Source organism: Trachypithecus francoisi, unplaced genomic scaffold, assembly GCF_009764315.1.
Source record: "Trachypithecus francoisi isolate TF-2019V2 unplaced genomic scaffold, Tfra_2.0 Contig00084, whole genome shotgun sequence".
NCBI lineage: Eukaryota > Metazoa > Chordata > Mammalia > Primates > Cercopithecidae > Trachypithecus > Trachypithecus francoisi.
In genome coordinates, this window is record NW_022680469.1 from 150,476 (window position 1) to 222,564 (window position 72,089).

Here is a 72,089-nt window from a genome sequence, read left to right on the forward strand (position 1 = left end):
TGGTGGTGGGCACCTACAATCCCAGTTACTCAGGAGGTGATGAAGGAGAATTGCTTGGACTGGGGAGGTAGAGGTTATAGTGAGCCAAGATCACTGCCAGTCCACTCCAGTCTCGGCAACAGAGTGAGACTCTGTCTCAATAAATAGATAAATAAATGAGAAAAAGTAATGGTCTAACATGAAGATGGGAGTTAATTTCCCAACATAGGAAATGTCTTCATGGCTGACATCATGATAATTATTGTTATAAAGCCTCAAAATAGAAAAAGAAAAATAATGTCAACTCTGTAAGAAAAACTATTGAAAATATTGAAGTGGAAGAGTCTCCTTGTTTTCTTCAATGTGTTTTCAATAAAGTTTGACCGCAAGGTAGAGTCCGGCTTTCAGACTTCCATGCATCCACTGTCTTCATTGATACAGGCAAAGATCACAACTGAGGTTATTTCTTCTGCTATATCCCTGCAGGTTTTCTATCACGAGGAATATGGGTACAGTTTCAAACAGATGTTGGCAGCGGCCAACCAGAAAAGCCCTAAAAGTATGCCAGTGGATGGAAGTGGACCCTGGAGTATTCTAGAGAATCTCAGTGGCTCAATGAGGCAAGGAATCAGTCTTATTCTTCTGCATTAATGAATAAGAAAGAAACTGAATAACGGAGTGTAGGGACCAGGCCCACAGCGTCAATGGCTTTTCTCCCCATGTGTGGAGATGAGAAATTATAGAAATAAAGACACAAGACAAAGAGATAAAAGACAACTGGGCCTGGGGGACCACTACCACCAAGATGCAGAGACGGGTAGTGGCCCCAAATGCCTGGCTGCAGTGTTATTTATTAGATACAAGGCAAAAGGGTAAGGGTAAAGAGCGTGAGTCATCTCCAATGATTGACAAGGTTATGTAAGTCATGTATCCACTGGACCAGGGGCCCATCCTTGTTTGGCAGCTGAGGCAGAGAGACAGAGAAATAGAGAAAATATAGACTAGCCATTATTTCTTCACATCAGAGGTTTTTAGTTCTTTCACTAATTTTGCTACTGCTATCTAGAAAGCAGAGCCAGGTATACAGAATGGAACATGAAAGCAGACTAGGAGCGTGACCACTGAAGCACAGCATCACAGGGAGACGGATAACTGTGGACAGACTTGACTAATGTCAGGCCTTCCAGAAGAAGTGGAAGAGTAGAGTCTTCTCTAATCTCCCCCAGGGGAAAGAGGACTCCCTTTCCCAGTCTGCTAAGTAGTGGTGTTTTTCCTTGACACTGACCCTACCGCTAGACCATGGTCCGCTTGGTAATGGTCATCTTCCCAGACACTGATGTTACTGTTAGGCCAAGGAGCCCTCCGGTGGCCCTCTCTGGGCAAAAGAGAGGCTCACACTCTTGTCTTCTGGTCACTTCTCACTATGTCCCTTCAGCTGCTATCTCTGTATGGCCTGGTTTTTCCTAGTTATGATTGTAGAGCAAGGATAATTATAATATTTGAATGAAGATTAATTGCTAAACATTACTGATTAATGATATTCATATAAAATCATATCTATTATCTATATCTAGGGTAACTCTTGTTATTGTATATATTTTATTATACTGGAACAGCTCGTGCCCTCAGTCTCTTCCACCTGGGTGGCTTGTCACCCACAGGGAGAGCACAGAAAGACTCATTTCTAAGAAATCCCACACTGCAAAGCTCTAGATAGCACTGCAGTGTAAAGCTTTATTAGAAAACATAGCACGCCCACTGTTCATTCACAGATGGTTATGGCAAAGGCATAGATGATGGATATAGCAATAGAGATAAAGATAGTTGTAGATAGATACAGGTATTAGTCCATTCTTGCATTTGTATAATAAATTCCTGTAGCAAGGTGATTTATAAGAAAAGAACCTAAATTTCTTATAGCACTGCAGGCTATACAGGAAGTGTGGTACTGGCATGTGCTCAGTTTCTGGGCAGGCCTCAGAGAACTTTTACTCATGGCAGAAGGCAAAGTAGGATCTAGCATGTCTCATGGCAAAAGTAGGACCAAGAAAAGAAGTGTCACAGACTTAAACAAGCAGATCTCATAAGAACTCACAGAGTATTTCAAGGATAGCATCAAGCCATGAGAAATCTGCCCTCATGACTGAAAGACCTCCTACCAGGCCCCACTTCCAAAACTGAGGTTTACAATTCAACATGAGGTTTGGCAGTAACACATATCTAATCTATATCATGTAGTTATATAGACTTAGATGTATTCATATAAATAGATTTAAAGTCATGGGCTGCATAATGACATTTATGTCAACAATGAACCATAGATATGAGGGTGGTTCTGTAAGATTATGAGACCATATTTTTACAATACCTTTCTCTGTTTTATCGTAATTTTCTCTGCAACCACCTTGCAATATGTTTCAGCACAGAATAATTACCATAGTATTACAACTGCCTATAGTGTTTAGTGTAAGAACATGCTATACACTTTTGTAGCCTATGAGAAATAAGCTGCACCACACAGCCTAGGTATGTGGTAGGCTGTCCCATCTTGGTTTGTGTAAGTGCACACTAGGAATATTCCCATGATGACAAAGTCAGCCTAACAACTCATTTTTCAGAACATATTCCTGTTGTTAAGTACAGATGACTGTAGTTATTTAGATATAGATAGATATAATATAACTACATATATATGAATAGACATAGATAATAGAGATTAGATATAGATATTATTACAAATGTATAAATAAATGAGTACATATAGATATATGTATGGTATGTTTATGAATATAGATATATATGTTTATAGACATAGATGTCATTATATAGATATAGATACAGAGACAGAGATACAGCTATATAGATACATATATAGATACATAGGTAGTTGGGTATGTATAGTAATATAGATGTAGATACATAGACATATAGGCATAGATGTGAGCATATATAGATACATAGATATAATTAAAATATAGATATATTTATAGAGATGTAGTTATAGATATAGATGTAATTAGAGATATCTTTATAGATTTGGATGTGGTTATAGATTAGGCATATTTATAGATGTAGTAATAGATATAGATGCAGTTACAGATATAATACAGATGTAGGTATATATAGTTTATATGTAGTTACACAGAGATCTATTTATAGATATATTATATTTATAGATGTAGTTATAGATATATTTATACTTATAGATATCATAGATATATTGATATTTATGGATGTAGTAATAGATATAGATGTAGTTACAGATATAGATACAGACGTAGTTATATAGTTATAGTTTATATGTAGTTATATATATAGATGTAGTTATAAACATATTTGTGGTTATAGATGTAGTTATATAGATGTACCTACAGGTATATTTAACTTATAAATGTAGTTATATATATACTTATATTTATAGATGTAATTATAGATAAATTCATAGTTAGGGACATAATTATAAATAAGGTGTAATATGGATATAGTTGCAGTTACAGATGTTTAGATGTAGTTGTAGTTTTGGAGGTAGACATAGATGTAGTTATAGATATGATTATAGATATAGATGTAATATAGATATAATTGCAGTGATATAGATATAGTTAAAGTTATAGATTTAGTTATAGCTATAGATGTAGTTATAATCATAGATGTATAGATATAGTTACTACTTTTACCATTACTTTTAACGGCAAAATCCACAATTACTTTCACATCAATGTAATGTATTTTATATGATCTTATTTTTTAAAAAGTGTTATTTTCTTTATATTTCAAAATTTTGTTCTGTGCATTTGAATATTTTTATCTCTAATCATATTTAGAATCAATTCTATTTGGACAGTTACTTCTTAGGGATTAAAACAAAACTGGATCTTTAAGAAATGTTAAGAATACAAGGTTGGCCATTCTGTTATGCATTATAGTCTTGTAAATTCAGGAAGAGTAGTTCCAAACGTTCACTATGGCTCCACTGTTTTTGTGTGGACATACACACATACACACGCACACACACACACAGTAATGATCCTACTCATCCCACATCTCTGTCTCCAGAAACTCAGCCAATGTATTATTGCAATATAATGAAAAAGTTGGTAAGTAGGTGCCTACCTACTGTGCTTCCTCCAGTTGATGAATGGAAATTTTAATATAAGAAACAAAATTTCAGTCCTGTCTCATTGATTTAGTTCTACCAAAATTGATGATCCCGACACAATCAACAGAGAAATGAAGTACAAAAATTAGTGAAGCTGATGATGCTTTCCCAACAATCTTCCCTTATGATTATACAGCAAAAATATTTAAAAAGTGATAATTAATGTTTTTAAAAAGAGGGTTGCTTTGTGCAAATGGCCTCAATATTATTGTATTTTCCTTTTTCTTTTCTTTTTTTTTTTTTTTTTTGAGATGGTGTCTCATTCTGTCATCCAGGCTAGAGTGCAGTGGCAAGATCTTGGCTCACTGCAACCTGGTTTAAGTGATTCTCCTGCCTCAGTCTCCTGAGTAGCTGGGACAACAGGCACCCACCATCATGCCTGGCTATTTTTTTCTATTTTAGTAGAAATTGGGTTTCACCATACTGCCCAGGCTAGTCTTGAACTTGTGAGCTCAATCCATCCACCTCAGCCTCCCAAAGTGTTAAGATTACAAACGTGAGTCACCATACTCAGCCAATAATATTGTATTTTAATTCAGCAATATAGTGACTAGGCAAAAGAAGTAAGGAAAATATTATTATGCAATACAATTATAAGGACTGCAATTTCTATTGCAATGATGAATTGGACTCTAAATATGTTCAACTTTCTGCAGTTCTTCCAAACCTCAATCTTACACACCCATCATAGTTCTTAATGAATCCCTCTTCTCATCTTCAGCTCTCTAAAGACATGTCATTATTCGGTGCTCATTTTCTTAAATGCCATTTCCTCTCCTGCAGCACAGCTACTGAAATTACTTTTAATGGTTTTTTTGCTAAGTACTTTAAAAATGTTGCAGTACTGTTTTATGAGATTTCACAGCCATGTGACTGTATCCCTGAATTCTCTGGGTGACATTGTCTCCTTATCACCTGTAATCTGCTATGAAAGAAAGAGACAACCTTAGTTGAATTACACTGTAGAGATGGAGGATTGCTAGTTACTGAAGCATCACCTTTTGTATCTGACAGACATATCACTGTTCTCAGATTGTACAATGGCACCTTGGAACTTAACATACTTTGACTATCTTCTCATGAAAACCTCATCTTGAATTGCAGCTACCAAAATCTCCACGTGTCATGGGAGGGACAAAATGGGAGTTATTGCATTAAGAGGGTCAGCATTTACTGTGCTGCTCTCATGATAGTTAATAAGTCTCATGAGAACTGATGGTTTTATAAAAGGGAGTTTCACTGCACACACTCTCTTGCCTACCGCCATATAAGACATGACTATTTCATTCCTCATTTGCTTTCTGCCATGATTGTGAGGCCTTCCCAGGCATGTGGAACTGTGAGTTCATTAAACCTCTATCCTTATAAATTACCCAGTCTTAAGTATGTCTTATTGCAACATGAGAACAGTCTAACACACAACTCATCTATGGCAATCATTAAGAAGTCAGGAAACAATAGATGTTGGAGAGGATGTGGAGAAATAGGACACTTTTACACTGTCGGTGGGATTGTAAACTAGTTCAACCATTATGGAAAACAGTATGGCAATTCCTCAAGGATCTAGAACTAGATGTACCATATGACCCAGCCATCCCACTACTGGTTATATACCCAAAGGATTATATTACTCTGCTACAAGACACATGCACACGTCTGTTTATTGCGGCACTATTCACAATAGCAAAGACTTGGAATCAACCCAAATGTCCATCTGTGACAGACTGGATTAAGAAATGTGGCACATATACACCATGGAATACTATGCAGCCATGAAAAGGATGAGTTTGCGTCCTTTGTAGGGACATGGATGCAGCTGGAAACCATCATTCTTAGCAAACTATCACAAGAGAGAGAAAACCAAACACCGCATGTTCTCACTCATAGGTGGGAACTGAACAATGAGATCACTTGGACTCGGGAAGGGGAACATCACACACTGGGGCCTATCATGGAGGAGGGAGGAGGGAGGGATTGCATTGGGGATTATACATGATATAAACGTTATGCACATGTACCCTAGAACTTAAAGTATAATAAAAATAAATAAATAAATAAATAAAATAAAATAAATGATGCCCCACATCTATAACCATCTGATCTTTTTTTTTTTTTTTTGTATTTTTAGTAGAGATGAGGTTTGCTATGTTAGCCCAGGTGGTCTCGCCTTCCTGACCTCAAGTGATCCACCCAGTGTGGCCTCTGAAAGTACTGGGATTACAGGCATGAGCCACCTTGCCCAGCCTAAGCTGCCAAGTGTACGGTACTCTATTGCAGTAGCCAGAACTGACTAAGACATATATTATTAGGATTTACATATATTTCCCACAGAACACAGTTGAAATGCACACTCATTGTGTTTAATATTTAACAAGTTTTTACTGAACTTAACTTTTTTTTTTTCTGTCTATGAATGTATTGTTGAATTTCCTTATGGGAATCTTTGTCACTTCAATTCTGTGAAGTCTGCATGTATACTTGAAGGTGATAGCTGAAGACTGTATTTTCCTCCATTTTTACTTGAGTTAGGATCTTGATTGTGGTTAAGTGTGTCAGACGGGTACATCACAGTGAGATCTAAGTGATGACAGCTGTCATTGACCAGGAGTTCTGTGATGCGAGTTTCTTATAGGGGTTTTTTTTATAGGACAGTTCTGCGTTTGACTTGGTATTTCTCCTGCATGGGTCACTTCTGGTTTTGAAACATCCATATAAATTTTTAAAGCTCTTACAAATGCGGTTAACTAACAACTGCAAGGTAATAAATTCATTTCTGCTTAACCCAGTCAAAAGACTTTCTAGTGTAATGGCCAACTCATGGAAACATGAGTTTAATTATCCTAGGTTTAATTATTGGTTCAGTTAATGTTTTTGTAGGGGAGCGCTAGGATTCCTAAATGCCTAATAATTTCCAGAACACTTCAGGGACACAAGGCTAATCTTTCCTAAGCTCCTTTGGCATTCCAATTTCATCTCTCTGTATCATATCTATTTTGTGGTTATTCATAAATGGGCACTTGAATTTTAAGAGATATATTGTTAAGCAAAATTTTAAAATGTTAGTTCATAATTAGTCAAAAGAAAGATATATTCATCTCAAGGACATTAATTCAAGCCAGTATTTTTCAAAACCTATTTTCTGCATATTTCCTGATTTTAAAATTAGGTTTTCAAAAAGATTACTCCCAAGGATTTGAGATCAAATCTCAACCTCAACACTCATATTATACTGACATTTTAAGAGCAATCATTTGCAATATATATATAAGTACATCCACATTAAATGCTTGTGTATATTTTTGGTAGTTTTCATTTTATATTTTTCATTATTTTTCTGGGTTTAGAATCTCTAAGTTATTACTAAAAATTCCCTGAGATGATAATTCCTAATTATTTATTACTCCACATGTTTCTCCAGAAATAACAGTTGCTTATTTTAGCATGTGGTTGCAAACTCCAAATAAAACCCTATAGGTTTACCAAGACTTGGGACATAGCTGTACTTTCTATGATAGATGTCAACCAAATGTGGTCTTATTGGATTTGTTTTACAACAGTCAATATTTCTGATCCATGAGAAGGTCCAGTTCAATTCAAACTTTTGTATTAATAACCTGGATATCTACCAAATCAGGAAAAATTTTTTAGAAAAACAAAACATTTATGAACTTACCACATTAAATAATAACTTTAATGTCTGGAGGCACTGTTTTCATGTCTAATTTTTTTCTTTCTTTGAACAAAGAGAAATGATTACATATGGTACCATATTTATATGCTTGTTATTTGTCTTCTGTTGATTTAACACTATTTATCAGTCTGTCTCCTTTGTGTGTGTATATGTATATATGCACTTATGTAACATATAACATATATTATATATATTCTGTTACTCATATATTTATGTTGTATAAATATATGAATATATAATTGTATTATATAAGCATAATATAGATAATATGCAATTTATCATCGTAACCATTTTAAATTATACAATTCAGTGGCACATAGTGCATACACAATATTGTGCAACAAGTATCCCCGTCCAGTTCCAGAATATTTTCATCATCATCATTTTCAAAACATATGTTATTTATTTTATAAATATGTATTTAAACATATACTTATATAGAAGTATATAAGTATAAAGGAAATATATTTATATATTATATATTTGTATATTATATATTATACATTATTTTCATATATATAATATAGACTATATAGATAAATATACTATAGATTATATATAATTATATAATATATATCATGTAATATGTAATATATAACATAATATTTTCTATATAATGTATAATACAATATATTGTATAATTATATATCTATATATTATATATCTATATATAGATTATATATCGACACGTATAATTATATATAGATTATATCTATATAGCTCCGTACATGTTGATATATCTGATATATATCTATATATCTCCATATATCTATATATATTATATCATACAATATATTGTATTAATTATATACATTATAGATTATATTATATGTTTATAATTATATTATATGTAATATAATATATAATTATATTACAATATAATAAAATAAAATATATTGTAATATAATAAATGTAATAAAATATTTTATATAATATATAAATATATATTTTATATACTATATACATTTATATATAATATAAAATATATACTACATATTAATAATGAATAATGTATAATATAGAATATAATATTGAGATATTATATTCTATATTATACAATAACTCTAATAGAAATAAATTACTGTATATAAATATATTAAATATATATATTTACATATACTTATTTATAAAATATATGTTAATACATTTATTCATTTCTAAATATATTATTATATATTTCTAATATATTTATTGATTTGTAAAGTATATAATATTTATCTAATATAATTATTGGTAAAATATATGTATTTATACTTATCTTTTACATATATACTTGTCTTTTATATATATATAGTTATGTTTTAAATATATAATTATTTTAAATATATATACATACAAACTTATTTTTAAATATATATTTTATGCTATGAAGTATCACAAGTGTATAGGTATAAGTTTTTAAAACCTGCAACAAGCATTGCAATAGCAATTCTCATTCAACACAGGAGAAAGAGAAATAAAACTAGGAAGTGATTTTATCCAAAATGTGAGGTGAAGGAGGCCTTAGATTCAACAATGAGATAAAAAACATAAGCAACATTTTGGAAGTTGTGATGTATAAGGTGAGAATTGTCCTATTCGGGTATGACATGTTATATCTTGCTTTTAGGTCTCTATGCTTACTGATCAACAAAATGCCGGGTTTTTTAAAATAATTTTTGCAACCATAGGACAAGCACAGTTACTAAGTTTTAACTACAGCATTTGTGGAGAATTTCAACAGTTAGCAACATAATTTTCTTTCTTTCTTTCTTTCTTTCTTTCTTTCTTTCTTTCTTTCTTTCTTTCTTTCTCTCTCTCTCTTTCTTTCCCTCTTTCTTTCTTTCTGTCTTCTCTTTCTTTCTTTCTTTCTTTCTTTCTTTCTTTCTTTCTTTTTCTTCCTTCCTTCCTTCTTCCTCCTTCCTTCCTTTACTTCTTTCTTTCTTTTTGTTTTTTCTTCCTTCCTTCCTTTTTCTTTCTTCTTTCCTCTTTTTTTTTTTTCTTTTTTGCATAGTTCAGTAGATGCATTGGCATTGGTGTTTGTTTTAGATACCCTAGAAGCATATTCAGAACAGAGATTCATAGAAAATTTATTAGAGAGTGTTCCTGGAAAAAAGCACATAGTAAAATAGGAACATTTCTGAGGTATAAGGTAAATCTGTGTTTATCCTGTTGTGGGATCTTCAAATTGCCCTCCACAACAACCTGTACCGATGTCATTTTCTATCTCATCAGCGATAGGTAAGATTTCTGTGATGTGAGAACTTGAAAATATCATGCTTATGGAAAGAAGAAAGATACAAAGGCTCCACATCATGTTACTCTAGTTATATAAAATTTCCACAATAAGGACCTTCTCAGAGACACAGATAGACTACGGAGGAGAACATAGAGCATCACTTTGCCACACACGACTACATTTTTTTTTTTTTTTTTTACCAAGAGCTACTTGAGTTTATGCTGTTTGGATCAGGGTCAATCTTTGGCTTATCCATAAATTTTAGTCTCTGTTCATCTTACAGTCTTTAAGAAAATAAGTGTTATTGGTGTCATATTTGTATTTATTCCCAGTTTGCAGAATTTTATATAAAAGATACAAGGATTATTTTAATGTTACTGCATTGAAAAATGTGAAGATATTAGTGTGTAAGATTACTTAGCAGAACCTTTACAAGTTTCTGTTGACATTGTTGACTGACCATGACAGCTAAATATGTGCTAAAAACATTTATATTATATGTGATGTATATATAATAGGATATGTATCTCCATATAAATATACATATCTCATATATCTATATAGCTATATATCTCCATATCATATATATTCACATATATATTTATATTTTATGATAAATGCTTTATTACATAAAATTTAGTTATACTAAATATGATATATAGATATAATTATTATATATCTGTCATATAGCATATATAATATATATACACACACATACACACACACACACACATATATATCATCACAAACAGTATCCAAAAACAAAAGTTGTCACTTTTCAGCTGCAAGAACAGGGCTGGAAGCTCGGGAACTTCCCATATCCCGGGATGGGAACTCCATCAATTCTGCCCCTTGGCAATTGAATGGTCTAGGAGAACTAGCCTTTGTGAAAATTGGGAATATAAATTAGTGCATTTGAACCACTGGCTGTGTGTGAGATGCTGCAGGGAATCTGAATTGGTAAAAGGGACACTGAGAGAATTTCCTGGCCTGGATGGTGTTCGCTGACTGCTTACAAGTTAATGTGTCAAGATAGAACCAGTTGCAACAAGAGAAATGTAAGCTGGAAAAAGAAAATGCCAATCTAACTTCCAGTCTAGCCCTGGCCCAAGGCCAGGTCTATATATTGACTGATCAGGCTCAAAGCTATCAGCCTATTGTTGAAAAAGGCAGCCGTCCAAGTGACCTGGTCAGGATAATACTGAAGGCCTGGTTATCCAGGGCTTGCAGCAGGTAAAAACCTAGCTTCTATCTCAAGGATGGGAAATTAACTATAATAAAATTCAAGGACCTGCTAAAATACTATAATTTGAAACTGCTACCAACAAAAAATTCTTGGCTTGTTTAGATTCTGGAGATATCACATTTTCCATTTGGGTGACATTTTACAACCTCTGCATACAGTCATTGGGAAAATATCACTTTCCCTGGCTAGGGAAAGAGAACACAGCCTTTGAACAAACTAAACAAGCAAAGCAGTTAGCCTTGGGCATTGGCTATATGAGATGAGCCAGTGGAATTGCAGGTAACCATCCCGGAACAGCATGTAAATTGGAGCCCTTGGCAAAAAAAAAAAAAAGAGTGGAGAAAGAGTGCCTCTGGGGTTTTAGACCCAGAAATTGCCAGAGGCTGGGAAAGATTATATTCCCTTGCAGACGCAGCTGTTGGCCTGCTCCTGCGTGAAAGAGAACACTTTTGTTCTATTCATGATGTTTTTATGAGACCCGAAATTTCTATTACAATGTGGATCATCAGCTCCCCAAAATCTCATCAAATAGGGCATACTCAAGAAAGTAGCATCATAAAATGGAAATGGTTTATACAAAATAGGGCCAAGCAAGTACCAAAGAGGTTATCATTTTTACATGAGAATGTGTAAAACTTGCCAACTTAGGAAACAATTGAGGAAGTCCTGCATATGGGGAAGGAAACCTCCTGCATCCAATGAGGCAAATCCTTTGAAGAACTAAGCCCAGAGGAGCAGAATATTCTTGGTTCACTGATGGATCTGTCATATACATTGGTGGACCCGATGCTAGCACACCATAGCTCATAATCATGTTAAAAAACATAAGTATCCCTGATAAAGGAAGGTGTGGGAGCAGCCAGATAGCTGAACCAGTACCATCCTCTGGGCTATTCAGGAGGAGCTCATAGGGAGTTGTCACTTATGTACCATCTCTTGGTCAGTTGAAAATGGTCCTTACTACTTGGATGCCCCAATGGCAAGAAACAAATGGTTTATTGGGAATAAAGAGGTTTGGTGGGGGGAGGACGGAGCAAGATGGCTGAATAGGAACAGCTCCAGTCTCCAACTCCCAGTGAGAGCACACAGAAGACCCGTGATTTCTGCATTTTCAACTGAGGTACTGGGGTTATCTCACTAGGGAGTGCCGGACAATCAGTGCTGGTCAGCTTCTGCAGCTTGATCAGAGAGAGCTGAAGCAGAGCAAGGCATAGCCTCACCTGGAAGTGCAAGGGGGAAGGGAATCCATTTTCCTAGCCAGGGGAACTGAGACACACAACACCTGAAAAATTGGGTAACTCCCACCCCAATACTGTGCTTTAAGCAAACAGGCACACCAGGAGAATATATCCCACACCTGGCTGGGAGGGTCCAAGGCTCACGGAGCCTCCCTCACTGCTAACACAGCAGTCTGTGGTGATCTATCCGCATGGCAGCAGTGAGGCTGGGGGAAGGGTGCCCACCATTGCTGAGGCTTAAGTAGGTAAACAAAGCCGCTGGGACGCTTGAACTGGGTGGAGCTCACAGCAGATCAAGGAAGCCTGCCTCTCCGGACACACTCCACCTCTGGGGACAGCACACAGCTCAAGACCAATAGGGGAAGCAGCGGGGGCCAGTGCAGATGCGAACAACTCTGTCTGACAGCTTTGGGGAGAGCCGTGGATCTCCCAATGCGGAGGTTGAGATCTGAGAACGGACAGACTGCCTGCTCAGGTGGGTCCCTGACCCCTGAGTAGCAAAGCTGGGAGACATCCCCCACTAGGGGCAGTCTGACACCCCACACCTCACAGCATGGACTAGACCCCTGAGAGGAAGCTTTCAAAGGAAGAATCAGACAGGTACACTCGCTGTTCAGCAATATTCTATGGTCGGCAACCTCTGCTGCTGATACCCAGGCAAACAGGGTCTGGAGTGGACCTCAAGCAATCTCCAGCAGACCAACAGACAGTCCTTCTGGCTGTCAGAAGGAAAACTATCAAACAGGAAGGACACCTATACCAAAACCCCATCAGTACGTCACCATCATGAAAGACTAGAGACAGATAAAAACCAAAGATGGGGAAAAAGCAGGGCAGAAAAGCTGGAAATTCAAAAATAAGAGCGCATCTCCCACTGCAAAGGAGTGCAGCCCATCGCCAGCAACGGATCAAAGCTGGTCAGAGATGACTTTGACGAGATGAGAGAAGAAGGCTTCAGTCCATCAAACTTCTCAGAGCTAAAGGAGGAATTACGTACCCAACGCAAAGAAACTAAAAATCTTGAAAAAAGAGTGGAAGAATTGACAGCTAGACTAATTAATGCAGAGAAGATCATAAACGAAATGACAGAGATTAAAACCATGACACGGGAAATACGTGACAAACGCACAAGCTTCAGTAACCGACTCGATCAACTGGAAGAAAGAGTATCAGCGATTGAGGATTCAATGAATGAAATGAAGTGAGAAGAGAAACCAAAAGAAGAAAAAGAAATGAACAAAGAATGCAAGAACTATGGGATTATGTAAAAAGACCAATCTATGTCTGATTGGGGTGCCTGAAAGTGAGGGGGAAATGGAACCAAGTGGGAAAACACTCTTCAGGATATCATCCAGGAGAACTTCCCCAACCTAGTAGGCAGGCCAACATTCAAATTCAGGAAATGCAGAGAACGCCACAAAGATACTCCTCCAGAAGAGCAACTCCAAGGCACATAATTGCCAGATTCAACAAAGTTGAAATGAAGGAAAAAATCTTCAGAGCAGCCAGAGAGAAAGGTTGGATTACCCACAAAGTGAAGCCCATCAGACTACTAGCAGATCTCTCGGGAGAAACTCTACAAGCCAGAAGAGAGTGGGGGCCAATATTCAACGTTCTAAAGAAAAGAATTTTAACCCAGAATTTCATATCCAGACAAGTTAAGTTTCATCAGTGCAGGAGAAATAAAATCCTTTACAGATAAGCAAATGCTTAGAGATTTTGTCACCACCAGGCCTGCATTACAAGAGACCCTAAAGAAAGCCCTCAACATGGAAAGGAACAACCGGTACCAGCCATTGCAAAAACATGCCAAAATGTAAAGACGATCGAGGCTAGGAAGAAACTGCATCAACTAACGAGCAAAATAACCAGTTAATATCATAATGACAGGATCAAGTTCACACATAACAATATTAACCTAAATGTAAATGGACTAAATGCTCCAATTAAAAGACACAGACTGGCAAACTGGATAAAGAGTCAAGACCCATCATCTGCTATATTCAGGAGACCCACCTCACATGTAGAAGCATACATGGGCTCAAAATCAAGGGATGGAGGAAGATCTACCAAGAAATGGAGAACAAAAAAAGCAGAGGTTGCAATCCCAGTCTTGATAAAACAGATTTGAAACCATCAAAGATCAAAAGAGACAAAGAAGGCCATTACATAATGGTAAGGGATCAATTCAACAGGAAGAGCTATCTATCCTAAATATATATGCACCCAATACACCATTTACTCAGATTCATAAAGCAAGTCCTTAGAGACCTACAAAGAGACTTAGATTCCCATACAATAATAATGGGAGACTTCAACACTCCACTGTCAACATTAGACAGATCAACGAGACAGAAAGTTAACAAGGATATCCAGGAATTGAACTCATCTCTGCACTAAGCAGACTTATTAGACATCTATAGAACTCTCCACCCCAAATCAACAGAATATACATTCTTCTCAGCACCACATCACACTTATTCCAAAATTGACCACATAATTGGAAGTAAAGCACTCCTCAGCAAATGTCAAAGAACAGAAATTATAACAAACTGTCTCTCAGACCACAGTGCAATCAAACTAGAATTCTGGACTAAGAAACTCAATCGAAACCGCTCAACTACATGAAAACTGAACAACCTGCTCCTCAATGACTACTGGGTACATAACAAAATGAAGGCAGAAATAAAGATGTTCTTTGAAACCAATGAGAACAAAGATACAACATACCAGAATCTCTGGGGCAATTTAAAGCAGTGTGTAGAGGAAATTATAGCACTAAATGCCCACAAGAGAAAGCAGGAAAAATCTAAAATTGACATTCTAATATCACAATTAAAAGAACTAGAGAGGCAAGAGCAAACACATTCAAAAGCTAGCAGAAGGCAAGAAATAACTAAGATCAGTGCAGAACTGAAGGAGATAGAGACACAAAAAACCCTCAAAAAATCAATCAGTCAGGAGTTGGTTTTTTGAAAAGATCAACCAAATTGACAGACCACTAGCAAGACTAATAAAGAAGAAAAGAGAGAGGAATCAAATAGACGCAATAAAAAATGATAAGGGGATATCACCACCGACCCCACAGAAATTCAAACAACCATCAGAGAATACTATAAATGCCTCTACGCAAATCAACTAGAAAATCTAGAAGAAATGGATAATTTCCTGGACACTTACACTCTCCCAAGACTAAATCAGGAAGAAGTTGAATCCCGAATAGACCAATAGCAGGCTCTGAAATTGAGGCAACAGTTAATAGCCTACCCACGAAAAAAAGTCTAGGACCAGATGGATTCACAGCTGAATTCTACCAGAGGGACAAGGAGGAGCTGGTACCAGTCCTTCTGAAAGTATTCCAATCAATACAAAAAGAGGGAATCCTCCCTAACTCATTTTATGAGGCCAACATCATCCTGATACCAAAGCCTGGCAGAGACACACAAAAAAAGGAGAATTTTAGACCAATATCCCTGATGAACATCGATGCAAAAATCCTCAATAAAATACTGGCAAACCGGATCCAGCAGCATGTCAAAAAGCTTATCCACCATGATCTAGTGGGCTTCATCCCTGGGATGCAAGGCTGGTTCAACATTCGCAAATCAATCAACGTAATCCAGCATATCAACAGAACCAAAGACAAGAACCACATGATCATCTCAATAGATGTAGAAAAGGCTTTTGACAAAATTCAACAGCCCTTCATGCTAAAAACGTTCAATAAATTGGGTATTGATGGAACGTACCTCAAAATAATAAGAGCTATTTATGACAAACCCACAGTTAATATCATACTGAATGAGCAAAAACAGGAAAAATTCCCTTTGAAAATGGTCACAAGACAGGGATGTCCTCTCTCACCACTCCTATTCAACCTAGTGTTGGAAGTTCCGGCTAAGGCAATCAGGCAAGAGAAAGAAATCAAGGGCATTCAGTTAGGAAAAGAAGAAGTCAAATTGTCCCTGTTTTCAGATGACATAATTGTATATTTCGAAAACCCCATTGTCTCAGCCCAAAATCTCCTTAAGGTGAGAAGCAACTGCAACAAAGTCTCAGGATACAAAATTAATGTGCAAAAATCACAAGCATTCTTATACACCAGTAAAAGACAAGCAGAGAGCCAAGTCAGGAATGAATTTCCATTCACAATTGCTTCAAAGAGAATAAAATACCTAGGAATCCAACTTACAAGGGATGTCAAGGACCTCTTCAAGGAGAAGTACAAACCACTGCTCAGTGAAATCAAAGAGGACACAAACAAATGGAAGAACACACCATGCTAATGAATAGGAAGAATCAATATTGTGAAAATGGCCATAGTGCCCAAGGTTATTTACAGATTCAATGCCATCCCCATGAAGCTACCAATGACTTTCTTCACAGAATTTGAGAAATCGCTTTAAAGTTCATATGGAACCAAAAAAGAGTCTGCATTGCCAAAACACTCCTAAGTCAAAAGGACAAAGCTGGAGACATCACGCTACCTTTCTTCAAACTATACTATAAGGCTACAGTAACCAAAACAGCATGGTACTGGTACGAAAACAGAGATATAGACCAATGGAACAGAACAGAGTCCTCAGAAATAATACCACACATCTACAGCCATCTGATCTTTGACAAACCTGAGAGAAACAAGAAATGAGGAAAGGATTCCCTATTTAATAAATGGTGCTGGGAAAATGGCTAGCCATAGTAGAAAGCTGAAACTGGATCCTTTCCTTACTCCTTATATGAAGATTAATTCAAGATGGATTAGAGACTTAAATGTTAGACCTAATACCATAAAAACCCTAGAAGAAATCTAGGTAGTACCATTCAGGAAATAGGCATAGGCAAGGACTTCACGTCTAAAACACCAAAAGTAACGGCAGCAAAAGCCAAAATTGACAAATGGGATCTCATTAAACTAAAGAGCTTCTGCACAGCAAAAGAAACTATCACCAGAGTGAACAGGCAACCTACATAATGGGAGAAAATTTTTGCAACCTACTCACCTGACAAAGGGCTAATATCCAGAATCTACAAAGGATGTGGAGAAATAGGAACACTTCTACACTGTTGGTGGGATTGTAAACTAGTTCAACATTATGGAAACAGTATAGCGATTCCTCAAGGATCTAGATCTAGATGTACCATATGACCCAGCCATCCCACTACTGGGTATATACCCAAAGGATTATAAATCATGCTGCTATAAAGACACATGCACACGTCTGTTTATTGCGGCACTATTCACAATAGCAAAGACTTGGAATCAACCCAAATGTCCATCTGTGACAGACTGGATTAAGAAAATTGGCACATATACACCATGGAATATTATGCAGCCATAAAAAAGGATGAGTTTGCGTCCTTTGTAGGAACATGGATGCAGCTGGAAACCATCATTCTTAGCAAACTATCACAAGAAGAGAAAACCAAACACCACATGTTCTCACTCATAGGTGGGAACTGAACCATGAGATCACTTGGACTCGGGAAGGGAACATCACACACTGGGCCTATCATGGAGAGTTGGGAGTAGGGAGAATTGCATTGGGAGTTATACATGATATAAATGATGAATTGATGGGAAATAAATAAATAAATAAATAAATAGCATGGACTAAAAAAAAGAAAAGAAAAAGAACTGCATGTAAAAGAGATTGTGTCATTCCAGAATTTACTGTAAACATCAGGAATTCAGAGGTTCTGTTGTTATCATACACAGAGGCAAATTAGCAAAGAATAAAAAGGACATATATTGATCCTAATTTATAATATATTGCTTTTTGCAAGACTGTTAAAGGAATTAAATAGGAAAATAATTTCTAATAAATAGTGATAAAATATCTCAGTATTCACATAAAACATGGATTTCCAAAACTTAAAACTACTTTTTAAGAAACCTATAAACATTAGTAAGCCCTGAATTTTTTTTTTTTTACTGAGACTGTGTCTTGCTCTGTCACTTAGGCTGGAGTGCAGTGACACAAACTCAGCTTACTGCAATCTCCACATCCTGCATTCAAACAATTTTCCTGCCTTAGCCTTCCAAGTAGCTGAGATTACAGATGCACACCACCACACCCATTTAATAGGGTTTTACCATGTTGGCCAGGATAGTTTCAAACTCCTGACTTCAAGTGATCTGCCTGGCTCAGTCTCCCAAAGTGTTAGAAATGCTGTCATGAACCACCACACCCAGTGAGCATTATTTTTTTAGAGGAATTAATTTCAAATTACATATGGGTGTGTTCATTATTCATATACATACATATATATGGCATACGTGTATAATTATATATTTCAATATATAACCCTATATCTCAAATTTTTCTTGCAAAATTCCTTTGAGTTAGACTTATAAGGTCTCTAAAAATGACATGGAAGCCTTCATAATCAGTTGTTCATAGGAAATTATTATAGGTAAAATATGAGTTATGGTTTCACGTTTCTGTACAATATACACAATGGCTAAAGAACACAGATGCTGTTAGATTTAGTATATAATTTCAGTGACAAGAGTACAAATCCAATTTATTTTTGTCCCTTTCACATATATTTGTTCCTATAACTAATAACTTTTTAAAAATCATTTCTGAAATTGTTGTTTTGTACATGAGACATCCTATCATTCCATTACTCTGCTTTTCCCTATTTTTTTGGTTTCAAAATTAGAATGATGCTTTCTAAAAATAGCAAGTTTTGCGAGATTGATCATTTTGTCTTCCTGATGCTTCTCTCTTCCTCTCATTTTTCATTCTTGATCATACCATTCATATACTAACACTCGTTTTCAAAGTACATAAAGCTTAATTTTTTCAGTGTAGTCCAAAGGGAATGGCGTTTAATGTGAAATACAAAGATGACTTTGAAGAGCCATTTTGTAAATCTCTCCCCTCAACATTATGATTTTTGATTTACAACTCAGTGATGAAATCCCATGAGACCCAATGAATAAAAATAATACTTGAAGCATAAAACAATGTCCACTTTGAAAACCTATGTCATACATATCAGAATGATCTAACCTTGTAAGTCAGCATATTAACATCATCATACACAAACAGAAAGTCTTATTGCTTTTATTTTTTAAGTTTATTTTAAAGACAGAATCTTACTATGTTGTGTAGGCTAGTCTTGAACTCCAGGGCTCAAGTAATCCTTCAGCCACAGACTCCCTCCCATGTAGCTGGGATTAAATATGCATGCCACCAAGCCTGGAAAAAAGAAAAAAAAATAGAGGAAAAGAAAAATATTCTGAGCTTCAAAAATACTTTGGGTTTTTTATGTTCTCCTGCCATATAAATTTTCATAGTTCAAGGGACTGTTTTGAATTGCAGCATCTGTCTCAGTGTGGAGTTACTCCTCAATTTAATAAAAACTAACAGAATTTTTATCTCTATCTAAGGGTGCTATGTATCTTAGTGACAGCACTGAGTTGTGATAACTTTTAAATAGCCTGTAAAATGATTTTTAAATAATTTTTAAAATGCAGCACAAAGAATAAATCAATGATTTTACAGACATAAATGGTAATAGGAATGAATATACAATCATCCATGACATTTTAAAATTCAGCTCTTTCTTCAAGATCTGGTAGGGGAAAAATAAAGGTTAGAAAGTAGTGAGCAAGAGGCACGTCCAAGATGGTCAATAGGAAGAGTTCCAGCCTCCAGCTCCTGACATGAGTGACACAGACACGAGATTTCTGGATTTTCAACTGAGGTACCCAGTTCATCTCACTGGGTCTTGCTGAACAGATGGCGCTGGTCCGCTAGTGCAGCCCAACTAGCAAGAGTTGAAGCAGGGTGAGGCATCACCTCACCTGGAAAGTGCAAGGGAGAAGGGAATTCCTATTCCTAGCCAAAGGAAATTGACACAAACAACACCTGAAAAATCAGGTAATTCCCACCAAATACTGCGCTTTACCAAGGGTCTTAGCAAATGGCACACCAGGAGATTATATACTTAACCTGGCCTAGAGAGTCCCATGCTCATGGAGCCTCCCTCATTGCTAGCACAGCAGTCTGAGATCTAACTGCAAGGCAGCAGCAAGCCTGGAAGAGGGGCAACAACTATTGCTGAGGCTTAAGTAGTTAAGTAAAGCTGGTGGGAGCTCAAATTGGGTGGAGTCCACCACAGCTCAACAAGGCCGTCCTGCCTCTGTAGACTCCTGCTCTGGGAACAGATCATAGCTAAACAAAAAGCAGCAGAAACCATGGCAGAGGTAAATGCCCCCATCTGATAGATTTAAAGAGAGCAGTGGATCTCCCAGCATGGAGGTTCAGATCTCAGAATGGACAGACTGCCTGCTCAAGTGGGTCCCTGACCCCTGAGTAGCCTAACTGGGACACATCCCCCACTAGGTGCAGACTGACACTTCACACCTCACATGGTGAGGTACACCACTGAGATGAAGCTTCCAGAGAAATAAATCAGACAGCAACACTTGCTGTTCAGCAATGTACTATTTTCTGCAGCCTCCACTGCTGATACCCAGACAAACAGGGTCTGGAGTGGACCTCAAGTAAACTCCAACAGACCTACAACTCAGGGTCCTGATTGTTAAAAGGAAAACTAACAAACAGAAAGGACATCCACATCAAAACCCCATCAGCATGTCACCAACATCAAAGACCAAAGGCAAATAAAACCACAAAGATAGGGGAAAAGCAGTGCAGAAAAGCTGGAAATTCAAAAAATCAGAGTGTATCTGCCCCTACAAAGGAATGCAGCTCATCGCCAGCAACAGAACAAAGCTGGAATGAGAATGACTTTGATGAGATGAGAGAAGGCTTCAGTCGATGAAACTTGTCAGAGCTAAAGGAGGAACTATGTAGCTGGTGCAAAGAAACTAAAAAGCTTGTAAAGATTTGGCGAATGTCTAACTAGAATAACCCATGTAGAGAAATCCCTAAAAGAACTGATAGAGATGGAAACCATAACATGAGAACTACGTGAAAAATACACAAGCTTCAGTAACAAACTCGATCATCTGGAAGAAATAGTGTCAGCGATTGAAAATCAAATGAATGAAATGAAGCGAGAAGAGAAATGTAGAGAAAAAAAGAGTAAAAGGAAATTAACACAGCATCCAAGAAATATGGAATTATGTAGAAAGGGCAAATCTACATCTGATTGATATGTCTGAAAGTGATGGGGAAAATGGAAGCAAGTAGGAAAACACTTGCAGGATATCATCCAGGAGAACTTCCTCAGCCTAGCAAGGCAGGCCAATATTCAAATTCAGGAAACACAGCGGGTTACACACAAAGGTAAGCCCATCAGACTAACAGCAGATCTCTCAGCAGAAACTCTATAAGCCAGAAGAGAATGGGGCTAATATTCAACATTTTTAAAGAAAATAATTTTCAACCCAAAAGTTCATGTCCAGCCAAACTAAGTTTCATAAGTGAAGGAGAAATGAAATTCTTTAAAGACAAGCAAATGCTTAGAGATGTTCTCACCACCAGGCTTGCCCTATAAGAGATCCTGAAGGAAGCACAAAACACAGAAAGGAATAACCGGTACCAGCCACTGCAAAAACATGTCAAAATGTAAACTCCGTCGATGCTAGGAAGAAACTGCATCAACTTGAGAGCAAAATAAGCAGCTAATATCATAATGACAGGATCAAGTTGACACATTACAATATTAATGTTAAATGTTAATGGACTAAGTGGTCCAATTAAAAGACAGAGACTGGAAAATTGAATAAAGAGTCAAGACCCATCAGTTTGCTATATGCAGGAGACCCATCTCACATGCAGAGACACACATAGGCCCAAAATTAAGTGATAGAGGAAGATCTACCAAGCAAATGGAAAACAAACAAACAAACAAAAAGCAGGCGTTGCAATCCTAGTCTCTGATAAAACAGACTTTAAATGATCAAACATCAACAGAGACAAAGAAGGTCATTACATAATGGTAAAAGCATCAATTCATTAGGAAGAGCTAACTGTCCTAAATATATATGCACCCAACACAGGAGTACCCAGACTCATAAAGCAAGTCCTTAGAGACTTACAAAGACACTTAGGCTCCCATACAATAATAATGGGAGGCTTTAACACCCTACTGTCAACATTAGACAGATCAACGAGACAGAAAGTCAAAAAGGATATTCAGGAATTGAACTCAACTCTGCACCAAGCAGACCTAATAGACATATACAAAACTCTCCACCCCAAATCAACAGAATATACTTTCTTCTCAACAACACATCGCACTTATTCCAAAATTGACCACACAGTTGGAAGTAAAGCATTCCTCAGCAAATGTACAAGAACAGAAATTATAACAAACTGTCTCTCAGACCACAGTGCAAATAAAATAGAATTCAGGATGAAGAAACTAAATCAAAACAGCTCAACTACATGGAAACTGAACAACCTGCTCCTGAATGACTACTGGGTACATAACGAAATGAAGGCAGAAATAAAGATGTTCTTTGAAACCAAAGAGAACAAAGAAACAACATACCAGAATCTCTGGGATACATTTAAAGCAGGGTGTAAAGGGAAATTTATAGCACTAAGTGCCCACAAGAGAAAGCTGGAAAGATCTAAAATTGACACCCTAACATCACAATTAAAAGAACTAGAAAAGAAAGAGGAAACACATTCAAAAGCTAGCAGAAGGCAAGAAATAACTAAGATCAGAGCAGAACTGAATGAGATAGCGACATAAATACCCCTCCAAAATAAAATCAATGAATCCAGAAGCCGGTTTTTTGAAAAGGTTAACAGAATTGATAGACCGCTAGCCATACTAAGAGAGAAGAAAAGAGAGAAAAATCAAATAGATACAATAAAAAATGAAAAAAGGAATATCACCACTAACACCACAGAAACACAAACTACCATCAGAGAATATTATAAACACCTCTACACAAATAAATTAGAAAACCTAGAAGAAATGGAAAATATCCTGGACACCTACACTCCCCCAAGACTAAACCAGGAAGAAGTTGAATCCCTGAAAAGACCAATAGCAGTCTCTGAAGTTGAGGCAAGAATTAATAGCCTACCAACCAAAAAAAGTTCAGGACCGGACGGATTCAAAGCCGAATTCTACCAGAGGTACAATGAGGAGTTGGTACCATTCCTTCTGAAATTATTCCAATCAACAGAAAAAGAGGGAATCCTTCATAGCTCATTTTAAGAAGCCAACATCATCCTAATACCAAAGCCTGACAGAAATGCAACAAAAAAAGACAATTTTAGACGAATATCCCTGATGAACATTGATGCAAGAATTCTCAATAAAATACTGGCAAACCAAACCGAACAACACATCAAAAAGTTTATCCACCATGATCAAGTGGGCTTCATCCCTGGGATGCAAGTCTGGTTCAACATTCACAAATCAATAAATATAATCCAACATGTAAACAGAACCAAAGACAAAAACCACACGATTATCTCAAAAGATGCAGAAAAGGCCTTTGACAAAATTCAACTGCCCTTCATGCTAAAAACTCTCAATAAGTTTGGTATTGATTGAACGTATCTCAAAATAATAGAGCTATTTATTGGAAACCTACAGCCAATATCATACTGAATGGGCACAAACTGGAAGCATTCTCTTTGAAAACTGACACAAGACAGGTATGTCCTCTCACCAATCCTGTTCAACACAGTGTCGGAAGTTCTGGCTAGGGCAATCAGGCAAGAGAAAGAAACCGAGGGTATCCAGTTAGGAAAAGAAGAAGTCAAATTGTTCCTGTTTGCAGATGACATGATTGTATATTTAGAAAATCCCATTGTCTCAATCCAAAGTCTCCTTAAGCTGATAAGCAATCTCAGCCAAGTCTCAGGATAAAAATCCATGTGCAAAAATCACAAGTTTTTTTTTTTTTTTTTTTTGAGACAGAATATCGCTCTGTCACCCGGGCTGGAGTGCAGTGGCTAGTTCTCAGCTCACTGCAAGCTCCGCCTCCCGGTTTACGCCATTCTCCTGCCTCAGCCTCCTGAGTAGCTGGGACTACAGGCGCCCGCCACCTCAACTGGCTAGTGTTTTTGTATTTTTTAGTAGAGGGGGGGTTTCACCATGTTAGCCAGGATGGTCTCAATTTCCTGACCTCGTGATCCGCCCGTCTCGGCCTACCAAAGTGCTGGGATTACAGGCTTGAGCCACCACGCCCAGCCACAAGTATTCTTATACACCAGTAACAGACAAACAGAGAGTCAAATCATGAAAGAACTGTCATTTACAATAGCTTCAAAGAGAATAAAATACCTAGGAATCCAACTTACAAGGGAGGTAAAGGACCTCTTCAAAGAGAAATACAAACCACTGCTCAGTGAAATAAAAGAGGACACAAACAAATGGAAGAATATACCATGCTCTTGGATAGGAAGAATCAATATTGTGAAAATGGCCATACTGCGCAAGGTAATTTATAGATTCAATGCCATACTCATTAAGCTACCAGTAACTTTCTTCACAGAATTGGGAAAAAATTGCTTTAAAGTTTATTTGGAACAAAAAAGACACCCCATAATGCCAAAGCAATCGTAAACCAAAAGAATAAACCTGGAGGCATCATGCTACTGGGCTTCAAACTATTCTACAAAGCTACAGTAACCAAAACAGCATGGTGCTGTTACCAAAACAGAAATATAGACCAATGGAACAGAACAGAACCCTCAGAAATAATATCACACATCTACAGCCCTCTGATCTTTGACAAAACTGACAAAAACAAGAAATGGAGAAAAGATTCCCTATTTATAAGTGGTGCTGGGAAATTGTCTAGCCATAAGTAGAAAGCTGAAATTGGATTGTTCCTTACTCCTTATATGAAAATTAATTCAAGACGGATTAGAGACTTAAATGTTAGACCTAAAATCATATAAACCCTAGAAGAAAACCTAGGTAATGCCATTCAGGACCTAAACCTGGGCAAGGATTTCACGTCTAAAACGCCAAAGGCAACAGCAACAAAACCAAAATTGACAAATGATATCTAATTAAACTGAGGAGATTCTGTACAGCAAAAGAAACTACTCTCAGAGTGAACAGGCAACCTACAGAATGGGGAAAAATTTTTGCAATCTACTCATCTGACAATGGGCTAATATCCAGAACCTATAAAGAACTCAATCAAATTTACAAGGAAAAAACAAACAACCCTACCAAAAACTGGGCAAAGAATATGAATAGACACTTCTCCAAAGAAGACATTCATACAGCCAACAGACACATGAAAAAATGCTCATCAATATTGGCCATCAGAGAAATGCAAATCAAAACCACTATGAGATACCATCTCACACCAGTTAGAATGGCAATCATTAAGAAGTCAGGAAACAACAGGTGTTGGAGAGAATGTGGAGAAATAGGGACACTTTCACACTGTTAGTGGGACTGCAAACTAGTTCAACCATTGTGGAAAACAGTGTGGCGATTCCTCAGGGATCTAGAACTAGGAATAACATTTGACCCAGCCATCTCATTACTGGAGATATACCCAAAGGATTATAAGTCATACTGCTATAAAGACTCATGGACACATATGTTTATAGTGGCACTATTCACAATAGCAAAAACTTGGTCTCACCCAAATGTCCATCATTGACAGACTGGATTAAGAAAATGTGACACATATACACCATGGAGTACTGTGCAGCCATAAAAAAGGATGAGTTCGTGTCCTTTGTAGGAACATGGATATAGCTGGAAACCATCATTCTCAGCAAACTATCACAAGGACAGAAAACCAAATACTACATGTTCTCACTCATAGGTGGGAACTGAACAATGAGATCACTTGGACACAGGCGGGGAACATAACACACTAGGTCTTATTGTATGGAGGGGAGAGGGGGTATAGAATAGGAGACAAACTAATGTAAATGACGACTTAATGGCTGCAGCACACCAACATGGCACATGTGTATATATGTCACAAACTGCACATTTTGCTCATGTACCCTAGAACTTAAAGTATAAAAAAAAAAAAAAAACTTGTTAATGGGAGTTCATTCATGATTTGCCTCTCTGTTACTGGTGTATAAGAATGCTTGTGATTTTACACATTGATTTTGTATCCTGAGACTTGGCTGAAGTTGCTTATCAGCTTAAGGAGAGTTTGGGCTGAGACAAGGATTTTCTTTTTATTTATTTTATTTTATTTTTTTATTTATTATTTTTATTTATTTTTATTATACTTTAAGTTCTAGGGTACATGTGCAAAACGTGCAGGTTTGTTACATATGTATACCTGCGCCATGTTGGTGTGCTGCACCCATTAACTCGTCAGCACCCATCAATTCATCATTTATATCATGTATAACTCCCAATGCAATCCCTCCCCCCCCATGTTGATTTGCATAGAGGTGTTTATAGTATTCTCTGATGGTAGTTTGCATTTCTGTGGGATGGATGGTGATATCCCTTTTATCATTTTTTATTGTGTCTGTTTGATTCCTCTCTCTTTTCTTCTTTCTTAGTCTTGCTAGCGGTCTGTCAATTTGTTGATCTTTTCAAAAAAACCAACTCTTGTATTCATTGATTTTTTGAAGGGTTTTTTGGGTCCCTATCTCCTTCAGTTTTGCTCTGATCTTAGTTATTTCTTGCCTTCTGCTAGCTTTTGAATGTGTTTGCTCTTGCCTCTCTAGTTCTTTTAATTGTGATGTTAGAGTGTCAATTTTAGATCTTTCCTGCTTTCTCTTGTGGGCATTTAGTGCTGTAAATTTCCCTCTACACCCTGCTTTAAATGTGTCCCAGAGATTCTGGTATGTTGTATCTTTGTTCTCATTGGTTTCAAAGAACATCTTTATTTCTGCTTTCATTTCGTTATGTACCCATAGTCATTCAGGAGCAGGTTGTTCAGTTTCCATGTAGTTGAGCAGTTTTGATTGAGTTTCTTAGTCCTGAGTTCTAGTTTGATTGCACTGTGGTCTGAGAGACAGTTGGTTATAATTTCTGTTCTTTTACATTTGCTGAGGAGTGCTTTACTTCCAATTATGTGGTCAATTTTGGAATAAGTGTGAGTTCTTTGTGGATTTTGAATATCAGCCTTTTTTTTTTTTCAAATGGGTAGATTGCAAAAATTTTATCTCATTCTGTAGATTGCTTGTTCACTCTGCTGGTAGTTTCTTTTGATGTGCAGAAGCTCTTTAGTATAATTAAGTATTATTTATCTGTTTTGCCTTTTGTTGCCATTGCTTTTGTTGTTTTAGTTATGAAGTCCTTGCCCATGCCTGTGTCCTGAATGGTATTGACTCGGTTTTCTTCTAGGGTTTGTATGGTTTTAGGTCTCATATTTGAGTCCTTAATCCACCTTCAATTAATTTTTGTATAAGGAGTAAGGAAGGGATCCACTTTCAGCTTTCTACATATGGTTAGCTAGTTTTCCCAGCACCATTTATTAACTAGGGAATCCTTTCCCCATTTCTTATTTTTTTCAGGTTTGTCACAGATGAGATGGTTGTAGATGTGTGGTGTTATTTCTGAGACCTCTATTTTGTTCCATTGGTCTACATATCTGTTTTGGTTGCTGTAGCCTTGTAGTATAGTTTGAAGTCAGCTAGCATGATGAGCACGCTGCCTCCAGCTTTGTTCTTTTTACTTAGGATTTTGTTGGCAATGCAGACTCCTTTTCAGTTCCATATGAACTTTAAAGTATTTTTTCCCAATTCTGTGGAAAATGTCATTGGTAGCTTGAGGGGGATGACATTGAATCTGTAAAGTACTTTGTGCTGTATGGCCATTGTCATGATATTCATTCTACCTATCCATGAGCATGGAATATTCTTCAATTTGTTTGTGTCTTGTTTTATTTCATTGAGTAGTAGTTTGAAGTTCTCCATGAACAGATTCTTCACATCCCTGATAAGCTGGATTTCTGGATATTTTATTCTCTTTGTAGCAATTGTGAATGGAAGTTCACTAATGATTTGGCTGTCTGTTTTTCTGTTAATGGTATATAGGAATCCCTGTGATTTTTGCACATTGATTTTGTATCCTGAGATTTGAGGAAGTTGCTTATGAGCTTTAGGAGATTTGGGGCTGAGATGATGGAGTTTTCCAAATACACAGTCATGTCATCTGCAAACAGGGACAATTTGACTGTCTGATTTCCTAACTGAGTACCCTTTGTTTCTTTCCTTTGACTGCTTGCCCTGTCCAGAACATCCAACTCTATGTTGAATAGGATTATGAGAGAGGGCATCCTTGTCTTGTGCTGGTGTTCAAAGGAATGCTTCCAGTTTTTGCCCATTCAGTGTGATATTGGCTGTGGGCTTGTCCTAAGTAGTTCTTATTGTGAGATAAGTTCCATCAATACCTAGTTATTGAGAGTTTTTAGCATGAATGACTGTTGAATTTTTTAGAAGGCCTTTTCTGTGTCTATTGAGAAAATCATGTATTTTTTAGTGTTAGTTCTGTTTATGTGATAGATTATGTTTATTGATTTGCATATGTTGAACCAGTCTTGCATAACAGGAAAGAAATCAACTTGATTGTGGAGGATAAGCTTTTTGATGTGATACTGGATTTCGTTTGTCAGTATTTTATTGAGGATTTTCACATCAATGTTCATCAGGGATATTGGTCTAAAAATCTCCTTTTTTGTTGGTGTCTGCCAGGTTTTGGTATTAGGATGATGCAGGCCTCATAAAATGAGTTAGGGAGGATTTCCTCCATTTCCATTGATTGAAATAGTTTCAGAAGAAATGATTCCAACTTGCCTTTTTACCTCCGGTAGAATTTGACTATGAATCTGTCAGTCCTGGACATTGTTTGGTTGATAGACTATTATTATTACCTCAATTTCAGAGCCTGCTATTGGTCTATTCAGAGATTCAACTCCTTCCTGGTTTAATGTTGGAAGGGTATATGTGTCCACGAATTTATCCATTTTTTTCTAGATTTATCCATTTCTTCTAGATTTTCTAATTTCTTTATATAGAGGTGTTTATAATATCTATGATATTAGATATTATGTCTATGATATTAGATATTATAATATCTACAAACCATCTATGATAGTTTGTATTTCTGTGGGATCAGTGGTGATATTTCCTTTATCAGTTTTTATTGTGTCTATTTGATTATTCTCTCTTTACTTCTTTGTTTATCTTGCTAGCTAGTGGTCTATCAATAGTGTTGATCTTTTCAAAAAAAAAAAAAACAGCTCCTGGATTCATTGATTTTTGAAGGGTTTTTTGTGTCTTTCTTTCAGTTATGCTTTGATCTTAATTATTTCTTGCCTTCTGATAGCTTTTGAATGTGTTTACCCTTGTTCTCTAGTTCTTTTAACTATACTGTTAGGGTGTAGATTTTAGATCTTTCCCACTTTGTCTTCTGGGCATTTATTATTATAAATGTCTCTCTACACACTGGTTTAAATGTGTCCCACAGATTCAAGCCAAAACAGATGTTGTGTCTTTGTTCTCATAGGTTTCAAAGAATATATTTATATCTGCCTTCATTTTGTTATTTACCCAGTCATCATTCAGGAGCAAGTTGTTCATTTTCCATGTAGTTGTGTGGTTTTGAGTGAATTTCTGAACCCTGATTTCTAATTTGATTGCATTGTAGTTTGAGAGATAGTTTGTTGTGATTTCTGTTCTTGTACATTTGGGGAGGAGTTCTTTACTTCCAATTATGAGTTCAATTTTAGAATAAGTGTGATGTGGTGCTGAGAAGAATGTAAATTCTGTTGATTTGGGGTGGAGAGTCCTTTAGATGTCTATCAGGTCAGCTTGCTGCAGAGCTGAGTTCAAGACCCGGACATCCTTGTTAAGCTTACATCTCATTGATTTGTCTAATATTGACAGTGGGGTGTTAAAAATCTCCCAGTATTATTACATGGGAGTCTCAGACTCTTTGTAGGTATCTAATGACTCGCATTATGAATCTGAGTGCTAGTGTATTGGGTGCATAGATATTGATCCCTTTACCATTATGTAATGACTTTCTTTGTCTCTTTTGATCTGTTTTGGTTTAAAGTCTGTTTTTATCAGAGGCTAGGATTGCAACCTCTGTATTTTTTCTTTTTCTTTCTGTTTTTTTGGCAGATCTTCCTCCATCCCTTTATTTTGAGCCCACGTGCATCTCTGCACATGAGATTGGTCTCCTGAATATGGCACACTGACGGGTTCTGACTCTATTCAATTTTCCTGTCTGTGTCTTTTCATTGGGACATTTAGTCCATTTACATTTAAGTTTAATATTGTTATATGTGAATTTGCCCCTTTCATTATGATGTTCACTGGTTATTTTGCTCATTAATAGATGCAGCTTCTTCATAGCATTGATGGTTTTTACAATTTGGCATGTTTTTGTAGTGGCTACTCCAGATTGTTTCTTTCTACATTTAGCACTTCCTTCAGGAATTCTTGAAAGACAAGTCTGGTGGTGACAAAAATGCCTCAGCTTTTGCTTGTCTCTAAATATTTTGTGTGTTTGTTTCTTTGTTTGTTTGTTTGTTTTGTTTGTTTTCTCTCTTTAACTAATGAAACTTAGTTTGGCTGGATATGAAATTCTGGGTTGAAAACTCTTTTCTTTAAGAATGTTGGGGTCAGGACAGAAGATGGCCAAATAGGAACACCTCCAGTCTCCAACTCCCAGCGCGAGAGACACAGAAGACGCGTGATTTCTGCATTTTCAACTGAGGTACTGGGGTCATCTCACTAGGGAGTGCCGGACAATCGGTGCTGGTCAGCTGCTGCAGCCTGACCAGTGAGAGCTGAAGCAGGGCGAGACATCGCCTCACATGGAAGCGCAATGGGGAAGGAAATCCGTTTTCCTAGCCAGGGGAACTGAGACACACAACACCTGGAAAATTGGGTAACTCCCACCCCAATACTGCGCTTTAAGCAAATAGGCACACCAGGAGAATATATCCCACACCTGGCCGGGAGGGTCCCATGCCCACGGAGCCTCCCTCACCGTTAACACAGCAGTCTGCGGCAATCAATCCGCAAAGCAGCAGCGAGGCTGGGGGAGGGGCGCCCGCCATTGTTGAGGCTTAAGTAGATAAAGAAAGCTGCTGGGAAGCTCGAACAGGACGGAGCTCACAGCAGTTCAAGGAAGCCTGCGTGTCTCTGTAGACTCCACCTCTGGGGACAGCACACAGCTGAAGTCCAATAGGGGAAGCAGCGGGGGCCAGTGCAGACGTGAATGACTCTGTCTGACAGCTTTGGGGAGAGCCGTGGATCTCCCAACATGGAGGTTGAGATCTGAGAACAGACAGACTGCCTGCTCAGGTGGGTCCCTGAACCCTGAGTAGCCTAGCTGGGAGACATCCCCCATTAGGGGCAGTCTGACACCCCACACCTCACAGGGTGGAGTCACCCCTGAGAGGAAACTTCCAAAGGAAGAATCAGACAGGTATACTCGCTGTTCAGCAATATTCTATCTTTGGCAACCTCTGCTGCTGATACCGAGGCAAACAGGATCTGGAGTGGACCTCAAGCAATCTCCAATAGACCAACAGACAGTCCTTATGACTGTCAGATGGAAAACTATCAAACAGGAAGGACACCTATACCAAAACCCCATCAGTATGTCACCATCATCAAAGACCAGAGACAGATAAAACCACAAGGATGGGGAAGAAGCAGGGCAGAAAAGCTGGAAATTCAAAAAATAAGAGCACATCTCCCACTGCAAAGGAGTGCGGCCCATTGCCAGCAACAGATCAAAGCTGGTCAGAGAATGACCTTGACGAGATGAGAGAAGAAGGCTTCAGTCCATCAAACTTCTCAGAGCTAAAGGAGGAATTACGTACCCAGCGCAAAGAAACTAAAAATCCTGAAAAAAGAGGGGAAGAATTGAAAGCTAGACTAATTAATGCAGAGAAGATCAAAAACGAAATGACAGAGATGAAAACCATGACACGAGAAATACATGACAAATGCACAAGCTTCAGTAACTGACTCGATCAACTGGAAGAAAGAGTATGAGCGATTGAGGATCAAATGAATGAAATGAAATGAGAAGAGAAACCAAAAGAAAAAGAAGAAAAAGAAATGAACAAAGCCTGCAAGAAGTATGGGATTATGTAAAAAGACCAAATCTATGTCTGATTGAGGTGCCTGAAAGTGAGGGGAAAAATGGAACCAAGTTGGAAAACACTCTTCAGGATATCATCCAGGAGAAATTCCCCAACCTAGTAGGGCAGGCCAACATTCAAATTCAGGAAATACAGAGAACGCCACAAAGATACTCCTCCAGAAGAGCAACTCCAAGACACATAATTGCCAGATTCACCAAAGTTGAAATGAAGGAAAAAATCTTCAGGGCAGCCGAAGAGAAAGGTCGGGTTACCCACAAAGGGAAGCCTATCAGACTAACAGCAGATCTCTCGGCAGAAACTCTACAAGCCAGAAGAGAGTGGGGGCCAATATTCAACATTCTTAAAGAAAAGAAGTTTAAAACCAGAATTTCATATCCAGCCAAACTAAGTTTCATCAGTGAAGGGGAAAGAAAATCCTTTACAGATAAGCAAATGCTTAGAGATTTTGTCACCACCAGGCCTGCCTTACAGTAGATCCTAAAGGAAGCCCTCAACATGGAAAGCAACAACCGGTACCAGCCATTGCAAAAACAAACCAAAATGTAAAGACCATCGAGGCGAGGAAGAAACTGCATCAACTAATGAGCAAAATAACCAGTTAATATCATAATGACAGGATCAAGTTCACACATAACAATATTAACCTTAAATGAAAATGGACTAAATGCTCCAATTAAAAGACACAGACTGGCAAGCTCGATAAAGAGTCAACACCCATCAGTCTGCTGTATTCAGGAGACCCATCTCACATGCAGAGACATACATAGGCTCAAAATAAAGGGATGGAGGAAGATCTACCAAGCAATGGAGAACAAAAAAAAGCAGGGGTTGCAATCCTAGTCTCTGATAAAACAGACTTGAAACCATCAAAGATCAAAAGAGACAAAGAAGGCCATTACATAATGGTAAAGGGATCAATTCAACAGGAAGAGCTAACTCTCCTAATATATATGCACCCAATACAGGAGCACCCAGATTCATAAAGCAAGTCCTTAGAGACTTACAAAGAGACTTAGACTTCCATACAATAATAATATGAGACTTGAACACTCCACTGTCAACGTTAGACAGATCAACGAGACAGAAAGTTAACAAGGATATCCAGGAATTGAACTCAGCTCTGCACCAAGCGGACCTAATAGACATCTATAGAACTCTCCACCCCAAATCAACAGAATATACATTCTTCTCAGCACCACATCGCACTTATTCCAAAATTGACCACATAATTGGAAGTAAAGCACTCCTCAGCAAATGTACAAGAGCAGAAATTATAACCAACTGTCTCTCAGACCACAGTGCAATCAAACTAGAACTCAGGACTAAGAAACTCAATCCAAACCGCTCAACTACATGGAAACTGAACAACCTGCTCCTGAATGACTACTGGGTATATAACAAAATGAAAGCAGAAATAAAGATGTTCTTTCAAACCAATGAGAACAACGATACAACATACCAGAATCTCTGGGACACATTTAAGGCAGTGTGTAGAGGGAAATTTACAGCACTAAATGCCCACAAGAGAAAGCAGGAAAGATCTAAAATTGACAATCTAACATCACAATTAAAAGAACTAGAGAGGCAAGAGCAAACGCATTCAATAGCTAGCCGAAGGCAAGAAATAACTAAGATCAGAGCAGAACTGAAGGAGATAGGGACACACAAAACCTTCCAAAATTTCAATCAATCCAGGAGTTGGTTTTTTGAAAAGATCAACAAAATTGACAGACCGCTAGCAAGACTAATAAAGAAGAAAAGAGAGAAGAATCAAACAGATGCAATAAAAAATGATAAAGGGGATATCATCACGGACCCCACAGAAATACAAACAACCATCAGAGAATACTATAAATGCCTCTACGCAAATCAACTAGAAAATCTAGAAGAAATGGATAATTTCCTGGACACTTACACTCTCCCAAGACTAAACCAGCAAGAAGTTGAATTCCTGAATAGACCAATAGCAGGCTCTGAAATCGAGGCAACAATTAATAGCCTACCCACGAAAAAAAGTCCAGGACCAGATGGATTCACAGCTGAATTCTACCAGAGGTACAAGGAGGAGCCGGTACCATTCCTTCTGAAACTATTCCAATGAATAGAAAAAGAGAGAATCCTCCCTAACTCATTTTATAAGGCCAACATCATCCTTATACCAAAGCCTGGCAGAGACACAACAAAAAAAGAGAATTTTAGACCAATATCCCTGATGAAAATCGATGCAAAAATTCTCAATAAAATACTGGCAAACCGGATTCAGCAGCACATCAAAAATCTTATCCACCATGATCAAGTGGGCTTCATCCCTGGGATGCAAGTCTGCTTCAACATTTGCAAATCAATAAATGTAATCCAGCATATAAACAGAACCAAAGACAAGAACCACATGATTATTTCAATAGATACAGAGAAGGCTTTTGACAAAATTCAACAGCCCTTTATGCTAAAAATGCTCAACAAATTCGGTATTGATGGAACGTACCTCAAAATAATAAGAGCTATTTATGACAAACCCACAGCTAATATCATACTGAAGGGGAAAAACTGGAAAAATTCCCTTTGAAAACTGGCACAAGACAGGGATGCCCTCTCTCACCACTCCTATTCAACATTATATTGGAAGTTCTGGCTAGGGCAATCAGGCAAGAGAAAGAAATCAAGGGTATCCAGTTAGGAAAAGAAGAAGTCAAATTGTCCCTGTTTGCAGATGACATGATTGTATATTTAGAAAATCCCATCGTCTCAGCCCAAAATCTTCTTAAGCTGATAAGCAACTTCAGCAAAGTCTCAGGATACAAAATTAATGTGCAAAAATCACAAGCATTCTTATACACCAGTAACAGACAAGCAGAGAGCCAAATCAGGAATACATTTCCATTCACAATTGCTTCAAAGGGAATAAAATATCTAGGAATCCAGCTTACAAGGGATGTAAAGGACCTCTTCAAGGAGAACTACAAACCACTGCTCAGTGAAATCAAAGAGGACACAAACAAATGGAAGAACATACCATGCTCATGGATAGGAAGAATCAATATCGTGAAAATGGCCATACCGCCCAAGGTGATTTATAGATCAATGCCATCCCCATCAAGCTACCAATGACTTTCTTCACAGAATTGGAAAAAAAAACTGCTTTAAAGTTCATATGGAACCAAAAAAGAGCCTGCATTGCCAAGACAATCCTAAGTCAAAAGGACAAAGCTAGAGGCGTCACACTACCTGACTTCAAACTATACTACAAGGCTACAGTAGCCAAAACAGCATGGCACTGGTACCACAACAGAGATATAGAACAATGGAACACAACAGAGTCCTCAGAAATAATACCACACATCTACAGCCATCTGATCTTGACAAACCTTAGAGTAACAAGAAATGGGGAAAGGATTCCCCATTTAATAAATGGTGCTGGGAAAATTGGCTAACCATAAGTAGAAAGCTGAAACTGGATCCTTTCCTTACCCCTTATACGAAGAGTAATTCAATATGGATTAGAGACTTAAATGTTAGACCTAATACCATAAAAACCCTAGAAGAAAATCTAGGTAGTACCATTCAGGACATAGGCATGGGCAAGGACTTCATGTCTAAAACACCAAAAGCAATGGCAGCAAAAGCCAAAATTGACAAATGGGAACTAATTAAACTAAAGAGCTTTTGCACAGCAAAAGAAACTACCATCAGAGTGAACAGGCAACCTACAGAATGGGAGAAAATTTTTGCAACCTACTCACCTGACAAACGGCTAATATCCAGAATCTACAAAGAGCTCAAACAAATATACAAAAAAAAAACAAACAACCCCATCAAAAAGTGGGCAAAGGATATGAACAGAGATTTCTCAAAAGAAGACATTTATACAGCCAACAGACACATGAAAAAATGCTCATCATCAATCGCCATCAGAAAAATGCAAATCAAAACCACAATGAGATATCATCTCACACCAGTTAGAATGGCAATCAATAAGAAGTCAGGAAACAACAGGTGTTGGAGAGGATGTGGAGAAATAGGAACACTTTTACACTGTTGGTGGGATTGTAAACTAGTTCAACCATTATGGAAAACAGTATGGCAATTCCTCAAGGATCTAGAACTAGATGTACCATATGACCCAGCCATCCCACTACTGGGTATATACCCAAAGGATTATAAATTATTCTACTGCAAAGACACATGCACACGTATGTTTATTGTGGCACTATTCACAATAGCAAAGACTTGGAATCAACCCAAATGTCCATCTGTGACAGACTGGATTAAGAAAATGTGGCACATATACACCATGGAATACTATGCAGCCATCAAAAAGGATGAGTTTGCATCCTTGTAGGGACATGGATGCAGCTGGAAACCATCATTCTTAGCAAACTATCACAAGAAGAGAAAACCAAACACCGCATGGTCTCACTCATAGGTGGGAACTGAACAATGACATCACTTGGACTCAGGAAGGGGAACATTACACACTGGGACCTATCACGGCAAGGGGGGAGGAGGGAGGGATTGCATTAGGCAGTTATACCTGACATAAATGATGATTTGATGGGTGCTGACGAGTTGATGGGTGCAGCACACCAACATGGCATAAGTATACATATGTAACAAACCTGCACGTTATGCACATGTACCCTAAAACTTAAAGTATAATAAAAATATATATATATATAAAATGAAGTTATGATTTTATTGATTTTCTCTATTGTTTTTCTATTCTGTATTTTATTTATCACTACCCTGGCCTTCACTGTGCTAGACTTAGGTTTACTTTGCTCTTCTTTCTCTAGCTCCTCAAAGTGTAAAGAAAGTTACTGATCTGAGATCCTTCTTTTTTAGAGAATAACTGTAATCCTAATTTAGAGAGAAGTTGTGACTAAAAGCATGATATTGTTAATTAATGTGTCTGCTCAAACCAAGTTTCTAATGGAGTCAGGCATTTTATTCATTATTTTTTAATAAGCCTTCAAATTTACTCAGGAGGAGTAAGTGAAGTGGCTGAACCCTCTACTTTCATTTAATGTATTCTATACCTAGATTTCATCCCTGTGGGATAATTTATCTGTGTTATTCTGAAGTTAATATAATCTATAAAATAATCTCTAACAAGATCACTGTGCATCTATAATTGTGAACCATTAAAACATGTCATATATATCTTTTATATCTTTGACATTCAAGAGGTTTACATCTTCTACATATATTCATTTTCCTAATCAGTCTATTTCCTTTGTGAGAAATAGTCCAGTCAAATGCCTCCCTCATGTGGAATGTGACACCACTGACATTGTTTTTGCCCTCTGTTATATCAATGCTAAATAAAATATAACCATGAATTTTGGGGAAAAAAAAAAAAGAATGTTGAATATTGGCCTCAACTGTATTCTGGCTTAAAGGATTTTTGTCAAGAGATCTGATGTTAGTTCGATGCGCTTCCATTTGCTGTAATCTGAACTTTCTCTCTCGCTGTCCTTAACACGTTTTCCTTCATTTCAACCTTGGTGAATCTGACAATTATGTGTCTTGGGGCTGCCTTTCTCAACGAGTACCTTTACAATGTTCTCTGTATTTCCTGAATTTGAATATTGGCCTGCCTTGCTATTTTGGGAAAGTTCTCCTGGATAATATCCTGAAGAGTGTTTTCCAACTTGGTTCTATTCTTCCCATCACAATCAAATGTGTATTTGGTCTTTTTACATAGTTTCATATTTCTTAGAGGCTTTGTTCATTTCTTTTTATTCTTTTTTGTCTGTAACCTTGTTTTCTCACTTTATTCTTTTAATTTGATCTTCAATCACTGATACCCTTTCCTCCATTTGATTGAATTGGCTATTGAAGTTTAAGCTTGTATCAAAAAGTTCTTGTGCCATGATTTTCAGCTCCATCAGGTCATTTGTGTTTTCTCTACACTGTTTATTCTAGTCAGCCATTCATCTTAATCTTTTTTTCATGGTTTATTGCTTCCTTGCAATATGTTTGAACATCCTCCTTTAGCTCAGAGACGTTTGTTATTACTGACCTTTTAAAGCCTACTTCTGTCAACTCATCAAAGTTATTCTCTGTCCAGTTTTGTTCTGTTGCTGGTGAGGAGCTCATATTCTTTGAAGGAGAAGAGGTGCTCTGATTTTTTAGAATTTTCAGCTTTTCTGCTCTGGTTTCTTTCTATCTTTGTCATTTTATCTACCTTTGGTCTTTGATGTTGATGACCTACAGATTAGGTTTTCATGTAGATGATTTTTTGTTGATGTTGATGATTATTTATTTCTGTTTGTTAGTTTTCCTTCTAACATTCAGTTCCCTGAGCTGCTGATCTGTTGGAATTTGCTGGAGGTCTACTTCAGACACTGTTTTCCTAGGTATCACCAGCAGAGACTGTAGAACAGCAAATATTGCTAACTCATCCTACCTTTGAAAGCTTTGTCCCAGAAGGACAGACGCCTATATGAGGTGTCTGTTGGTGCCTACTCTGAGGGGTCTCTCATTTAGGCTACACGGGGGTCAGGGACCAACTTGAAGAGGCAGTCTGTCTGTTCTCAGAGCTTGAATGTCCTGCTAGGGGAACCACAGCTCTCTTCAAAGCTGTCAGGCAGGAATGTTTAAGTCTGCAGAAGTTGTATGTGGCCTTTAGATCAGCTATGCCCTGCCCACAGAGGTAAAGTCTAGAGGCAGTAGGACTTATTGAGCTGCAGAGGGCTCTGCCCAGTTCAAGCTTACCAGCCACTTTCTTTACCTACTCAAGCCTCAGCAATGGTGGATGCCCATCCCCCAGCCAGGCTGCTGCCTAGCACATTGATCTCATACTGCTTTTGTAGCAGTGAGCAAGGCTCTTGGGTGTGGGACCTGCTGAGCCAGGCACGGGAGAGAATCTCCTTCTTTGACGATGGCTAAGACCTTGGGAAAAGTGCGATATTTGTCTGGGAGTGTCCGTTTTTCCAGGTAGTCTGTCACAGCATCCCTTGTCTAGGAAAGGAAAATCTCCCCACGCCGTCATGTCCCCAGTCAGGGCGTGCCCTGCCCCTCTACAGCTCACCCTCTGTGGGCTGCACCCACTGTCCAACCAATCCCAGTGAAATGAACCAGTTGCGTTAGTTGGAAATGCAGAAATCACCCATATTCTGCATCAATCATGCTGGGAGATGCAGATCAGAACTGTTCCTATGCAGCCATTTTGGAACACCTCCTCTTGGATGCCTAGCATTTCTATTTCTTGAGTCAAATATTTTTTTAATGTTAGATACTGATGGTTTCTCACCTCATAGTTTTCCCCAACACTTTAACCTCCTCCACTGCTCACTTTCTGTCTGCAAAAGTTCAAAACTAATGTCACATACACAGTCACCCCATGGCCATTCCATTTCAATCAATGAAAAATAGAAGTACCCACTCAAAAGATTTACACACACATTCAAAGCAACATTGTTTGTGAGATCTCAAAAGTAGAAAAAAATCCAGTGTGATTGTTGGATGAAAGCCAACACAAAGTTGGTCTATCCACTCAAGGGAATATTATTCAGGTATACCTGGGCATGGATCACTAATACATATTACAACATGAATGAACTTTGAAAACACTACATGAAGCAAAAGAAGTGTCACGAAAGGCCATATATTACATGATTTCATTTTTACAAAAATTCCAGGAAAGGCCAATCCACAGACAGTAAGTAGATTAGTGACTACCAGGAACTGGGGAAAGGTAAATGTGAATTGACTACTAATGGTTATTGAGTTTCTCTTTGGATGATGAAAAGTGTTCTGTAACTAGAGAGTGGGGTTGGTTGCACAACATGGTGAACACAATAAAAACTGCTATACTATGCAATTCGAAATAGCTGCATGTATGGTTTGTGAGTTAAGTTTCACTTTAAAAATGCATGATTATAGAAAAATAGATTAAGGTTTATTAAATTGAAGAATTCTAAATCCATGCAAATTCAGGGAAGCCAGAAAAATTATGAATTTTTATTGACTTCAAAATAATAAAAAGGCATATTTTAATTTCAGGAAGATTTAATTGAGTAATAAAAAAAACCTTGTGAAACAAATTAGTAAATGGCTTAAAAGTATAAATATGAACTTTGAGAAAAAAATAAAAATTATTGATAGAAGCTATGGCACAGCAGAAGAAGAAACAAAACACAGGCAAGAAAACACATAATAATCACATAATATAATAAAACAAATAATACAATAAATTAATAATATAATACATAGGTAATATGCTTAGTTCAAATATGTCAGTAATTGTGCTAGACGTTAGTTATCTGATATTTCAAAATTTATTTTAAATATTTTCATAGTAGATTTAAAAGTAAACTACAATTTTATGCTGCTTACTAGAGAAATGTATTAAACATAAAGACAACATAACATTTTGCATAGAATAAAAAAAAAGTTTAATGTTATATAAACATTAACCAAGTCAGATTGGAATAATTATCTTAATGTTGTCCTATTAGACTAGAAAGCACAATTGCAAAAAAAAAAAAAAAAAAAAAAAAAAAAAAAAAAAAATTCATTGTAGCAGGACGAGCCACAGACAAAACTCCTCAGACACTGGATTAAAGAAGGAAGAGGTTTTTTATTCGGCTGAGCATCGGCACACTCGCGTCTTAAGAGCCGAGCTCCCTGAAGAAGAAATACGTGGCCTTTTTAAAGGCTTACAACTTTAAGGGATCCATGTAAAAGGGTCATGATAACTCAAGCATGCATGGAAAATGTGATAAGGGGGTACATGAATCAGCTACCAGAACAAAAAGTTTTACAATGCTTTCTCATACAATGTCTGGAATTTACAGATAACACTAGTAGTTTTGGTCAGGGTTTAATATTATCATTATTATTTTAACCACCAGGGCCAGGTGGTGGTGCCAAGGTTGTCTAGCTATTTATCTTACTTCTGTTTCTTTCCAACTTTTTGCTTTCTCCCCCTTCTCCTGTCTTATAAACTAGGGAAAAGGGGAGACGGGGAAAAGCTGGGAAAGACAGCAGGAGAAGTAGGGGGTCTCATTCTATATCATAAGGAAATTCAGTACGGACATAATGATTTTTATTCATATGTATGTAAATGACAAAGTTCCAAAAACCATAATTGATGAAAACAAAAGATAGATATATTGAAAATCAGAGTGAGTGATCCTAACACAGAAACTGATATAAATTTACCAAAAACAAGACAAAAACCAGTAAGGGTAAAGACAATTTTGACAACATGAATAACAAAATTGGCCAGTATGCATTCATTTTAACCATACTTGGGACATCTGCTTGATTTGATTATATGCTGGAACACAAGTCAAAGTTAGGCAATTCTCAAAATGCTGAATTTACAGTGAACCATCTCTGGTCTCAGTAAAATTAACTTAGAAACAAACCAGATAAAACTAAATATCCAATTATTTGAAAATTAAACAATGCTATTCCAGATAACTTACTGGTCAAATAAGAAATTACAATACAAATTAGAAAAAAAAAGAACTATATAATAATAAAAATAATATGTGTCCATGCAGGTGTTATGAAGCTCCAATGGAATTTAATGAAAATATATGGATGCTAATAGATATATCAGAAAAAAGGAAAAGTCAAAAAACAAGTATGGATTATCTATATCATGCAGGTGGAAGCAATTCCAGCAGATAGTATACAAAGAAAGCAAAAGGGAGAACATATATTGTAGTTAGGAGGAGATATTAAACAAATAATAAACTGTCCAAATAATGGTGTGAAACAACAGTGCAGTAAGTTTTGTCTTTGCATAGAGTAATATAACATAAGCTTCCTGTAAGGCTATCACCAGAAAAAAATAGAGATGACCCCGTTAATAAACTAAGAAATCAAACAACATGATTTTACATTAAACTACTTTAAAAGAATCCATGTACATATATGTGGTACAGCATTACCTAATAACAAATCTGGAAATTGAATGAAATACAATTTCTACCATAGCCAGAAAGGCAAATATAAATAAAATATTAGCAAACTAAAGGTACGTAAGAGAAATAATGCACCTTGTTTACGTGAGGTTTGTTGCAGAAACACAAAGTTCATTTCTTATTTGAAAATTCTCAATATAATTCTCCACACAACAGAATAAAGAAAAAGAAACTATATGATTATATCAGCAATTCAGATAAAGCACTTAGTGAGACCCATTACTAATTTCGAATAAAGGTCTTTACAATGCTATGAATATGTGAACACCTCTTTTAGCAGCAAAACTGTATTTCCAACACTATTTGCCTAAAATTATTCTTAATAATTTATTAGTGAAAGATGTCTCATGAATATCTGAAATGAGAAAATGATACTGGCTATTAAATTTTATTCTTTCTATTTATTCTGTCTGGAAGATTCTTTTTGTGTTTTAAAAGTTTTATTTGTTTTAAATTAACAAACAAGAGTTTGATGTATTCATGGGGTACAGTGTCAAGTTTTTGCACACATAGACATTGTATAACGATCAAATCGGGGTAATTAGCATGTCTGTCACCTCCAATGCTTGACATTTCTTTGTAGTGAGAATATGCCCAATTTCCTTTTCTAGACTTTTATATTTATTTATTTATTTATTTATTTATTTATTTATTTATTTATTTTTGAGAAGGAGTCTCCCTCTGTTGCCCATGCTGGTATGAGGTGATGCAGTGTCGGCTCACTGCAACCTCCACATCTTGGATTCAGACAATTCTCCTGAATTAGCCTGCTGAGCAGTTGAGATTACAGGCATGTGCCACCAAACACGACAAATTTTTGTACTTTTTAGTACAGTCGTAGTTTCACCTATTGGCCAAAATAATCTATAACTCCTCACCTCATCTGATCCACCAGCATCATCCTGATTACAGATGTGAGCCACCCACTCATGCTTTTCTAGGTATTTTGAAGGACAGGATACATTATTATGGACTATAGTCACCCTACTGTGCAGGAGAACACAAGAACTTATTTTTCCTATTTGTAATTTTGTGCCCAAGACCAATCTCTTCCTCCCACCTCCCTTGCCTAGTAGTTATATGCATAACTACTGAACTACTGTTCTATTCTCTGCTTCAATGAACTCAACTTTTTTAATTTCCACATGTAAGTGAGATGCTTCAGTATTTGCCCTTCTGTGCTTTGTTTCACTTAATGTAATACCCTGCATGTTCATCCATATTGCTTCCAAGGACAATAATTAATTCTTTTTTATGGCTGAATACTATTCCGTGGTGTACATACACCACATTTTCTTTATTCATTCATACTCATTGATGGACACTTAGGTTGATGCCATATCTTTGCTGTTGTGAATAGTGCTATAATAAACATGAGAGTGCAAGTATTCCTTTGACATAATTATTTCTTATTCTTTTGATAAGTGTCCAGTAGTAGGATTGCTGAATCAAATGGTAGTTGTATTCTTAATGTCTTGTGGGACCATCATAGTGTTGTCCATAATGGCTGTGTTAATGTCTATTCCCACGAATAGTGTGAGTTTTATTTCTTACAGGTTCTTTCTCTGAGTTTTCTTTCTTACAGATTATTTCTTTGATAAAGTGATGGTTTTAAAGCAGAGGTGAGTTTTTCAGGCTTAATGTGATCTGGGTCATAAATGTATGTTTCTTTTTTCCTTTCTCTGTCTTGTATATAATTTATCAAAAGACAAAAACCATCATTAGCTCAGGAACAAACAAAAATGGACCGTGGGCTTGATTTGATCCATATGTTGTAAATTTTTGACAACGATTTAAAAGTTGTGTGTTTTATGTAAGTCATCACATTTGTTTGATTATTTAGTATATTTAATGCATGTAGGATCCGTAAGAATAGCCTGTGTCTCACTTCTGATATTGCTAATTGACCTTTTATGTGTTTATATAGATTAATAACTATAATTATATGAATTTTTTTGGCCAAACTTGGATTTCAACATTGAACTGATATTTCAGTAGCTCATTTTTAGTACTATATTAGTGGGTTTACACCAAGATTGGGCAAACTATAGGCATCAGGTCAGCTCTAGCCTACTGCCTGTTTTGCCAAAAAATAAAAATAAAAATAAAAATAAAATTATTAGAAAAAAGCCAAACCATGAAACTGCACTGATATGCAATTTGTATGATTAGTAATGAGCATCCATGACCAATGTTCCATTTTAATAGCTGTATTACAGAACTTCTGATCTGTATACACACGCACATACACACAGACATGTACATCATATATATATATTTATTGCTACAGAATGAATGTATAATGTATATATTTCTGATTTAATAAATAAAATGAATATCTTATCTGGAATCAGTATATACATATATGGTTCCAAATGAAATTTACTATTATAGAAGCCATTGTTGCCTATACAGAAAATTCAAAAGAATCTTTAAACAATTTACAATAACTTAGAAAGGTTTCTAGACACAAAGAAATATGAAAACATCAAGTTTAATAGGTAGAAAACAAATCAGTTTAAATTCAATAGTGAAAAAATTATTGCAATATCAAACATCACATATTTGAAAATTGTAATGAGATACATTCATCATTTATACTCTACATTGTAAAATACTTTGAATAATTAAAAATATAAATCAGAAGAATGTACCATGTTCATGAATAAGGATGTCTTTCTTATCAAATGTGTAGATTTAGCATGATCACTACAAAAATCTCAGCAGTTTATCACTAATATATACAGTCCAATATATACCAACAAATTATTTCAAATCTTTTATGGAAACATAAAGGAAAATGCATAGCTAAGAGACCTTGAAATTGAAGAAAAATACTTGCAGATATTCAGTACCACGTATTACTCTGTAATGAGGAATATAGCCTTTACAATAAATTGTACTAGTTCTATTGGACATCTGTTAGAGGCAATACACATATTTTACTTACAGTTAAGATCATTTACACAAATTCTTTCTAGGTGTATTGTACACTTAAATGGGAAATATGAAATAATAATGATTTTAGGGAAAAAACAGAAAATATCTTCAAGACATTAAGCAAAAATACTTAAATAGGATAATATCTTTCTATCCATAAAAGGAAACATTGATGAATTGAAATAAAATTAAACTCTTCCATCTATCAAAAGTACTATGAAAAATACAAGTACATTAAATATGTCAAAAAATTCATATCTGTCATAGTTCTCTGTCATCTATTTATTATGTCTATCATATCTATCATCTATATAACCTATCAATTATATCAGTCTTTTATATATCTAATTGATCTAGTCATGCATTCAGCTATCATTTGTCTATATTCACCTCATCTTTGTCTCCCTTTCTATCTGTTCATCCTTTCGTGTAACTATTGATCCATCATCTCCATTAAACACTTCATGAAGAAACAGACATTTTAATGATTACATTTAAATGAACAACGCAATTGTAATCATATGCTTAACACTACTCATTTAAGAAAATTAAAACAAAACAAAATGTAATATCACTGTACTCTTACCAAAGACTAAGAATAGAATGCCAGGAGGCTGGGCACGATGGCTCACACCTGTAATCCCACCACTTTGGGAGACTGAGGCAGGTGGATGATGAGGTTAGGAGATCGAGTCCATCCTGGCTAACACAGCGAAACCCTTTCTCTACTAAAAAATATGAAAAAATTGGCCGGGCGCGGTGGCTCAAGCCTGTAATCCCAGCACTTTGGGAGGCCGAGGCGGGCGGATCACGAGGTCAGGAGATCGAGACCATCCTGGCTAACACGGTGAAACCCCGTCTCTACTAAAAAAATACAAAAAATTAGCCGGGCGAGATGGCGGGCGCCTGTAGTCCCAGCTACTCGGGAGGCTGAGGCGAGAGAATGGCGTAAACCCGGGAGGCGGAGCTTGCAGTGAGCTGAGATCCGACCACTGCACTCCAGCCTGGGCGACAGAGCAAGACTCCGTCTCAAAAAAAAAAAAAAAAAAGAAAAAAAGAAAAAATTAGCCAGGTGTGGTGGTGGGTAGCTGTAGTCCCAGCTACTTGGGACGCTGAGGCAGGAGAATGACATGAACCTGAGAGGTGGAACTGGCAGTGAGCCGAGATCACGCCACTGTACTATAACCTGGGTAACAGAGTGAGACTTCATCTCAAAAATAAAGACAAAACAAAACAAAACATAGACAAAAAGGAGGAAGAAGAAGAAGGAGGAGGAGGAGGAGGAGGAGGAAAGAAGAAAGAAGAAGAAGAAGAAGAAGGAGGAGGAGGAGGAGGAGGAGGAGGAGGAGGAGGGGAGGAGGAGGAGGAGGAGGAGGAGGAGGAGAGGGAGGGGGAGGGGGAGGGGGAGGGGGAGGGGGAGGAGGAGGGGGGGAGGGGGAGGAGGAGGAGGGGGAGGGGGAGGGGGAGGAGGAGGAGGAGGAGGAGGAGGAGGAGGAGGAGAGAGGAGGAGGAGGAGGAGGAAGCAGAAGAAGAGGAAGAAAGAGAGAAAAAGAATAGAATTCCAGGAAATACTGAATGTTGATAACCCTGTAGATCAACTTTTTTACACAACTAGAAGTGTCATAAGGCACAGGCACTGTGTAAAACTTTTGTTTTGCTTTGTAATCCAGAAATTCCACCCTTAAGTAGGCACTCACTAGAAGTGAGTAACACAGGCATAAGAATCTGCTTAGCAGTACTTGTTCAAAATAGTCCTGTGTCAGAAAGAAGCCAGACACTGGAAATAACAGAAATTCCCATCAATATCAGAATGAAAAACAGTTTTAAATTCACATGTTAGATGATTTTGTATTACACCCAACTGCATATAAAATGAATGAATCTCACACATATAATGAAATCATCCACTTACAAAAAAATTATGTTCCACATGGTTTCAATTTAACAAGATTATGAAACAGGTAAAATGATACTCTAGTGTTAAAACTATACTCTTGCCTTAAAACTATACTTCAGTGTTGAAACTATAGATTCTACACTAAGGGGTGAGGCTACCTAACAACAACAACAACAAAATAATAGGCCAGACACAGTGATCCACACCTGTAAACCCAGCAATTTGGTAGGCTGAGGCAGGAGGATTGCTTAAGCTCAGGAATCTGAGACCAACTTGGGTGAAACCACATCTCTGAAAAAAAAAAAAAATTAACTGAGCATGGCATCCTGCACCTTATAGTCCCAGCTACTTGAGAGGCTGAGACAGGAAGGTCACTTGAGCACAGGAGGATGAGATCCCAGTGAGCTATGATTGTGCCACTGCACTCCCTCCTGGGCAACAAAGTGAGACTCTGCCTCAAAACAAACAAGAAACAATAACAACAACAACAAAAGAAGAATTCTATATGAATAATTATTTACAAGATTGCCAGAAACCCTCTTTAAATGAAATTTAAAAAGAAATGCAGTGATATAAAGGTAATTCATATGAGAGAACATTGTCTCTTGCTTCAGGGTAGTTAAGAGTAATGATACCAACCCTAACTTTTAACACTTGACCTACACTAACAAGAGAAGTTTCTTGGTGATAAAAATGATGGCTTAAAATAAAGGTCATAATTTCAAAGCTGAAAAAAATGATTATATAAAGGAAAAGTGCCATGTTTTTTTCTGTGAATACAATTCTGAAATGAAGTCTGCACAACAGGTACAAATGTTATTCGAGGTTTTCTTCTTTCTGAAACACATCCTTTAGGAATTCTAAATCACCATGTCTTCAAATTCCCATGGATAGCATCTCATCATTAATGAATACTTAATGATGATGAACCACAATTTGCAGCACATACTTTTATTCTGACACATCTCTCCTTCCAAACAGTATAGGAGGTGTGGATATCAGAGTTGTTGAATAGGGCGGGGCAGTGACATTGTGGTTCAAGAGAGAGAACTGAGATCATCAGATGTCCTGATTCTATGAGGAGCAGAGTCACCTATGCATTAAGGATCAGCTGTACATCTATGTCTGTAGGGGACCTCACCAAGCCTGGAAAAATAAACAGATGCAGAGTGTACCCTGGCTTCACTGTGACATTAACAGTTACTCAGCTTGAGTGCTTCTGATGGAGTCCTGTGGAGGAGGTAATTTTGGAAGCTGTCTTAATTGGATGAGACCACCAGATGATCATTTGGGGCACTGTCACTCAAAGCCATTTTCCATAAAACTTACCTAAGATTAAGTATTTTTGCTTAATTAATGTCATGAAGATATTTTCTATTCCCCTAAAATCATTATTATTTCATATTTCCCATTTAAGTGTGCAATACACCTAGAAAGAATGTATATAAATTATGTTAACTGTCAGTAAATATGTGTGTTCCTTCTAAAAGATGTCCCATTGAACTAGCCCCATGGTCTTAATGGCTTGAAAAAGTTAATGCATCTCTCAAATCACCTCTGTTACTGTGACAGAACCATGAATTGAAATAAATGGTCCCCTGTATCTTTCACAGAAGCAAAAGAAATACCATCATCACTGGCTATTTATTAAAGGCCTTGGGCCAACAGATGTGCAGTGTCCAAAACTAATTTAATGGTTTCAGGTCTGCTTCAGGGACCATCATATGGGAATTTTGAAGCCATGGACAGAAAGAAGCTCCTCAGCTTGCTCTACTGGAAAATCAAAATAGAGATCTGGCCTCAGTAGCCAGCTTCTTTCTCAAGGTTGTTTCTCATCTCCCAAGTGGAAATGAGGTTTTCTTCTATTGCTCTCCTGAAGAAATGGTAGAAGTTTAATAAATAGTAGCCATTATTCACCAAGTATTTTTGAACACTTACTGATACGGTTTTGCTCTTTGTCCCTACCCAATTCCAATTGAATTGTAACTCCTAATGTTGGGGGAGCGACATGGTGGGAGGTGATTGTGTCAAGGGAGCAGATTTCCCACATGCTGTTCTCATGACAATGAATTAGTTCTAATAAGATTTGATGCTTTATTTAACAGTGGGTGTCACATCCCTCCTCATTCACTCTCCCTTTCCTACTCCACCATGGTAAAACATTCCTGCTTCTCTTTTGCCCCCCACCATAATTATAATTTTCCTGAGGCTTTCCAGTCATACTTCCTGTGTGTCTGCAGAACTGTGGGTCAATTAAGCTTCTTTTCCTCATAAATAACCCAGTCTCAGGTAGTTTTTATAGTGTTTAGAAAATAGAGTGATACATTACTATTACTAATTCTCACAGATGCTTGTTGTCTAATCATTTTAGAAGATAACTAATGTAGTATCTATCACAATAGCTAAGATTTAGTGGGGTGGTTTGTTCCCACTCATGTGTCATTTGTCAATTCCAGAGACATCTTTTGTTTTCACAATGGAGGCACGGGATGTTACTGGAGTCTACTGGGTAAAAGCAAGGAATGCTGCTAAACCTCTTAGAGTACAAAGGAATATTAAAAGTCACCATTGAAAATCTCTAGAATTTGTAACTCCTCAATTGTTTTTGAGGCTATTGAAAGAAAGAAGGAAGGGATATAAGTCAAGTTTTGAAGATGCTGGAAAGTGTTCTGAAACTCAGTCTTTGAGCCAGAACAAATGAAATATAGCATTCAAATATTTGTGCAAGAAACCAGGCAAACAAGTAGTGGAAATCAGATAAATAGTTGATTTTTCATAACCTCAAGAGTTTGTAAGAAGGACAGACAAACAGAATTTGCTCATGGAAGGCAGAACTGTAGCAAATGGGAGTCTCTTCTCTTGTGTTTGGAGCCTTCCTCCTTCTGTCTCTGTACAGGGCAGTTTCTTCCTTCTTTCTTTTCCATTCTTTCTTGCCTATTAAACTCTCCACTCCTTAAAACCAGTCAACCTGTCTCCATGTCATTCTATTTACTTTATGTGAGACAAGAGTCCTAGTGTTTCTCTACTCATTGGAGGCACGTCATTTTGGTGTGTTGACTAGAAATCCAAGGTATAGCTTTGTTGGAGTTACTAGTAGGGGAGAAAGCTCAAAATCTGTTCCATTGTTTCAAGGCACCCTTAACATCTTTATTAAAATAAATAAAAAGAATCAATGGGCATTCGTCAGTCTAGTACATATATTTAGCACTGGCTACCATACTAAAGCCTTGGATGTGAGGTTTGTTGAGGAGGACATAGAGAATCCCTTGTTACCCATGGGTATTGGGAATGTTGGCCATGTTTGAAATTGCTTCTTTTCACGGCAGACTTCACCATCATGTGAGGCTGGGAAAAGTTGTGAGGCAACTGAGAATTTCTGATCAGGACACAACCTGGCATGATTCAGGGGCCTCTGGACTGGACACATCCTCCAACAGCCCATTCTTGCTGTTGGCAGGCAATCCTCAGCTATCTGCAGCCGAACATTCTTACTCTCTCTATCCACAGTCTCCTACTTTATCTGTGTGTGTCTGATGTGCAGGAATTCTTACAGTTCAGCGAAATAGGTCTGTTAGAAAATATTGCAAATTGTGGCAGGCAATAACTCAATGAACACCTCTCTGAATAGTTTCTCTGGAGAAGGTATGGTATTTCTAAGTCACTTAATGAAAATAAATATCCTCTTTGTGAGACACATTGCTGGTTCTCCACAGTACATTGAAGCTTTATAACTTTTCAATTTTGCACTTTTCTACTGGACTTCTGTGGATGAAAAAGCTCTGCTTTTAACAATTAGTAGTAAAGTCTTCCACAACCAGGCTTTAGTATGATATTGTCCCACTGGCAGGAATATGGGCATTTAGTTCTTATGTTCCTTTAAAGTATCTATTATGTATTTTATTGAAACGGTACTTAATTAGTAAGGAGATTTTAAGTCCAGAAGTTAACCAGAATGATTTTCTATGGCTAAATGCTTTAGTACAGGCCATAATAGCTGGACATAGAGTTCAATCTAACACACCCCTTCTCTTAAAGGACCTTATTTAATTTTGTGATTTTTCTTAAAATCCACTTATTTATTTTATTTTATTTTATTTATTATTATTATTATTTATTTTTTTTTTTTAGGAAGGCACACAGGCTTCACATGTTTAGTAGGTCAAAAGGAAATAAAAGTCAGAAGACTAAGACAGTTTGGAGAAAATGTGACTCAGGCCCCAAAGTTAAATTTCTCTGGTGCCATAGCTTGAAGGATCACACCTGCAGTCATGGATGGCACATTTAAATGGGTGTTGGGATTCAAAAGCAAAGGAAATAAAATAGTTAGGAGGACCATTCCCTACTGTTTTTGTGTGCAACCTGAATCACATACCAAAAGGAAGGAGGCAAAAAGGACACTTTCATGTTTGTTCTTACATGTCTTTATACATGGGTAACAACAGATCATCTTCAACGTGCATTCCCCTGGACTGTGTTTTAAAGCACTGGGACTCCCTTGACTCTGAAACTCTGAAGAAAAAGTTGCTTATTTTCTTTTTCACAAGGGCATGGTCATTTTACTAGACTTTTGTAAGTGTTGCAAAATCAGTCCAATCCTTTTAGCAATCAGGTAGGTCCAAAGAGAATAATTCCCCAAATTTAGGGAAGCAAGTTCCAGTGGCACCATCTGAGGATTTTTATATTTGGATTGCCTTCAAGTTACTTCTCATTGCTGGACCTTAGACAAATAAAGGGAGTCACAGGCCAATTTTCTGACGATGCTAATATGTATATAGAATTTAACTCAGGTATTTGACCTCTCATGAAGGAATGTTATGCTGTTCTTAAACCAAACCTTAACTGCCACTAAAACAGGAAGCTCTGGAAGCATAGGAAAATTTTGGAGATGAGCAATGTATCTCTTATAATAGGTCAGAAGTGAAAAGAAAAATAGGGGCCAGGCGCGGTGGCTCAAGCCTGTAATCCCAGCACTTTGGGAGGCCGAGACGGGCGGATCACGAGGTCAGGAGATCGAGACCATCCTGGCTAATACAGTGAATCCCCGTCTCTACTAAAAAAATACAAAAAACTAGCCGGGCGCGTTGGCGGGCGCATGTAGTCCCAGCTACTTGGGAGGCTGAGGCAGGAGAATGGCGGGAACCCGGGAGGCGGAGCTTGCAGTGAGCTGAGATCCGGCCACTGCACTCCAGCCTGGGCGACAGAGCGAGACTCCGCCTCAAAAAAAAAAAAAAAAAAAGAAAAATAGGGAAATCAAAGAAATAGGGGAAAACACCATTCTTCATAGGAAGTGAGGCAATATCTCTTGACAACCCTAATTGGAACTCCTTTTCTATGGTCTTTTTCCTTCTCTCATGGTTTAAAATGACTTGTAGCTCTTACAATGTTCTTCCAACCTGAGAAAAGTTAATTTTCCAAGCCTTAAAATGTTGGGCTTACATTTGAGCTAGGAATTGGGTTCCTGGCTTCTCTTTCCTTGTGCAAACTGGTAAAAGGGATAAGTGTCATTGTTTATAGTCTCTGTAAATTCATAATTAATGAAAAAGGATGTGTGAGGTTGGTCTTAAGCTGTAAACAATCTGGTATGCTTTGCATGTCTTTCTGTATGGTTCTCTCGAAGAAAGGGTATCTTAGATCAGGAGGCAGACCTAGGAACCCATAAGCCTGCTGTTCAATCCAGCCCAATAAAACTGTCAGTAACAAACTTGGCTACAGGTTCCATCTTGTTTCATGTCCCTGGGAATATATTCTGTAACCGCATGACAGTATTTTGTTTTCTTCTCTATGATTTTATAATGGTACTGTCTTCTTGTGCTAAATCAGTTCCTCAGTGAAGGCCACAAAATCTGATAAGTCAATTTGTCAATCTGGGTGGTGCCAGCTGATCCGTCAAGGGCAGGGTTTACAAAATAACTTAAGCAGTGATCTTGCAAGCAATTTAGCGAGGGTCAAAATCCTGTTACCTTCAGCTGCATAACTTCCAATTTTATGGCTAGTTTCTTAATCTGGTCCCTAAGCAAGAGGAAAGTATATCTTAAGAAGGGGCTGTTATAATCTTTGTTTTAGACTATAAACTGTAAACCAAGCTCTTCCCAAAGTTGGTTCAGCCTACATCCAGGTATAGGCAAGGACAGCTTGAATGCTGGAAACAAAATGGTGTTGTTTGAGTCAGAGTTCTTTCACTCTCTCAGTCAGTTTTGCAGTGACATATTGAAAAGCTACTATTTGAAAATACCTTGAATACTCGTGGTTAAGTCATAACCTTATTAAGGCTCATTGGTTTTGCCTGTGAGATTACTTTTTGTAAAGTTCAAAAGCTGAAAATCTTAATTGCTTGGCATGGCTAAAGGATTTTCTTAGAGAGTGTTCCATTTAATTAAAACTGGATATTAAAGTTGTAGATATATTTAAAAGACCATTATATTTTTCTATTTTGAATCTTGCTTTTTGGAAAAAGATTATTTCCTTCCTAGATGACAGAATTACTTCTCTCATACTTTTTTCTTTTTTTTCTCAATCACTCTTAATGCATGCATAAGAAGCCCTAAGATAAATTCCAGTAGCATGGGACTCCTTGGGAAAAACAGAAGGTGCCACAGGCCCTTTTTGGGAGTGGAGGGGAACTGTTTTCCTCCTGAAAATCCCAATATTAAAAACAGATCGTTCCTTCCCAAAACCAAAGGCTCCATTCAGTTATGTATTCTGTTGTCTACCATTTTGAGTTTTGAGGAAATCAAATTACTTCACTTCATGAGAGAATTTTGGTGTGCAATAACTAGGTAGAAAATACACTCTAAGGGATGGCTAATGGTTGTTACAATTCACAAAAGCAAGTTCTTCGCCTCCTAAATATATGGAAATATCCCCACGCCTCACCTGAAGAATATGGAAACATTCCTATTCCTCACTAAGAAATATGACTCCCATGGGTGATGGGCTAATTGTTTTCAGCCATGTCTGCTTATTAGACCTTAAAAATGCATGTTATCTAACCCTCTTCCTCCAAGGTCACCACACTGAAGCCAGTAATCCAATGAAGAAACTGGGAAATGAAAAATCTTAACAAGTGCTAAACCTTGTGTCTGATTGTGTTGCTATATATATGTGTTGTGTGTAATGTCTATATAAGAGCTCTAGTTGATTGATTTAAATAAAAATAAGCACTTAAATAAACTATTGTTTAATTCATGTGACTTTAAGAAATAAAAATAATCTTAAGGATTGGTAAAATGCAGGTGTCATCCATATGCAAATAGGTGGTCTAAATCATACAACTTAAATGCTAGGGTTGCTAACAGTTCTAAGGTTGTATATTGCCTGCTTTACAAATAGTAAGGCCTGGGAAGAGCCAGATGCTGAAAAGTCAGATTTTATCTGCAGTTCTGCCTGCGTCCTAGAATCCACACCTGGTGTATAATTAAACTTGCTTACTAACAAGATTTTTTACCAGAAATAAAAATGGAAGGGTAAAGTTATTGTAAACCATGGAGATAAAAAAATTTCTTTGTTAGTCATGTTTTTAACTGTAACTATCCTGTAAATTTTGTCATAAGCAAATAATTTTTGTCTTGAGTTTTTTCTTCTCAAAAGACAGTTTATAATCAAGCTACTTTAAGGACTTCAACAGGTGTTCTCAAATGCAGGTTTTTAATAGTTTTGAAGATTGTAATATTGGAATTAAGAAAAATTATGGGACTCATAAAGAATGGACATGTTCACAAATATCAAACAAAACAAGAGTTAACTAAATGGACTGCACTCAGAAAGTTAAAACAACATTTTAACTTTTGATTAAAATATTGCTGATTCTTGTTTCATTTTTCAGAGTCAAGGAAACTTGTTTTGAACTATTTATGGTCTTTAATAATTGAGTAAATTATATTCTTGTGAACAAAATTTGGAGCATGTTTGTTTTTCTCTGCCTGGTTCCCCTAGAATTTGGAGACTATCTGTGAGCACTTTTAACTTATGGATATATAGCTGTTTACATCAGTGCAAATCATCAATTTTTATTTTTCAACATGACACAATTGGAAAAACTGGTTTTTTCACCAAGGCTTTGACTGTCATGATGTGTTTCCCTTTAAAGAATCAAGCTTTAAATGGATAAAAAAATCAAGCTTTTAAAGAATAAAAGCCCTTACAGGCGGGAACTTGCCTCATACCTTTTCTACACAGTTCCTGCACAGGGTTCCTAACCTGTGATTAGTAAGATTGTCACTTTTCAACAGGTCTGGGAGCTCCAAGTTTATCTTGATACCTCAAGAGAATAGGATCACCCAACTCACAATTATTTGAGGATACAAACCCATGGCTGGGCTCAGTCTGAAAGATATTATCTAAAATTCCTTGTGGAACAGAGTTTTGTTAAAGCCAGTCCAAATGGCCCATGTAGAAATAACCATTCTTGCTGCACTTTACACAAATAATCAGGCCAAGTATAAGGCTAAAGTTTATTCTAAAAACAATACACATGGTCTTATAATAATTTACTTTTACCAAAACTGAAGACCAGTGAGAAAAAGAGTGCTTCAAACTTATTGTACATTTGTGATTAAATCCTAGTGTCATTAATTGTTTTTAAACTTTTTGCCACCTTTTTAACAAACCCTGCTTATTCCTGTGAATCAAGTGGTGAGTTTCTGCAGCTTGGAAGAAAGAAAAAGTGATGGATAATGTAAAAATCTGGATCAATATGTTAGTTCTTGGTGATTATCTTGCAAATTCTGTCAGGTAATGAAAGGGAGTAGGCTGCCCATAATCCAGATGTTTTTTCAGGAAATAAAACTAAGGAACTTCATAAACCCCCAAGGGAAATTCTGTAAGCAAAATTTGGTAAGCAAATTTTTTGCTTGGTAAGCAAAATTTTAGATGGACATTATCTGCTACACCACACTTGTGGAAATTGCTATATTCACTCTACTATTTGTAGTAGAGTTATATATGGTAGGACACTCCAACACAAATATTGGACAGATAGTTTCCATTGCTGTGATTTTTTGCTTCATTATTATCCTTATGGTAGGGATAATAGTTAATGACAAAAAGGAAGCATGAAAGTCTTACTACCACTGAGTCTTCTATGACATTTTATTGGGTTTAGTGATGCACTTTTAAATGAAACATGCTGCTTCTGAATTAACACCTCTACTAAAGTAGAGAAAAATCTACAAATACATAAAGATCAAATCATAATCATTAACAGGCTCAGGAAACATGCAGTCTTCAGCCCTGGGTGGCTACAATCCCTCTTTAATGAATTCCAGTCTTCTTTATGGAATTGCGTAACCCCTTATTAAGCCCCCTCTTTCTTTCTTTTTTTATTTATTTATTTATTTATTATACTTTAAGTTCTAGGGTACATGTGCATAACGTTTGTATCATGTATAACTCCCCAATGCAATCCCTCCCTCCTCCCCCTCCCCATGATAGGCCCCAGTGTGTGATGTTCTCCTTCCCGAGTCCAAGTGATCTCATGGTTCAGTTCCCACCTATGAGTGAGAACATGCGGTGTTTGGTTTTCTCGTCTTGTGATAGTTTGCTAAGAATGATGGTTTCCAGCTGCATCCATGTCCCTACAAAGAACGCAAACTCATCCTTTTTGATGGTTGCATAGTATTCCATGATGTATATGTGCCACATTTTCTTAATCCAGTCTGTCACAGATGGACATTTGGGTTGATTCCAAGTCTTTGTTCCTGGCCTATTTTTGAAACAAATGAAATATCTTACTGGTTCCCTGCTAGTTATCACACAGAACCTAAGGTAGGTTGTTCTAAAAGGGGGGGGGGGGGGGACATCAATTTTATTTTTTATTTTTTCTGCCAAGAGTTTCAGAGAAACTACAGGATTGCGGCTACAATATTCTTTCTTGATGTGATGAAATTTCAACAAACTACAATGGACATCATCACATGATTTGATAATGTGTAGCATGATGGTTTTGAGAGAATGTTTTTAAATTATTAATTTTTAAATTACATTACCTAATAAAAGGTTTCAAGGATCACTGCTTTATGTAGATTTACTCTAAAACATTTTATTAATTCACTAATTATAGATTACATTTTTCTCTTTTTCAAAAATATTTTATGTAAAATGTATTAAAAACAATCAAATGATTCCAACATTCAACACAAAAATAAGAGAATATTTAAAATCATGCTTCCTTCACAGTAATTTACATTTGATAGCCTTGAAAATATACCTAACACATCTAGAAGTACTTTCTTGATGAAGTCTTGAATATGATAACACACATTCATACATGTTATAATCTCATCAAAAATTAGTATTCATCTATCTCTTAACCTACCACTTTTTTCTGGTATGAATTCAGTTTTGCTTGAAACTTTTATAACTGTGAGGCAAGTAGTAACATCTTTATTCACTTTTAATGCCAGTTTCAACTGGGCCACTCGAATAAAGAAAGGCTTTTATTTGGAAAAATTGATGTGGAAACCTTAAAAAATAGAATCCTTTTTACTACCTCTTAAAATGGTGAGGTTTTCAATATCAAATAAACTGTTTTAGATATATTGTATCCATATGAACACTATAGCAAATTGAGGGTATTGTTCTATTTTGTTTTGTTTTGTTTTTGATAAAGAATTGAAATTGTGGGTGAGATTGTTCAAATATACAAAGTCGAAGTAAACCTGACACAAGAGGTATTGATAAAAGTGGTCACATAATTTGTTTTATCCCAAGTGCTTAGCTTATTATGAATATTATTGTAAGTTTTATTGAAAAAAATGAAAAGGGAAAACCATAGCTATTTTCCTTTGCTATAAATATTTGCTATCTATTTAAAAATAAGGTAGCATGGTTTATTTCATTAAAGAGCCAGAGAGTAAATAGTTAGAAATTGTGGATAGATATGGTGCCCTAAGCTTGGCAAACTATTGTTCTCTCTGAAGGACTAGCTAGTAGTAGTAGTAGTTGTTGTTGTTGTTTTTTCGGTTTATTTGTTTGTTTTACATTTTACAGGTTAAAATGTTCAAACCATTCTTGGCTAGCTCACAGCCAAATTTGTCTCTCTTGCTTTCCAACAACAGCTATATAAAGAGGAAGAATGCATGCACACAAGACAATGAGAATAAAGATGAAAATTCTTACCACAAATGGAAATCCTTCATTCACAATTTTGAGATGGAATTATCTGTGTTCCAGACACCACCACAAGGAAAGGAAATACAGAGAAGAGGCAGAAGAGAGGCTTTCTTTCTGTTTTAATTTACAGAAAGTTTCTTGCAAGTTCTTATACAGTATTTTTCCTTTCACTCCTTTGCCACAACTTAGACTCATGATCTCAGCAAGCACCAATGCAGACAGGAGCCTGCCTCATTTTGAACTGCTATGTTTGAACTCCATAGCTAAGAAATCTGTGTTTGTGTGTGTGTGTGTGTGTGTGTGTGTGTTTTGTTTGTTTGTTTTCAGATTGCAGAATGAGCATGCATGCAATACATAAAACCCTGACTCAGAAATCATAATTTGGATCTTTATATATGATTCTCACATCCAAATTTCTATTTGTTTGATGTATTTCTTTTTCTTTTTTTTTTTTTTTATGGCCCTGAAGCTTTATTTTTTTTTTTATTATACTTTAAGTTCTAGGGTACATGTGCATGACGTTTATATCATGTATAACTCCCCAGTGCAATCCCTCCCTCCTCCCCCTCCCCATGATAGGCCCCAGTGTGTGATGTTCTCCTTCCCGAGTCCAAGTGATCTCATGGTTCAGTTCCCACCTATGAGTGAGAACATGTGGTGTTTGGTTTTCTCGTCTTGTGATAGTTTGCTAAGAATGATGGTTTCCAGCTGCATCCATGTCCCTACAAAGAACGCAAACTCATCCTTTTTGATGGTTGCATAGTATTCCATGATGTATATGTGCCACATTTTCTTAATCCAGTCTGTCACAGATGGACATTTGGGTTGATTCCAAGTCTTTGTTCCTGGCCTATTTTTGAAACAAATGAAATATCTTACTGGTTCCTGCTAGTTATCACACAGAACCTAAGGTAGGTTGTTCTAAAAGGGGGGGGGGGGGGGGACATCAATTTTATTTTTTATTTTTTCTGCCAAGAGTTTCAGAGAAACTACAGGATTGCGGCTACAATATTCTTTCTTGATGTGATGAAATTTCAACAAACTACAATGGACATCATCACATGATTTGATAATGTGTAGCATGATGGTTTTGAGAGAATGTTTTTAAATTATTAATTTTTAAATTACATTACCTAATAAAAGGTTTCAAGGATCACTGCTTTATGTAGATTTACTCTAAAACATTTTATTAATTCACTAATTATAGATTACATTTTTCTCTTTTTCAAAAATATTTTATGTAAAATGTATTAAAAACAATCAAATGATTCCAACATTCAACACAAAAATAAGAGAATATTTAAAATCATGCTTCCTTCACAGTAATTTACATTTGATAGCCTTGAAAATATACCTAACACATCTAGAAGTACTTTCTTGATGAAGTCTTTGAATATGATAACACACATTCATACATGTTATAATCTCATCAAAAATTAGTATTCATCTATCTCTTAACCTACCACTTTTTTCTGGTATGAATTCAGTTTTGCTTGAAACTTTTATAACTGTGAGGCAAGTAGTAACATCTTTATTCACTTTTTAATGCCAGTTTCAACTGGGCCACTCGAATAAAGAAAGGCTTTTATTTGGAAAAATTGATGTGGAAACCTTAAAAAATAGAATCCTTTTTACTACCTCTTAAAAATGGTGAGGTTTTCAATATCAAATAAACTGTTTTAGATATATTGTATCCATATGAACACTATAGCAAATTGAGGGTATTGTTCTATTTTGTTTTGTTTTGTTTTTGATAAAGAATTGAAATTGTGGGTGAGATTGTTCAAATATACAAAGTCGAAGTAAACCTGACACAAGAGGTATTGATAAAAGTGGTCACATAATTTGTTTTATCCCAAGTGCTTAGCTTATTATGAATATTATTGTAAGTTTTATTGAAAAAAATGAAAAGGGAAAACCATAGCTATTTTCCTTTGCTATAAATATTTGCTATCTATTTAAAAATAAGGTAGCATGGTTTATTTCATTAAAGAGCCAGAGAGTAAATAGTTTAGAAATTGTGGATAGATATGGTGCCCTAAGCTTGGCAAACTATTGTTCTCTCTGAAGGACTAGCTAGTAGTAGTAGTAGTTGTTGTTGTTGTTTTTTCGGTTTATTTGTTTGTTTTACATTTTACAGGTTAAAATGTTCAAACCATTCTTGGCTAGCTCACAGCCAAATTTGTCTCTCTTGCTTTCCAACAACAGCTATATAAAGAGAAGAATGCATGCACACAAGACAATGAGAATAAAGATGAAAATTCTTACCACAAATGGAAATCCTTCATTCACAATTTTGAGATGGAATTATCTGTGTTCCAGACACCACCACAAGGAAAGGAAATACAGAGAAGAGGGCAGAAGAGAGGCTTTCTTTCTGTTTTAATTTACAGAAAGTTTCTTGCAAGTTCTTATACAGTATTTTTCCTTTCACTCCTTTGCCACAACTTAGACTCATGATCTCAGCAAGCACCAATGCAGACAGGAGCCTGCCTCATTTTGAACTGCTATGTTTGAACTCCATAGCTAAGAAATCTGTGTTTGTGTGTGTGTGTGTTTTGTTTGTTTGTTTTCAGATTGCAGAATGAGCATGCATGCAATACATAAAACCCTGACTCAGAAATCATAATTTGGATCTTTATATAGATTCTCACATCCAAATTTCTATTTGTTTGATGTATTTCTTTTTCTTTTTTTTTTTTTTATGGCCCTGAAGCTTTATTTTTTTTTTTTTTTATTATACTTTAAGTTCTAGGGTACATGTGCATGACGTTTATATCATGTATAACTCCCCAGTGCAATCCCTCCCTCCTCCCCCCTCCCCATGATAGGCCCCAGTGTGTGATGTTCCCCTTCCCGAGTCCAAGTGATCTCATTGTTCAGTTCCCACCTATGAGTGAGAACATGCGGTGTTTGCTTTTCTCTTCTTGTGATAGTTTGCTAAGAATGATGGATTCCAGCTGCATCCATGTCCCTACAAAGGACGCAAACTCATCCTTTTTCATGGCTGCATAGTATTCCATGGTGTATATGTGCCACATTTTCTTAATCCAGTCTGTCACAGATGGACATTTGGGTTGATTCCAAGTCTTTGCTATTGTGAATAGTGCCGCAATAACATACGTGTGCATGTGTCTTTGTAGTAGAGTAATTTATAATCCTTTGGGTATATACCCAGTAGTGGGATGGCTGGGTCATATGGTACATCTAGTTCTAGATCCTTGAGGAATCGCCATACTGTTTTCCATAATGGTTGAACTAGTTTACAATCCCACCAACAGTGTAAAAGTGTTCCTATTTCTCCACATCCTCTCCAACACTGTTTGATGTATTTCTTATAATGGAGTATCCCATTTTTGATAACTTCTTGCAACTTTTTTGGCACAGAGACTGTTTTCAGCAGGAGATATTTGAGAGTTGATGCTCACTTATTATCTTTCTTGGATTGCTGGGTTGATTTTTAATTTTTGGTCTCAGACTTCCTTGTTTCTCAGCTGAACAGCATTCTCAAAGACACCTTTATTCTTTTCTTGGTGTTACCTCTTTTTGCTTCTTCACTGGACTTACCTTTTCTATGCCAACTTGAGCAAGCAAAATGCAATATAAACATTTTTTTCCCAATCCTTGTGCTCACTGCTATCTACCATAAGCTATCATTTAAAGTATCTTACTTTAAATGAGATTAGAGTTTTGGCAAGGATTTGGGGAAGAAAGCTTATCTTATTTTCTTTTTTTCTTTTTTTTTTTGCCATGATTTAATTGCAGCAAACTGATTTCCCTTGATTTCCCTTGATTTTCATAACCTCTCAAACCATCTCATCTGCACTTATTTTACAATAAAGAAATATAAACAAGATCCTAGAGGATCATTTTAAAAAATGAATGTTATATATTATGTACTGCATCTTATAACCAAATTTCACATGACTGGGATTCATTTCAATAATTCAGTTAACATAAATTTTATTTTTTTAAGTCCAAAATGGATGAGGAAAGTTAGATGTTACATCTTATATTTAATTCTAAAAGACTCTCTTAAAATCCATTATTATAGTTATTACTATTATCACTATTTACCAAAGCCAGTATCTGGACTTCTGTTGTTCAATAGTAGGAATGAAAATGTAGACTAGATTTAGAATATAGACATAGAAAAATCCCTTCTGAGGTTACTACCATGTTTCAGTTACTAGATTTCTTTAACTTATTTATGTGTTTGCAATGAACTGCAAAAATCATAACTACTTATAATTTTATGTTTCTATTTCTTATCTTGATTATCAAATTCAGACTGAAGCAATTTCTTTGGAACTGCCAATACTTTTGATATTTTGTTGGAATACTTTTTTATATTATTTGCAATCAGATTTAATTTCTAACAACCATTTAATTCAATAGAAAGGAATTATTTTAACTACACAGAATGCCAACCTAACATATTCTTATTTTTTTATCTAGAGTTTAAAGAGAAAAAATGAGCATGATATATATATATATATATTTAAAAGCACCAAACACACACAGACATTGGCCATGCTGCTGAGGAAAAAGAATGAGAGAAAAACTGTGGGATCAAATATGTAATAAGATAGGAAACATATTTTTTCTTATTTATAAAATGGGATTTTAGCAATAAGTTTTCTGTCTGATGGAGACCTGAATTTCTACCCAATTTTGTTCTTCACTCACTCAAGATGAGTTCATCCCTGTTACCTCACAGTATAGCTAGAACCCAGGGTCTCAGGGAAATTGTGGTGTCTCTTTTCCCTTAACACAGGACACAGGATTTATGTTCTATGCAGTTCATTAAATTGAGAATGTTCATAAAATCCCTTGGTTTCCAGTTCTACATGGTTTTTCAGATAGCCACTGGACTTCCTAAGGAAAGGGAAACCAGGATGTCTCTCTGGATTTAGTGTGGACCTGCTTGGAGAAGGGTAGGTGAATTGGTATCTCCAAGAATTCTGAATAGGTTGACTTCATCATCATCATCATCATCATCATCATCATCATCATCATCATCCTTGGGCATAGATGAATACTGAACTGTGGTCTTTAAGAATTACTAATAGTTATTTTCATTATTAGTAATTTGTATACAATAATATCCATACTTAAAATTCACATTTAAAAATGTAGAATTTGATAGATTCTGAGAAATGTATGTATACATGTAAAAATAATCACAGCCAAGGTATAGGCCACTTCCATAACTCAAAAATATTGTACGGGCCCATTTCGGTGGCTCACACCTGTAATCTCAGCATTTTGAGTGGCTGATTCAGGAAGATCACTTGAATCTATGAGGTTAAGACCAGCCTGGGAAACAAACTGAGGTGTTGTCTCTACAAAACTAAAAACTAGGCATGCCGGCACATGTCTGTAGTTCCAGCTATTTGGGAGACTGAGGTGGAAGGACTGCTTGAGTCCAGGAAAGCAGGTCTGCACTGAGCCATGGCAACACCACTGCAATACAGCCTGGGTGCCAGCCTGGGTGCCAGACCCTGTCCCAAAAATAGCCTTCTAGTCTGCAACAATTATTGAATCCCAGTCACTAGTATTTGTTTGTCAAGAATCTCATATTGATGGAATGAATCACTCTTTCTGTCTTCCAGGTAGAGTTCACTTAGCATAGTGTTTTTGTGTGTGATCCATGTTGGCATGGATCTGAGTACTTAGTTCTTTATATCATTGAAGAGGATTTCATCTTACGGATGTACTCATCAGTTGATTGACATTTGATTTTTTTCCCCCAGTTTCTGCTTAACACGGCTTCAACTGACCTGAACCTTCACACACTGGTCACTGAGTAGATGACAAATGAAAAGAAGAATCATTGCAGTGTGGTATGTCAAGTTGATATTGAACTTTACCAAAAAATGTCAAAGATTTTCCCCAAAGTAGCTTGCTAATATTACATTTACAAATTGCATGTGTGAGTTATAAAAGGCTCTAAAAGACTTTGTTTTTCTTCCATTTCTGAGTTGGTGGCTGTCTTGGTTCCATAGAATTATGCGGAGACCCAAGCTATGAATAGCTTTACTGTCTTCAACTACATTTTTATCAAGCCATACTTGTTAATGATTCCAGTCAAGCTGGGGGTTGGGAAGGGATATAAAGGAGGTCTCCAACTGTTTATATACAGAATATAAGACCTTTATATACCCCATGTCTGCAAGCTCCTTTATCTTCCATAATCTGGGTAATGGCTGGATCAGTTCCAAAAAGTGATGCAGGAACCCAGGTTATTTAGAGCTTTGTCCATTTCAACTGTAACTTTCCAAAATCAATTTGTGCTTGATTCTAGTTAATTTAGAGGTGGAAAAAAAGGCATAAAAAGGAGGTACTCCAGCTGTTTACATATCCCATATCAGCTCTTTATATGCCGCATGTCCTTTATCTTCCATAGTCTGGGTTGGAGGCGGCTCAGTTCTACAGAGTGATGCAGGGCTCCAGGGTATTAATAACTTTGCTAATTTCAACTATGACTTTTCCAAAGCCTCACTTGAGTTTGATCCCGATCAATCTAAGTGATAGGGAATGCATAAAAAGGAATGACTCATGCTGCTTATATACCCAGTATAGGCCCTTTATATATCTCATGTCTGTACATTCCTTTGTCTTCCACAATCTGGGTAGCTGGGTATCTTGGTTCCACAGAGTGATGCAGGACCCTGGAATACTAATAGCTTTGCCATTTTAAACAACATATTTACTAAGCTCTACTTGTGTTGATTCCATTTAATTTGGGGGTAAGGTACAGGTTGCACAAACTCCAGTTCTTCATGTAACCCATGCTAGCTCTTTGTAGACTCCATGTCTGCCAGTTTCTTTGTCTAGGTTGATGGCTTCCTGAGTTCCACAGAGTGATGAAGGACTCCATGGTAAACTAATGGCTTTATCCATTCCAACTACCTCTTTTTCCACAGCATCAGTGCGGTTGATTCCATTCAGTCTGGGGGAAAAGAAGAGGTAGGAGAAACTCCAGATCTTTCTATAACCCCATGTCAGCAAGAGTGGCACATCACTTCCACTTGTAATTAATTAGAGAGATCTTAATCACTCAAATAACTGCAAGATGAACTCTAGCACTTTAATTTTTGCCTTTTAACAACCATATGCAGCTCTCAGATCATAATTAGAAAAGGAAGAAATGGTTTTATTTTATTTAGAACAGACAGTTGTTTGTCATAGAAGGAACAATCTTTGGAATGAAGTACCTAAAACCAGAAACCTTTTTTTGGAGGTATATTTAATTTTGGGGGGGGGATATTCAAGTATGATTACCATAGAACTTCAACAAATCAATTTATTTTTAAAAGAATATCACAATCTGATATGATTTGGATATGTGTCCCTGCCCAAATCTCTTCTTGAATTGTAATCCCTAATGTTGAAGGTGGGACCTAGTGAGAACTGACTGGATTGTGGATGTGGATATCCATGTCCCCACAAGGATGCAAACTCATCCTTTTTTATGGCTGTATAATATTCCATGGTGTATATGTGTCACATTTTCTTAATCCAGTCTGTCAATGATGGACATTTGGGTTGATTCCAAGTCTTTCCTATTGTGAATAGTGCCACAATAAGCATACGTGTGCATGTGTCTTTATAGCAGCATGATTTATAAACCTTTGGGTATGTACCCAGTAGTGGGATGGCTGCGTCATATGGTACATCTAGTCCTAGATCCTTGAGGAACTGCTATACTGTTTTCCATAATGGTTGAATGAGTTTACAATCCCACCAACAGTGTAAAAGTATTCCTATTTCTCCACATCCTCTCTAGCACCTGTTGTTTCCTGACTTTTTAATGATAGTCATTCTAACTGGTGTGAGATAGTATCTCATTGTGGTTTTGATTTGCATTTCTCTGATGGCGAGTGATGATGAGCATTTATTCATGTGTCTGTTGGCTGTATTAATGTCTTCTTTTGAGAAGTGTCTATTCATATCTTTGCCCAGTTTTTGGTGGGGTTGTTTGTTTTTTCCTTGTAATTTGATTGAGTTCTTTGTAGGTTCTTGATATTAGCCCTTTGTCAGATGAGTAGATTGCAAAAATTTTCTCCCATTCTGTAGGTTGCCTGTTCACTCTGATGGTAGTTCTTTTTGCTGTGCAGAAGCTCTTTAGTTTAATTAGATCCCATTTGTCAATTTTTTTCTTTTGCTGCCATTACTTTTGGTGTTTTAGACATGAAGTCCTTGCACATGCTTATGTACTGAGTGGTACTACTTAGCTTTTCTTCTAGGGTTTTTATGGTATTAGGTCTAACATTTAAGTCTCGAATACATTTTGAATTAATCTTCATATAAGGAGTAAGGAAAGGATCCAGTTTCAGCTTTCTACTTATGGCTAGCCAATTTTCCCAGCACCATTTATTAAATGGGGGATCCTTTCCCCATTTCTTGTTTCTCTCAGGTTTGTCAAACATCAGATGGCTGTAGATGTGTGGTATTATTTCTGTGGACTCTGTTTCATTTCATAGGTCTATATCTCTGTTTTGGTACCAGTACCATGCTGTTTTGGTTACTGTAGCCTTGTAGTATAGTTTGAAGTCAGGTAGCGTGATGTCTCCAGCTTTGTCCTTTTGACTTAGGATTGTTTTGGCAATGCGGGCTCTTTTTTGCTTCCATATGAACTTTAAAGCAGTTTTTTCCAACTCTGTGAGGAAACTCATTGGTAGCTTGATGGGGATGGCATTGAATCTATAAATCACCTTGGGCAGTATGGCCATTTTCACGATATTGATTCTTCCTATCCATGAGCATGGTATGTTCTTCCATTTGTTTGTGTCCTCTTTGATTTCACTGAGCAGTGGTTTGTAGTTCTCCTTGAAGAAGTCTTTTACATCCCTTGTAAGTTGGATTCCTAGGTATTTTATTCTCTTTGAAGCAATTGTGAATGGAAATTCATTCGTGATTTGCATCTCTGTTTGTCTGTTACTGGTGTATAAGAATGCTTGTGATTTTTGCACATTAATTTTTTATCTTGAGACTTTGTTGAAGTTGCTTATCAGCTTAAGGAGATTTGAGGTTGAGACAATGGGTTTTTCTAAATATACAATCATGTCATCTGCAAACAGGGACAATTTGACTTCTTCTTTTCCTAACTGGATACCCTTGATTTCTTTCTCTTGCCTGATTGCCCTAGCCAGAACTTCCAACACTATGTTGAATAGGAGTGGTGAGAGAGGGCATCCCTGTCTTGTGCCAGTTTTCAAAGGGAATGTTTCCAGTTTTTGCCCATTCAGTATGATATTAGCTGTGAGTTTGTCATAAATAGCTCTTATTATTTTGAGATAGGTTCCATCAATACCGAATTTGTTGAGCATTTTTAGCATGAAGGGCTGTTGAATTTTGTCAAAGGCCTTTTCTGCATTTACTGAGATAATCATGTGGTTCTTGTCTTTGGTACTGTTTATAAGCTGGATTATGTTTATTGATTTGTGAATGTTGAACCAGCTCTGCATCCCAGGGATGAAGCCCACTTGATCATGGTGGATAAGCTTTTTGATGTGCTGCTGAATCTGGTTTGCCAGTATTTTATTGAGGACTTTTGCATCGATGTTCATCAGGGATATTGGTCTAAAATTCTCTTTTATCATTCTGTCTCTGTCAGGCTTTGGTAACAGGATGATATTGGCCTCATAAAATAAGTTCAGGAGGATTCCCTCTTTTTCTATTCATTGGAATAGTTTCAGAAGGAATGGTACCAGCTCCTCCTTGTACCTCTGGTAGAATTCAGTTGTGAATCCGTCTGGTCCTGGACTTTTTTTGGTTGGTAGGCTATTAATTATTGCCTCAATTTCAGAGCCTGCTATTGGTCTATTCAGGGATTCAACTTCTTCCTGGTTTAGTCTTGGAAGAGTGTAAGTGTCCAGGAAATTATCCATTTCTTCTAGATTTTCTAGTTGATTAGAGTAGAGGTGTTTATAGTATTCTCTGATGGTAGTTTGTGTTTCTGTGGGGTTGGTGGTGATACCCCCTTTATCATTTTTTATTGCGTCTATTTGATTCTTCTCTCTTTTCTTTATTAGTCTGCTAGTGGTCTGTCAATTTTATTGATTTTTTCAAAAAACCAACTCCTGGATTCATTGATCTTTTTGGAGGTTTTTTTTGTGTCTCTATCTCCTTCATTTCTGCTCTGATCTTAGTTATTTCTTGCCTGCTTCTAGCTTCTGAATGTGTTTGCTCTTGCTTCTCTAGTTCTTTTAATTGTGACATTAGAGTGTCAATTTTAGATCTTTCCAGCTTTCTCTTGTGGGCATTTGGTGCTATAAATTACCTTCTACACACTGCTTTAAATGTGTCCCAGAGATTCTGGTATGTTGTATCTTTGTTCTCATTGGTTTCAAAGAACATCTTTATTTCTGCCTTCATTTCGCTATGTACCCAGTAGTCATTCAGGAGCAGATTGTTCAGTATCCATGTAGTTGAGCGGTTTTGATTGAGTTTCTTAGTCCTGAGTTCTAGTTTGATTGCACTGTGGTCTGAGAGACAGTTGGTTATAATTTCTCTTCTTGTACACTTGCTAAGGAGTGCTTTACTTCCAATTATGTGGTCAATTTTGGAATAAGTGCAATGTGGTGCTGGGAAGAGTGTATATTCTGTTGATTTGCGGTGGAGAGTTCTATAGATGTCTATTAGTTCCACTTGGTGCAAAGATGAGTTCAATTCCTGGATATCCTTGTTAACTTTCTGTCACATTGATCTGTCTAATGTTGACAGTGGAGTGTTGACATCTCCCATTATTATTGTATGGGAGTCTAAGTCTCTTTTTAAGTCTTTAAGGACTTGCTTTATAGATCTGGTGCTCCTGTATTGGGTGCATATATATTTAGGAGAGTTAGCTCTTCCTGTTGAATTGATCCCTTCACCATTATATAATGGCCTTCTTTGTCTCTTTTGATCTTTGATGGTTTAAAGTCTGTTTTATCAGAGACTGGGATTGCAACCCCTGCTTTTTTTTCTGTTCTCCATTTGCTTGGTAGATCTTCCTCCATCCCTTTATTTTGAGCCTCCTGATGGGTCTCCTGTATACAGCAGACTGATGGGTCCTGGCTCGTTATCCAGTTTGCCCGTATGGGTCTTTTAATTGGAGCATTTAGTCCATTTTCATTTAAGGTTAATATTGTTATGTGTGGACTTGATCCTGCCATTTTGATATTAACTGGTTACTTTGCTCATTAGTAGATGCAGTTTCTTCCTAGACTTGATGGTCTTTACATTTTGGCATGTTTTTGCAATGGCTGGTACTGGTTTTTCCTCTCCATATTTAGTGCTTCCTTCAGGGTCTCTTGTAAGGCAAGCCTGGTGGTGACAAAATCTCTAAGCATTTGCTTATCTGTAAAGGATTATATTACTCCTTCACTTATGAAACTTTGGCTGGATATGAAATTCTGGGTTTCAAATTCTTTTCTTTAAGATGTTGAATATTGGCCCCCACTCCCTTCTGGCTTGTAGAGTTTCTGCCGAGAGATCTGCTGTTAGTCTGATGGGCTTCCCTTTGTGGTAACTCGACCTTTCTCTCTGGCTTCCCTTAAGATTTTTTCCTTCTTTTTAACTTGGTGAATCTGGCAATTATATGTCTTGGAGTTGCTCTTCTGGAGGAGTATCTTTGTGGCGTTCTCTGTATTTCCTGAATTTGAATGTTGGCCTGCCCTACTAGGTTGGGGAATTTCTCCTGGATGATATCCTGAAGAGTGTTTTCCAACTTCGTTCCATTTTCCCCCTCACCTTCAGGCACCTCAATCAGACGTAGATTTGCTCTTTTTACATAATCCCATACTTCTTGCAGGCTTTGTTCATTTCTTTTTCTTCTTTTTTTTTGGTTCTCTTCTTGCTTCATTTCATTCACTTGATCCTCAATCGCTCATACGCATTCTTCCAGTTGATCGAGTTGGTTACTGAAGCTTATGCATTTGTCACGTATTTCTCATGTCATGGTTTTCATCTCTGTAATTTTGTTTATGACTTTCTCTGCATTAATTAGTCTAGCTGTCAATTCTTCCACTCTTTTTTCAAGATTTTAATTTCTTTGCGCTGGATATGTAATTCCTCCTTTAGCTCTGAGAAGCTTGATGGACTGAAGCCTTCTTCTCCCATCTCGTCAAAGTCATTCTCCGACCAGCTTCAATCCATTGCTGGCGATGAGCTGTACTCCTTTGCATGGGAGATGCACTCTTATTTTTTGAATTTCCAGCTTTTCTGCCCTGCTTTTCCCCATCTTTGTGGTTTTATCTGCCTCTGGTCTTTGATGATGATGACGTACTGATGGGGTTTTGGTATAGGTGTTCTTCTTGTTTGATAGCTTTCCTTCTAATAGTCAGGACCCTAGGCTCTAGGTCTGTTGGAGATTGATTGAGGTCCACTGCAGACTCTTTTTGCCTGGGTATCTGTAGCAGAGGTTGCAGTATATAGAATATAGCTGAACAGCGAATGTACCTGTCTGATTCTTACTTTGGAAGCTTCCTCTCAGTGGTGTGCTCCACCATGTGAGGTGTGGGGTGTCAGGCTGCCCTTAGTGGGGGATGTATCCCAGTTAGGTTACTCAGGGGTCAGAGACCCACTTGAGCAGGCAGTCTGCCCCTTCAGTATGATATTGGCTGTGGGTCTGTCATAAATAGCTCTTATTATTTTGAGGTACGTTCCATCAATACCGAATTTATTGAGCGTTTTTAGCACGAAGAAACTGTTGAATTTTATCAAAAGCCTTTTCTGCATCTATTGAGATAATCATGTGGTTCTTGTCTTTGGTTCTGTTTATATGCTAGATTATGTTTATTGGTTTGTGAATGTTGAACCAGCCTTGCATCCCAGGGATGAATATCCAGGAATTGAACTCATCTCTGCACCAAGCAGACCTAATAGACATCTATAGAACTCTCCACCCCAAATCAACAGAATATACATTCTTCTCAGCACCACATCACACTTATTCCAAAATTGACCACATAATTGGAAGTAAAGCACTCCTTAGTAAGTGTACAAGAACAGAAATTATAACCAACTGTCTCTCAGACTACAGTGCAATCAAACTAGAACTCAGGACTAAGAAACTCAATCAAAACCGCTCAACTACATAGAAACTGAACAACCTGCTCCTGAATGACTACTGGGTACATAACAAAATGAAGGCAGAAATAAAGATGTTCTTTGAAACCAATGAGAACAAAGATACAACATACCAGAATCTCTGGGACACATTTAAAGCAGTGTGTGGAGGGTAATTTATAGCACCAAATGCCCACAAGAGAAAGCAGGAAATATCTAAAATTGACATGCTAACATCACAATTAAAAGAACTAGAGAAGCAAGAGCAAACACATTCAAAAGCTAGAAGAAGGCAAGAAATAACTAAGATCAGAGCAGAATTGAAGGAGATAGAGATAGAAAAAACCCTCCAAAATATCAATGAATCCAGGAGTTGGTTTTTTGAAAAGATCAAGAAAATTGACAGACCACTAACAAGACTAATAAAGAAGAAAAGAGAGAAGAATCAAATAGACGCATTAAAAAATGAAAAAGAGGATATCACCACCGACCCCACAGAAATACAAACTACCATCAGAGAATACTATACACACCTCTACACAAATCAACTAGAAAATCTAGAAGAAATGGATAATTTCCTGGACACTTA